Source organism: Salmo salar, chromosome 03 (assembly GCF_965601325.2).
Source record: "Salmo salar chromosome 03, fSalSal1, whole genome shotgun sequence".
In the NCBI taxonomy this organism is placed as follows: domain Eukaryota; kingdom Metazoa; phylum Chordata; class Actinopteri; order Salmoniformes; family Salmonidae; genus Salmo; species Salmo salar.
Genome location: NC_138293.1, coordinates 97,660,211 through 97,722,254, shown reverse-complemented (window position 1 = coordinate 97,722,254; position 62,044 = coordinate 97,660,211). Strand labels below are relative to the sequence as shown.

Here is a 62,044-nt window from a genome sequence, read left to right as displayed (position 1 = left end):
TATACAACGGGAATATTTCTAAACTAATAAAAATACATAATTACCTTCGCCTTAGGCTAAACATAGATCATCTAACGTTCTCCCGATTATACAAACGGTGCGCCGCGAAACTAGTTTGAAAAAGTTGCCCAAGTCACTTCCGGGTCACGAAATTGTTCAATTTCAAAATAATAGTCCCCGATGTCATAGTGAAAAGTGCTAAAAAATATATATATTTATGATTTATGAAAAACGTCTGTTAATTAACAATGATTCATGTTTGTTTATATTTAAGTGATATTTTGGTTTTTAAAAATGTCCATTGTTAAATAAAATAATAACACATTACTGTATACAGTGAGCTGATACAAGACATAATGTGTGTCCATAAAGCTGTAGTTCAGTCTACTCACTTGAGTCCACAGTATCCAAAAACTAGTGTTTGAACATAAAGCTGTGTCATAGGAAGCACTTTTATTGTAACCAAATAGCATAGAAAGGCATCACTGGGTCATATGTAAAAGAAAATATGTACATTAGATATTATTTGGTAAATGTTTAATATTTGACATATATTTTTACTACCTTAATTTACCAGCAGGGGGAGGTTACTGTAATCTAAAATATATTTATGTTGCTACAATGCAATACAGTACTGTTGAGTGAAAACCAGAACCAATACTGCAACACCAGATGATTACATTAACACATCTTCATCATCATCATCATCATCATGACCATCAACATCACAACAAAGAAAAACAGAGCTACAGTGTTTGATACTTTCAAATATGTTTATTTATTAATACCTTTTTAAAATCACTTTATACACATGTTTAATGAAGATGTTAATTTTGGCAAACATTATAGCAGGTATTAAAAACAGACAGTTCCTTTTGTGTTTAAATGCTTGATCTTTGTTGTTAAGAGTTGTTCCTTAATCAAAGTTCAGACAATCACAGAAGCATGATGGGGGATAATTAAAAAAGATACACACTCTCTCTCTCACACACACACACACACACACACACACACACACACACACACACACACACACACACACACACACACACACACACACACACACACACACACACACACACACACACACACGAGAGAGAGAGTAAATATACAGCCTAAAAACATATTAAGAGCGCATGTCCTCTTGGGAGCCTTTACAGGAGATAGAGTATATCCCAAATGGCAACCTATATCCTATATAGTGCACTACTTTGGACCAGGGCACATAGAGACATATATAGGTAATAGGGTCGCCATTGGAGACACAGCCATACTTAAGTAGTCTGGGTTCTGCAGCGAGAGAGAGAGAGCTCATCACGATTTGGAATGCTAGTTCCACAAAACAGTGTTCACTATGGCACATTGACAACCTATTTCCCTTTAGTGGGTTTCAAATGGAGCGGATAAACTGACGCTGAATAACTGCCAAGCAGGCAGGGAACAAAGAAAATAACAAGGTCTCGTTGTTCTGTACCAACTGGCATCCCGGCTGGAAGATACCTTCCTGGGACCTGTATGTCTCAAAGAGTCTCAGAGATAAAGAGTACTGATCTTGAATCAGTTTAGTCTTTTACATTATAATGAATAAGATTATATGGGCCAAGGGAGAACTGATCGTAGATCAGCACACCTACTCCGAGAGGCTTTGTGAATACGGGCCCTGGTCCCGACTGTAGGAGAGTTCCTGTCCGTAGACACATTAACGTTAACAGAGGGACGTTGGTAAATATTTTCCTGAACTGCACTGTTGGTTAAAGGCTTGTCAGTAAGCGTTTCACGGTAAGGTCTACATGTTGTATTCGACGCATGTGACAAATTCAAGTTTGATATGATTTCAAGATGTCAGAGAGCTTTTATCAATGACTACGTTTTGGTTTTCACTGGCAGGACATGAAAAAACTAAAACGATAAATAAATACAAATCAATCAAAATAACACGTTTTAAGGAAACAAATCACCTTTGTTTTGGGCCCATTTCTTGAGGATTCATCTTCTGCCACATTGGCCACAGAGGCCAGTTGTTATAGGTAAGAGTTGTTCCTGACCATGTGACCTGAACTGGCCAGTAAAATCGCCTGGTCCTACAGTACTGTACTGCAGAGTTACAGACATAAACCAATCACCTGGTACTACAGTACTGTACTGGTTATAGACATAAACCAATCACCTGGTACTACAGTACTGTACTGGTTATAGACATAAACCAATCACCTGGTACTACAGTACTGTACTGGTTACAGACATAAACCAATCACCTGGTCCTACAGTACTGTACTGGTTATAGACATAAACCAATCACCTGGTCCTACAGTACTGTACTGGTTATAGACATAAACCAATCACCTGGTCCTACAGTACTGTACTGGTTATAGACATAAACCAATCACCTGGTACTACAGTACTGTACTGGTTACAGACATAAACCAATCACCTGGTCCTACAGTACTGTACTGGTTATAGACATAAACCAATCACCTGGTCCTACAGTACTGTACTGGTTATAGACATAAACCAATCACCTGGTCCTACAGTATTGTACTGGTTATAGACATAAACCAATCACCTGGTCCTACAGTACTGTACTGGTTATAGACATAAACCAATCACCTGGTACTACAGTACTGTACTGGTTATAGACATAAACCAATCACCTGGTCCTACAGTACTGTACTGGTTATAGACATAAACCAATCACCTGGTCCTACAGTACTGTACTGGTTATAGACATAAATCAATCACCTGGTCCTACAGTACTGTACTGGTTATAGACATAAACCAATCACCTGGTCCTACAGTACTGCAGGGTTATAGACATAAACACCTGTGTGTGTCTGTGTGAGTTCTGTATTTTGTCTTATAAAGGAAAGAAGTTGAGTTAATCAGGACAGTATCAGATTTACAACCCATTGTGGTTGTTCCTCCATCTCCATCTCTAGAATGGCCTCTCTCTCTGAGACACTGACCTGTTCCATTTACCCAGAATGACCTCTCTCTCTGAGACACTGACCTGTTCAATTTACCCAGAATGGCCTCTCTCTCTGAGACACTGACCTGTTCAATTTACCCAGAATGGCCTCTCTCTCTGAGACACTGACCTGTTCCATTTACCCAGAATGGCCTCTCTCTCTGAGACACTGACCTGTTCAATTTACCCAGAATGGCCTCTCTCTCTGAGACACTGACCTGTTCCATTTACCCAGAATGGCCTCTCTCTCTGAGACACTGACCTGTTCAATTTACCCAGAATGGCCTCTCTCTCTGAGACACTGACCTGTTCAATTTACCCAGAATGACCTCTCTCTCTGAGACACTGACCCGTTCCATTTACCCAGAATGGCCTCTCTCTCTGAGACACTGACCTGTTCAATTTACCCAGAATGACCTCTCTTTGAGACATTGACCCATTCCATTTACCCAGAATGGCCTCTCTCTCTGAGACACTGACCTGTTCAATTTACCCAGAATGACCTCTCTTTGAGACATTGACCCATTCCATTTACCCAGAATGACCTCTCTCTGAGACACTGACCCGTTCCATTTACCCAGAATGGCCTCTCTCTCTGAGACACTGACCCATTCCATTTACCCAGAATGACCTCTCTCTCTGAGACACTGACCTGTTCAATTTACCCAGAATGGCCTCTCTCTCTGAGACACTGACCTGTTCAATTTACCCAGAATGGCCTCTCTCTCTGAGACACTGACCTGTTCAATTTACCCAGAATGGCCTCTCTCTCTGAGACACTGACCCGTTCCATTTACCCAGAATGACCTCTCTCTCTGAGACACTGACCCGTTCCATTTACCCAGAATGACCTCTCTCTCTGAGACACTGACCTGTTCCATTTACCCAGAATGGCCTCTCTCTCTGAGACACTGACCCATTCCATTTACCCAGAATGGCCTCTCTCTCTAAGACACTGACCTGTTCCATTTACCCAGAATGGCCTCTCTCTCTGAGACACTGACCCGTTCCATTTACCCAGAATGGCCTCTCTCTGAGACACTGACCTGTTCCATTTACCCAGAATGGCCTCTCTCTCTAAGACACTGACCTGTTCCATTTACCCAGAATGACCTCTCTCTCTGAGACACTGACCCGTTCCATTTACCCAGAATGACCTCTCTCTCTAAGACACTGACCTGTTCCATTTACCCAGAATGACCTCTCTCTGAGACACTGACCCATTCCATTTACCCAGAATGGCCTCTCTCTCTAAGACACTGACCTGTTCCATTTACCCAGAATGACCTCTCTCTCTGAGACATTGACCCGTTCAATTTACCCAATTGATTTAAGGCATAGGTCACACAGAATGGATGCAAAGGTCCTAAAGAGGAGTTCAATTAATTGTGCCTTAGTCTGTCTCCCAATTGGCACCCTATTCCCTATGTGGGTCCTTGTCAATAGTGCACTATTTAAGGAATCAGGTGCAATTCGGGACACACCCTTTCAAGTTCTACCCACTCCTGTGTCAACAACCTATATCTGTGAAGAGTTGCCTATTCCCTACATAGTGCACTACTACTCCCTTACAAACAACAACCCTATTCCCTACATAGTGCACTACTACTCCCTTACAAACAACAACCCTATTCCCTACATAGTGCACTACTACTCCCTTACAAACAACAACCCTATTCCCTACATAGTGCACTACTACTCCCTTACAAACAACAACCCTATTCCCTACATAGTGCACTACTACTCCCTTACAAACAACAACCCTATTCCCTACATAGTGCACTACTACTCCCTTACAAACAACAACCCTATTCCCTACATAGTGCACTACTACTCCCTTACAAACAACAACCCTATTCCCTACATAGTGCACTACTACTCCCTTACAAACAACAACCCTATTCCCTACATAGTGCACTACTACTCCCTTACAAACAACAACCCTATTCCCTACATAGTGTTAAAGGGGGACTAGGGTAGTATTTGAGACACTGACAGCGATAGATTAGCAACACTTTCTGTAAAACAGTAGATTCAGTTTTTATTTCTTGCAGACCCCCCCCCCTCCTCGCCCCAACTCTCTCAGAAGAGGGTGCACTTCTTGCGCCGCTTTTTGATTGGTGGCGGGCACAGGACGGCCCGGATGGCCTCGTCAAAAACGGTCTTCAGCCCCCTCTGGGTCAGGGCTGAGCACTCCAGGTACTTCACCGCACCTGTAGGGGACAGGAGACAGCCAATCAGAGAAGGGGATGAGGACTGACACACATCCAATTGGTCAGTCAGAAACTTGGACTCAAAATAGGTGAGTTCAGACACAGGTGAACACTTGAGCTCAAAGAAGCTGTCAGAAACACATTCAGACACATTACATCCTCGCACTCTTTCTCAAACCAAACCCCCCCCTCCACAGACACCCACCTATCTCCCGTGCCATGGCCAGGCCCTGAGGGTAGGTGATTGGGGACAACTTCTTGTCCCTCAGCCTCTCAATAGTGTCCTTGTCGTCCCTCAGGTCCAGCTTCGTTCCCACCAGGATGATGGGGGTGTTGGGGCAGTGGTGACGCACTTCCGGGTACCACTGTTCAAGGTCACATACAGGTCAAAGGTCAAGGGTTCATTTTAATTAAATTTTAACCTTTATTTAACTAGGCAAGTCAGTTAAGAAAAAAATATTATTTACAATGACAGCCTACACCGTCCAAACCCAGATGATGCTGGGCCAATTGTACAGCGCCCTATGGGACTCCCAATCATGTCCAGTTGAGATACAGCCTGGATTCGAACTAGGGAGTCTGTCGTGACGCCTCTAGCACTGAGATGCAGTGCCTTAGACCGTAATTGTAAATAAGAATATGTTCTTAACTGACTTGCCTAGTTTAATTTTTTAAATGTAATACAAATGAACCCTTGACCTCTGAGCTCTATGTGACCTTGAACAGTGGTACCCGGAAGTTCCACTGTTAAGATCATTAAGGTCAAAGGGTTATAAGGTCTTAAAAGGTCAGCCTACATAAAGAGGTTGTGGAGTTGGGCCATCAGCCCAAACAGCAACATGAATGAACACAATGTAACACTGTACAATGTGGTGCTGACAATATTAGTGATATTACCATTACTGTTATTTAGCAGGGTGATAAAGGCACTCACCTTAGCTCTGACGTTCTCAAAGGAGGCAGGGCTCACCAGAGAGAAACATGTCAAGAACACGTCCTGTTCGGACAATACACAGAAAACAGACAGTGTATTAAACAGGCTAATTAAACAAGAAACACTGCATGAAAAAAAATGCGTTGGACTCTGTGATTTCTGTGACTCAGTGACTCTATACGTTCTGTATAGAAAAGGACAGCAGCTGGAGAGACTAAAGGATGTGTTGGTATTCAGAGCAGGTACGGTAACCTTACAGAGGGGCTGGAGGAGTCTGGAGCTGGGGCCTCGGAATGCAACACCAGTGTGTGTGTGTGCAGGGGTTCCTCTGGACAGGGAGGCAGACAGGATGTATTACTGAGGCAGACAGGATGTATTACTGAGGCAGACAGGATGTATTACTGAGGCAGACAGGATGTATTACTGAGGCAGACAGGATGTATTACTGAGGCAGACAGGATGTGTTACTGAGGCAGACAGGATGTATTACTGAGGCAGACAGGATGTATTACTGAGGCAGACAGGATGTATTACTGAGGCAGACAGGATGTATTACTGAGGCAGACAGGATGTATTACTGAGGCAGACAGGATGTATTACTGAGGCAGACAGGATGAATTAATGAGGCAGACAGGATGTATTAATGAGGCAGACAGGATGTATTACTGAGGCAGACAGGATGTATTAATGAGGCAGACAGGATGTATGTATTACTGAGGCAGACAGGATGTATGTATTACTGAGGCAGACAGGATGTATGTATTACTGAGGCAGACAGAATGTATTACTGAGGCAGACAGGATGTGTTACTGAGGCAGACAGGATGTATTACTGAGGCAGACAGGATGTATTACTGAGGCAGACAGGATGTATTAATGAGGCAGACAGGATGTATTACTGAGGCAGACAGGATGTATTACTGAGGCAGACAGGATGCATTAATGAGGCAGACAGGATGTATTAATGAGGCAGACAGGATGTATTACTGAGGCAGACAGGATGTATTAATGAGGCAGACAGGATGTATGTATTACTGAGGCAGACAGGATGTATGTATTACTGAGGCAGACAGGATGTATGTATTACTGAGGCAGACAGGATGTATGTATTACTGAGGCAGACAGGATAAATAACAATATGGGGATGAGGTAGTTGGGTGTGCTATTTACAGATTGGCTGTGTACAGGTACAGTGATCGGTAAGCTGCTCTGACAGCTGGTGCTTAAAGTTAGAGAGGGAGATATAAGACTCCAGCGTCAGAGATTTTTGCAATTCGTTCCAGTCATTGGCAGCAGAGAACTGGAAGGAAAGGCAGCCAAAGGAGGTGTTGGCTTTGGGGATGATCAGTGAGATATACCTGCTGGAGCGCGTTCTACGGGTGGGTGTTGCTATGGTGACCAGTGAGCTGACATAAGGCGGGGATTTACCTTGCAAAGACTTATAGATGACCTGGAGCCAGTGGGTTTGTCGACGAATATGTAGCGAGGGCTAGCCAACGAGAGCATACAGGTCGCAGTGGTGGGTAGTATATGGGGCTTTGGTGACAAAATGGATGGCACTGTGATAGGCTACATCCAATTTGCTGAGTAGAGTGTTGGAGGCTATTTTCGCCGAAGTCAAGGATCGGTAGGATAGTCAGTTTTACGAGGGTATGTTTGGCAGCATGAGTGAAGGAGGCTTTGTTGCGAAATACGAAGCCGATTCTAGATTTTATTTTGGATTGGAGATGCTTAATGTGAGTCTGGAAGGAGAGTTTACAGTCTAACCAGACACCTAGGTATTTGTAGTTGTCCACATATTCTAAGTCAGAACCATCCAGAGTAGTGATGCTAGTCGGGCAGGCGGGTGCGGCAGCAATTGGTTGAAGAGCATGCACTTAGTTTTACTAGCATGTAAAAGCAGTTGGAGGCCACGGAAGGAGTGTTGTATGACATTGAAGCTCATTTGGAAGTTTGTTAACACAGTGTCCAAAGAAGGGCCAGATGTATACAGAATGGTGTCGTCTGCGTAGAGGTGGTTTAGAGAGTCACCAGCAGCAAGAGTGACATCATTGATATTTACAGAGAAAAGAGTCGGCCCGAGAATTGAACCCTGTGGCACCCCCATAGAGACTGCCAGAGGTCCGGACAACAGGCCCTCCGATTTGACACACTGAACTCTATCTGAGAAGTAGTTGGTGAAGCAGGCGAGGCAGTCATTTGAGAAACCTAGGCTATTGAGTCTGCCAATAAGAATGCGGTGATTGACAGAGTCGAAAGCATTGGCCAGGTCGATGAAGACGGCTGCACAGTACTGTCTTTTATCGATGGTGGTTATGATATCGTTTAGGACCTGGAGCGTGGCTGAGGTGCACCCATGACCAGCTTGGAAACCAGATTGCATAGCGGAGAAGGTACGGTGGGATTCGAAATGGTCGGTAATCTGTTTGTTGACTTGGCTTCCGAAGATTTTAGAAAGGCAGGGCAGGATCATCCCCGACCGCGGCAGCTTTCCAATCTTTGGGGATCTCAGACTATACGAAAGAGAGGTTGAACAGGCTAGTAATAGGGGTTGCAAGAATTTTGGCAGATCATTTTAGAAAGAGAGGATCCAGATTGTCTAGCCCAGCTGATTTGTAGGGATCCAGATTTTGCAACTCTTTCAGAACATCAGCTGTCTGGATTTGGGTGAAGGAGATGCAGGGGGGACTTGGGCAAGTTTCTGCGGGGAGTGCAGAGCTGTTGGCCGGGGTATGGGTAGCCAGGTGGAAAGCATGGCCAGCCGTAGAAAAGTGCTTATTGAAATTATCGATTATCGTAGATCTATCGGTGGTGAGTGTTTCCTAGCCTCAGTGCAGTGGGCAGCAGGAAGGAGGTGCTCTTATTCTCTATGGATTTTACAGTGTCCCAAAATGTTTTGGAAATAGTGCTACAGGATGCAAATTTCTGTTTGAAAAAGCTAGCCTTAGCTTTTCTAACTACCTGTGTATATTGGTTCCTGACTTCCCTGAAATGTTGCATATCACGGGGGCTATTTGATGCTAATGCCGTACGCCACAGGATGTTTTTGTGCTGGTTGAGGGCAGTCAAGTCTGGGGTGAACCAAGGGCTATATCTGTTCTTAGTTCTACATTTTTTAATGGGGCATGCTTATTTAAGATGGTGAGGAAAGCACTTTTAAAGAGCAAACAGTTATCCTCTACTGACGGGATGAGGTAAATATCCTTCCAGGATACCCAGGCCAGGTCGATTAGAAAGGCCTGCTCGCTAAAGTGTTAAAGGGAGCGTTTGACAGTGATGAGGGGTGGTCGTTTGACCGCGGATCCATTACGGACGCAAGCAATGAGGCAGTGATCGCTGAGATCCTGGTTGAAGACAGCAGAGGTGTATTTAGAGGGCAAGTTGGTCAGGATGATATCTATGAGGGTGCCCATGGTTACGGATTTAGGGTTGTACCTGGTAGGTTCCTTGATAATTTGTGTGAGAATATGACTATTCTCCTCTCTGGCTGGGATGGGTGGAACGTTAAAATAGCCCCCTAATAATTTTCTCTGAAGCAGCAGCCAGGCAGGCAGGAAGCTGTGTGTCTGACGGAGCCGCCACTGGTGAGATAATGAGGAAAACAGTGGAATAACAGGAAACTGTGTGGAGAATGAGTTAAGCAGAACCAGGAAGACACAAGATGGAGGATGTGGAATGTGTATGAGTGATAATGAATGAGAGATGTGAGTGAGTGAGTGAGTGAGTGAGTGAGTGAGTGAGTGAGTGAGTGAGTGAGTGAGTGAGTGAGTTACCGTCTGTGGATAGGACAGTGGTCTTAGCCTGTCGTAGTCCTCCTGTCCTGCAGTATCCCACAGTCCCAGATTCACTGGTTTCCCATCTACCATCACATTGGCAGAGTAGTTGTCAAACCTGAGAGGACAGGATGTTGTTCAGAGAAGTACACACACACACACACACACACACACACACACACACACACACACACACACACACACACACACACACACACACACACACACACACACACACAAACACACAAAAACAGGCATGCACACACACCATTATTGTAGTGAAGCTTCATGCTATGATACTCACACTGTGGGGATGTATTCTCCAGGGAAGGCATTGGTGGTATAGCTGATGAGAAGACATGTCTTTCCCACCGCTCTGAGAGAGAAAGAATGCGATGTTTGTTCATTTTACTTTTGTATATTATCTATTTCACTTGCTTTGGCAATGTAAACATTTGTTTCCCATGCCAATATAACCCTTTAAACTGAAAAATGAATTGAGAGAGAGAGAGATATATATAGAGAGAGGGGTAGAGAGAGAGATAGAGGGATAGAGAGAGAGAGGGGGATAGAGAGAAAGAGGGAGAGAGAGAGAGAGAGGGGGGTAGAGAGAGAAGAGAGAGAGAGATAGAGGGATAGAGAGAGAGAGGGATAGAGAGAGAAAGAGAGAGAGGGACAGAGAGAGAAGAGAGAGAGAGATAGAGAGAGGTAGAGAGGGATAGAGATATATATATAGAGAGAGGGATATATAGAGAGAGTAATCAAATCAATAAATAAATGCTAAAGGCTGTGTATGGTTGTTTGGCAGTGTGTGTGAACACAGACACTGTCCTACATAGCCTTCTGGCTAGGGGGCACATTGGCAGACCACAGCTGCCTTGCTATGTTGTTGTCTTAGGTCTCTCTTCATGTAGTGGTGTGATGTCTCTCTTGTCGTGATGTGTGTTTTGTCCTATATTTATGTTTTATTTATTTGTTATTTTTAATCCCAGCCCCCGTCCCTGCAGGCCTTTTGCCTTTTGGTAGGCCGTCATTGTAAATAAGAATTTGTTCTTAATTGACTTGCCTAGTTAAATAAAGGTTCAATAAAAATAAAAATATCAGAGAGGGGGGCCTGCTATCTGAAGACGCCACTTCACATCATTACCTGTGTGTGTGTTTGTGGACATGTTTAACTATACTTGAAGTCCAGAAGTCCCTACAAGAATAGTAAATGAACAAAAATTTGACCAACTGGGGACATTTTGTTGGTCCCCACAAGGTCAAATGCTATTTCTAGGGGGTTTAGGGTTAGAATTAGGTTAAAGGTTAGGAGCTAGGGTTAGATTTAGGGTTAGGAGCTCAAATCAAATTGTATTTGTCACATGTGTGTTACAAGCCCTTAACCAACAATGCTTTAAGAAGTTAAGAAAATAAAAATACAAAGTATTAAGTAAAAATTAGATAAGTAAAACATTTTAAATAAAAGTAACAAATAATTAAACAGCAGCAGTAAAATAACAATAGTGAGGCTATATACAGGGGGTACCGGTACAGAGTCAATGTGCGGAGATGATAAACAGAGTAGCAGCTGCGTAAAAGAGGGGTCTGGGTAGCCCTTTGATTATCTGTTCAGGAGTCTCATGGCTTGGGGGTAGAAGCTGTTAAGGAGCCTTTTGGACCCGACTAGGGTTAGTTTTAGGGTTAGGGAAAATAGGACTTTGAATGGGACTGAATTACGTGTCCCCACAAGGTTAGTTGTACAATATTGCGCATGTGTGTGTGTGTGTTGCCCATCCCCTAAAAAAATCCTAGACAGGGCCCCCCACACCCCTGTTTAGCTATGCTATGCAGTCCAGTGCACCCTACTTCCACACACTACCCAAGATCTACGCGGCATCCGCACCGCATCACAATGTAGCAGAAGTCAAATAAACCTGTCTTTCAAAGATGTCTATGGTAGAAAGGCTATATAAACCCGGTATATTGCATAGGTGCCCATGCCCATCGGTAGCCCGTGCCTCCGTAGGAGCTGGCTGTGTAGGTGTGAAAGCATTACATCATTTAATGAGTCTCAGCCAAGACCTCCCAGCGACATTTCTGCAACTATGCACATATTCATGTATATTTCACAATTTTGCTCCCCCCCCAAAAAACGACAAATATGGGTTTCCAAATGTTGTTAATCCGAGAAGCTTTAGTTAGTTGTTTTTATATTTCAATGAAACCTTCAAATAGCTTTAGTTCAATTTCAGACAATATTTCACACCCGAACTTATAATGTATTGTGCAAAACCTGGCGGAAAATGTGGCATGATAACATGAAATCACAAAGTATGCTAACAAAATAAAAATGTAATTGCTCAACATTCATTTGACGCTCACGCACTGATGAGAGAGCGGATTCTAGCGAACTGAAAGCCGACCCATTCAACCCGCTATAGCCCCAGCCCTTACTGCAACAATTGCCCTCACAGACTCGAAAAAGGACACATTTTCAGCCTAAACACACACAAAAGGTCTTACCCATCGCCCACCACGACGCATTTAATGGCCTGCATTTTGCAGAGGGTGGTGGTATCCAACGACTGACTTTTCCCTGCGTTTAAAATGGCAAATTGTTTATAATTTCTGATATCGCTAATAATAAGTGAATTGGTACAGCTCCTCGCGACCAGGCTGCAGTAGCGGAGGGAAGGCAGTGTCGAATTCCGGCGGAACCTCCCGGAAAAGACCGAACGTGTTTAAAGGGAAAGTTGTATTTTTCCCCGACAGCAGTTGAACTCCAGACGACAATGTGTTCTTCCCAAATCACACCCTATTCCCTATGTAGTACACTACGGGCCCAAGGGGTTCTGGTCAAAAGTAGTGCACTACATAGAGATTATGGGGCAATTTGGGACACATCCCATGTGTCCAGTGGGTTCCTCTGTAGTGACTATGTGCAGAGTTATGGTGATGAAGGACTTCAGAATATACATACAGAGAGACACACCTCAAACAAACCATCAATAACCACAGTTGACAAACTTTGTAAGAATGTATTTGTTTTATTGCTTGACCTGCCATTAGGACAACCTAAACCAAAAGGATTATAACTGAGCACAAACAGTAAAGCAAACCTTGTACAGTCATAATCATCATCATAATAAAATGGTCCTCTGGCCACCCTATTCCCTACATAGACCTCTTCCTCTTCCCTAAACAGACATCCTATTCCTGACCAGGGCTCTAAAGTAGTGCACTATAAAAGGAAAAAGGTTCCATTTGGGACGCATCCCACAGGCCTTGTCAAACGTCAATGAGAGCTTGAAGGCCACGACCCAAATCACCACCCTTTTTCCTCTCCTGAAGTGTGCACTTGCACACTTTTTTTTTGCATGGACTTAGCAATGCTGGAAACTTCCCTCCTCCCTCCAGCCAATGCTTATACCAATCCCATGCTTTTAAATCTATGACAGGGAGTGTGCAAGCCAAGTGGACACTATGTGAGCAGAGAAGAGAATTGGGACGTAGCCGAAGAATGGGAGCACTAAACAGAGTAGGCCCAATCCTAAACCAAAAACCTTGACCCCTACTCTAGATAGGAAAGGATTGGATAGGTACAAGCCATATGGTAACAGCTCCACTGTGCCCTCTGATAGGATAGGTGGAGTTGTGAGCCACCTTGATGACACCGTGCTGCCCGTCTGACCCTGGACTTGCTCCAGAGACCATCCTCACCCTTCCCCTCTGATGATACCCATCCAATCCTCTCAGCTCTGAACTAGTGCCCAAAGGGTAGGATGTAGGAATAGGGGCTAGGGGTTGATTTGGGACACACGATATTTCTCTAAACCAGGGGTACACAGCTGTGGTCCTGGGGGCATCTGCAGTGTTCGCTGCTTTACTTACTAACCTTTTAAAGGTGGCCTCAGCGATATGGCGTAGATGTAGACAGTAAACAGCACAGTGGGTCAATTTCCACAACTAAGAGCGTTAAAGCACGAAGCTCAACTTGTCCACTGTTTTGGTGCCCTGGCTACCACTGAAGTGAACACGTGTACATGCACAGATACTGTGTGTGACTGTGTGAGAGAGAAGTGTTGCATCTCGCTCATCTTAGTATCTTACGTTGTTGCTCATGGCAACATCATTTCACAGAGTCTAACTTTAAATCACAGACTAATTTTGACCTGGGCCACCAGGTGTGTGTGTGCACTATCCAATCAATGATATTACTTAATCAATGTAGTGCCAGGGACAAATGAAAACCTGAGCTGTGGACCTCTGTTCTATAAGCCCTGATCACATGACCTAAGGCAAAACTATAGTGAACATCTCGGACTGTTTGTATTCTCGTACATACTGCACCTTACAGTTATTGTACTTACAGTGGCAGTGTTGCACACAGACCCTGGTCAAGCTATAATGGTGATTGTTGTGTGTCAGAAACACCTCACTGACTGTTCATCTATAGACTGAACACTGTACTTAATAAGGTTTCAGAATGACGCTAACTTTCCCAAGTTCTCCCAGAACTCCAACCAGGAAATTAACCTGAATTTTGCAACCCTAGTTGTTAGAGTGAATGAATGATCTACAAATAAATTAAAAACATGGAATGAGACACAAACCACTAAAAATAAAAGGGATAGAAAGGTGTGTTACTCTCTGATTGGAACATAACGCATCAAATCAGTATGTGAGAAAGAAATGACAATAGCCACCCATTCTAGATTCCTCCAAGTCCTCCCACTGCTAGAGTTCTAGATTCCTCCAAGTCCTCCCACTACTAGCGTTCTAGATTCCTCCAAGTCCTCCCACTGCTAGAGTTCTAGATTCCTCCAAGTCCTCCCACTACTAGAGTTCTAGATTCCTCCAAGTCCTCCCACTACTAGCGTTCTAGATTCCTCCAAGTCCTCCCACTGCTAGAGTTCTAGATTCCTCCAAGTCCTCCCACTGCTAGAGTTCTAGATTCCTCCAAGTCCTCCCACTACTAGAGTTCTAGATTCCTCCAAGTCCTCCCACTACTAGCGTTCTAGATTCCTCCAAGTCCTCCCACTGCTAGAGTTCTAGATTCCTCCAAGTCCTCCCACTGCTAGAGTTCTAGATTCCCCCCAAGTCCTCCCACTACTAGAGTTCTAGATTCCTCCAAGTCCTCCCACTGCTAGAGTTCTAGATTCCCCCCAAGTCCTCCCACTGCTAGAGTTCTAGATTCCTCCAAGTCCTCCCACTGCTAGAGTTCTAGATTCCTCCAAGTCCTCCCACTGCTAGAGTTCTAGATTCCTCCAAGTCCTCCCACTGCTAGAGTTCTAGATTCCTCCAAGTCCTCCCACTGCTAGAGTTCTAGATTCCCCCAAGTCCTCCCACTGCTAGAGTTCTAGATTCCCCCCAAGTCCTCCCACTGCTAGAGTTCTAGATTCCCCCCAAGTCCTCCCACTGCTAGAGTTCTAGATTCCCCCCAAGTCCTCCCACTGCTAGAGTTCTAGATTCCTCCAAGTCCTCCCACTGCTAGAGTTCTAGATTCCCCCCAAGTCCTCCCACTGCTAGAGTTCTAGATTCCTCCAAGTCCTCCCACTGCTAGAGTTCTAGATTCCTCCAAGTCCTCCCACTACTAGAGTTCTAGATTCCCCCAAGTCCTCCCACTGCTAGAGTTCTAGATTCCCCCAAGTCCTCCCACTGCTAGAGTTCTAGATTCCCCCCAAGTCCTCCCACTGCTAGAGTTCTAGATTCCTCCAAGTCCTCCCACTGCTAGAGTTCTAGATTCCTCCAAGTCCTCCCACTGCTAGAGTTCTAGATTCCTCCAAGTCCTCCCACTGCTAGAGTTCTAGATTCCCCCCAAGTCCTCCCACTACTAGAGTTCTAGATTCCTCCAAGTCCTCCCACTGCTAGAGTTCTAGATTCCCCCCAAGTCCTCCCACTGCTGGACTTCCCCCATCAGATGCACTAGGGATTCATGAGGGCTATCAACCACTTCAGTAGGCAAGTTATACAACAAGCAGTAGCCTAGAATAGCTTACTACTTCATTTTACTCTGGCCTCCATGAGAGAACATAGAAAACCATAAACTAACATTATTTCAACATTGGGTCCAGGGCATCAACTAGATACACTGTGTGTCTGAAAAGGCACCCGATTCCCTATAAAGTGCACTACTTTGACCAGAGCCCAATGACACCCTATATAGTGCACTACTTTGACCAGAGCCCAATGACACCCTATATAGTGCACTACTTTTGACCAGAGCCTATGGGGCTTTATATATAGGAAACAGAGTGGCATTTCAGACACGCACACAGCCTGACAAATAAAAAATCTAATTTATTCACACAATACACCAAGGACAGTTGAACAGTAAAAATGTAAAAACACCATAAATCGATCAACCATGAGATGTAGCAAGGCCATGTCCATTCCAGCCTGATACTAGTTCAGTTGGAAACATTTTATCCAGGACAACACACCATGGTGGAAATAAAACGCAACATTGCATGCCTCCAAAATGGCACCCCTATTGCCTATACAGCGCACTGCTTAGTCAAAGGCAGTGCACTATATAAGGAATAGGGTTCCATTTGGAACACACACACATCCATAACAACATATTGATTCAACAGTTACTTTCAGAGGACTAGTCTATACATGACTGATTTGTAGCCAAATCTCTATACATCACAGTTTTGATGGATTCCTTTATAATTTCCATGAAAATAACAGCAGTAACACTTTGGATAGCGTTAGGCTGGAGAGAGGGAAGGGAGTCTTACGCTAACGGTATACTATATAGTACGTTACAAAATATTCAGCAAAATTCTAAAATGGCAAATGTCCAGTTTACAACAATATACTGTAGTTGGGATTAGAACAAACATGGGTTTTTCAAAAGACAACAAAAACGGTTCAAACTAAAATGGTTAGATAAATGTTAGACCCCAAACATTGAAAAGACTCGCCTCCACGATGGTATGGAACCGGAATCCTTTTGGTTCTAATTGTTAATTCTAAGAGAGTGTGGATAGAACGCAACCAGGCACTTCTCAAAGATAGTTACAAGACTGAACCCTCGTTATAAACTAACACTTCAATGTGGGGGTGAAAAACAGCCGTTTTCAGAAACAGACCTCCCGTGTGAAAAACATTTGAAAACGATAGCTTCCTAAACACCACTAGGTATGACACTGGACATGTACCATCCACGGGATGAAACACTACTATTAAACCCACCAGGGTTGATATCAGAACGCTCCACATTCTTCATTCAACTAGAGAGGTTGAATTAACGTTGAGTTGTAACATGTTTTCCTCACAGCCATCACCTGTTATAAAACCTCTTATTTAGAAGCTAAATGGACACATGTAGCACAAAGTGAAATACTGAACATCCCTTCAGACTGATCAACTTGACCCTGGTCAGAGTAACTTGATGTTCTGCCCAGATCTGCTTTCTGTGACCAACTACAAGTTGTTTTCCCTTTCCTGAAGGGAGCATTTTAACACACCCAGACACAATGACACGTATAAGATCTATCCCAACGACCGGGGGGGGGGGGACAAGATGGGAAAGAGAGAAAGGGGGGTAGAGAGAGATAGAAAAACTTCCAATAGGGAGAGAGCAGTCGCACCACTGGACCCTCAACATCAACCTCATGGTGTAGAAACCACAGCTTCTTAGTACCCTCAAAGAACATTCCAGAAAACAACTAGAAAAAGTTAAGTATAACAACACAGATCAGCCTTTGGTGGATATCTATTCAAAACAACATTTCTCTCAAGATTGTCTCCCCCCCTCCCTCATAAGCCACTTTAGACTTGTCCCAGACATTAGGAATATCATGACACAATATCCTTAATGTCATGACACAATATCCTTAATATCATGACACAATATCCTTAATGTCATGACACAATATCCTTAATGGCATGACACAATATCCTTAATATCATGACACAATATCCTTAATGTCATGACACAATATCCTTAATGTCATGACACAATATCCTTAATGTCATGACACAATATCCTTAATGTCATGACACAATTGCAGTTCCAATTCAATCCTTCGCTCTTCCTTACAAGTCACAAAGGAACATTTCTTTATGACATCATGGCCCCTGGGTGATGTCCATTGTAAGCAGACTCATGGTGTGTCTAGTCCACACATTACAAGGTCTTCTGGATGCTAACCAGGACAGACTCATGGTGTGTCTAGTCCACACATTACAAGGTCTTCTGGATGCTAACCAGGACAGACTCATGGTGTGTCTAGTCCACACATTACAAGGTCTTCTGGATGCTAACCAGGACAGACTCATGGTGTGTCTAGTCCACACATTACAAGGTCTTCTGGATGCTAACCAGGACAGACTCATGGTGTGTCTAGTCCACACATTACAAGGTCTTCTGGATGCTAACCAGGACAGACTCATGGTGTGTCTAGTCCACACATTACAAGGTCTTCTGGACCCTAACCAGGACAGACTCATGGTGTGTCTAGTCCACACATTACAAGGTCTTCTGGACCCTAACCAGGACAGACTCATGGTGTGTCTAGTCCACACATTACAAGGCCTTAGTTTTGACCCGGTGTCAGAGAGAACACTGGGTGAACAGTAATGGAACTAACCCTAATGGAACCACATTGTAATTCTATTGGAACCCTGGGTCTGAACAGACCCTCTCTAACCTGTTACCGTCTGAACACTACAGAGACAACTCATCCTGTCTTCATAGTTGACATTAAAATACTACAGAAATATTGTGCCCTCCAACAGAGTTCATTGCATACGTGTCAAATCAAATGAATCTGGGTTCATAGCAAATACAATAACACCAGAACAACAACAAAGTCCCAGCCAAGTGATCTGGAGCCCCGGGTGGAGGGTTAGAAACATGAAGAAAATAAACAGATCATTGGTGGAACCCGTTGTTAAGGAAGGAGGGATGAGCCGGGAGGGGGGGGGGGAGCCAGAGGGCGAAGGAGTGGAGGGATAGAGCGATAGAAGAATGGAGGGACTCAGACGGAGAGAGAGACAAAGCTGTTGTACTGCTGAATGTTCCTCTTCAGGATGTCTGAGCAGGGCCCCAGAACGCGTTCGAACCGCGGGCGGTCCAGCTTCACACACTTCAGAGGGCCGCGGGAGACCACGGTCGCAGCACGGGGACGGTTCATCAACAGGGCGATCTCACCTGGGACAGACGGAGAAGAGGACAACTATTACAAACAACAACACTGGAAGAAGAGGAACAATGATCCACACAGCTCAACATCATTACCATCAGGGCTGTTGGTGCCATCATGCAAACTCCCTGTCACATGTCACACACTGACCGCAATGGAGTTGGTAAGAGGACAAACTGATCTGGAACCAGGCTATCGTAGGAGACCACTGATCTGGGACCAGGCTATCGTAGGAGACCACTGATCTGGGACCAGGCTATCGTAGGAGACCACTGATCTGGGACCAGGCTATCGTAGGAGACCACTGATCTGGGACCAGGCTATCGTAGGAGACCACTGATCTGGGACCAGGCTAGGTAGTCCAGTCAGTCCACTCACCAAAATAGTCCGAGGGCCCCAGTCTGCCCACCTCCACAAACTCTTCATTCTCTGACCGTCTCTGGAGCACAGCCGCTGAACCCTGAACACACACAGGAAGAGAAACTCAGGAACAAAAAGCACATAACCCAGAAGACCTGTGAGGGTGAGAGGGCACAACACAGGCCAAAGTTGAGGTTAAAATATGGTGATACCTTGTTGATGCTGTTTCCCTGAGACAGAGAGAGAGAGAGAGAGACGAGAGAGAGACAGAGACAGAGACAGAGACAGAGAGAGAGAGACAGAGAGAGACAGAACTCCCAAGCTCTTAGCATGGCAAACAAAAGTCTACAAGTTGAAAGACAGCATTTAGAAATAAAACACAAAAGAAAAGGTTGGCATAACATATTTCCCATGAGATATTCAAGGGTACTTCCTCTCTGGTCTAACGATACAGGAAGTGAAAAGTAAACCTACACCTCTATTTTCAAGGAAACTAACTGGCTCCCGAGGGGCGGCAGCGGTCTAAGACCCTGCATCTCAGTACTAGAGGAGTCACTACAGACCCTGGTTCCATTCCAGGCTGTATCACAGCGGTCTAAGGCCCTGCATCTCAGTACTAGAGGAGTCACTACAGACCCTGGTTCCATTCCAGGCTGTATCACAGCGGTCTAAGACCCTGCATCTCAGTACTAGAGGAGTCACTACAGACCCTGGTTCCATTCCAGGCTGTATCACAGCGGTCTAAGGCCCTGCATCTCAGTACTAGAGGAGTCACTACAGACCCTGGTTCCATTCCAGGCTGTATCACAGCGGTCTAAGACCCTGCATCTCAGTACTAGAGGAGTCACTACAGACCCTGGTTCCATTCCAGGCTGTATCACAGCGGTCTAAGGCCCTGCATCTCAGTACTAGAGGAGTCACTACAGACCCTGGTTCCATTCCAGGCTGTATCACAGCGGTCTAAGGCCCTGCATCTCAGTACTAGAGGAGTCACTACAGACCCTGGTTCCATTCCAGGCTGTATCACAGCGGTCTAAGGCCCTGCATCTCAGTACTAGAGGAGTCACTACAGACCCTGGTTCCATTCCAGGCTGTATCACAGCGGTCTAAGACCCTGCATCTCAGTACTAGAGGAGTCACTACAGACCCTGGTTCCATTCCAGGCTGTATCACAGCGGTCTAAGACCCTGCATCTCAGTACTAGAGGAGTCACTACAGACCCTGGTTCCATTCCAGGCTGTATCACAGCGGTCTAAGACCCTGCATCTCAGTACTAGAGGAGTCACTACAGACCCTGGTTCCATTCCAGGCTGTATCACAGCGGTCTAAGGCCCTGCATCTCAGTACTAGAGGAGTCACTACAGACCCTGGTTCCATTCCAGGCTGTATCACAGCGGTCTAAGGCCCTGCATCTCAGTACTAGAGGAGTCACTACAGACCCTGGTTCCATTCCAGGCTGTATCACAGCGGTCTAAGGCCCTGCATCTCAGTACTAGAGGAGTCACTACAGACCCTGGTTCCATTCCAGGCTGTATCACAGCGGTCTAAGGCCCTGCATCTCAGTACTAGAGGAGTCACTACAGACCCTGGTTCCATTCCAGGCTGTATCACAGCGGTCTAAGGCCCTGCATCTCAGTACTAGAGGAGTCACTACAGACCCTGGTTCCATTCCAGGCTGTATCACAGCGGTCTAAGGCCCTGCATCTCAGTACTAGAGGAGTCACTACAGACCCTGGTTCCATTACGGTTCCACTACAGACACCCTGGTTCCATTCCAGGCTGTATCACAGTGGTCTAAGGCCCTGCATCTCAGTACTAGAGGTGTCACTACAGACCCTGGTTCCATTCCAGGCTGTATCACAACCGGCCGTGATTGGGAGTCCCATAGGGCGGCGCACAATTGGCCCAGCGTTGTCCGCGTTTGGCAGGTGTAGGCTGTCATTGTAAATAAGAATTTGTTCTTAACTGACTTGCCTAGTTAAATAAAAGGTTAAATAAAATCCAAAAAGACAGACAGCATATTGCAGAGATAATCCTACCTCCAGGATGATGAAGAACTCATCTCCAGGTTCACCCTGAACCACGATCTCCTGTCCGTCCTCAAACTGAACGGTCTCCAGAGCATCAGCTACCGTCAGCCTCTCCCACTTGTCCAGAGACTCTGTAGAGGACCACAGACACACACTAAAGTCAGCCTCTTCCACTTGTCCAGAGACTCTGTAGAGGACCACAGACACACACTAAAGTCAGCCTCTCCCACTTGTCCAGAGACTCTGTAGAGGACCACAGACACACTAAAGTCAGCCTGGCAGATGTTGATACACACACTGGCCTCAGGGTGGCGCCACACAGCAACACAGCAGAGGGGGAATGACAGGAAAGATCACAGGCTGGGTTTGTTTGTAGCAACTTGATTCCATACATGGCCACCTAGACCAAATAGGTAGGTAGGTAGCATGTCGTTAGACTGTTCCGACTCTTTGAACAGCTTGTTGGTCGGAGTAGTCATGTGTAGAATGTGTGACTCCTCACCTAAAATGGACACCTTGCTGAGGAATTCCTCATACATCTTACGCTTTCTCAAAGTGCTTCCCTGAAAGACACAGAGCGACAAAGAAACAGAGACAGAGCATGTTACGTCCCATAATAACACCCAAATGTGTACTAACTGTGTTGAGATTCAGCCCCAGACATCTGGAATTCCTACCATTGTTAGAGACCTCTGAATGGCTGAACTGACACCGTGTGGAAGCTCAGTAAACAGGAAATATATAGAGACGATTTGTTCAAACCAACGTCTCCCAATAATGTTGCTGGCAGGGAAAATAACACCTTATAACATTGTATATGAAATGATATCTAGAGGTGAATGAACCCATTCTGCCAGTCAGCCAGCCTCACCATGAGTATCCTCCTGTAACTGTCTCTGTCGATGCCCCACAGTTTGACGTTGCTCTTGGCTCGGACCGTGGCGGCCCTGGGGGTCCCATAGATCAGGGCTAGCTCGCCAAAGCTGCCCCCCTCCCCAATATTGGTCACCCACTCATTGTTCACATACACCTGTGAGCGCGAGAGAGAGCGAGAGGCAAGAGGGAGGGAGAGAGCAACAACCTCACCATTGGAAATAGCTTTCTCGACAGTATTAACTTCGGTGTATTTTGTCTTACAATATGTCTTTTTAACAAACAGATCTACCACTATAGACCATAGGTATGTTGTGTACAGACTACCTATCTACCACTATAGACCATAGGTATGTTGTGTACAGACTACCTATCTACCACTATAGACCATAGGTATGTTGTGTACAGACTACCTATCTACCACTATAGACCATAGGTATGTTGTGTACAGACTACCTATCTACCACTATAGACCATAGGTATGTTGTGTACAGACTACCTATCTACCACTATAGACCATAGGTATGTTGTGTACAGACTACCTATCTACCACTATAGACCATAGGTATGTTGTGTACAGACTACCTATCTACCACTATAGACCATAGGTATGTTGTGTACAGACTACCTATCTACCACTATAGACCATAGGTATGTTGTGTACAGACTACCTATCTACCACTATAGACCATAGGTATGTTGTGTACAGACTACCTATCTACCACTATAGACCATAGGTATGTTGTGTACAGACTACCTATCTACCACTATAGACCATAGGTATGTTGTGTACAGACTACCCATCTACCACTATAGACCATAGGTATGTTGTGTACAGACTACCCATCTACCACTATAGACCATAGGTATGTTGTGTACAGACTACCCATCTACCACTATAGACCATAGGTATGTTGTGTACAGACTACCCATCTACCACTATAGACCATAGGTATGTTGTGTACAGACTACCCATCTACCACTATAGACCATAGGTATGTTGTGTACAGACTACCTATCTACCACTATAGACCATAGGTATGTTGTGTACAGACTACCTATCTACCACTATAGACCATAGGTATGTTGTGTACAGACTACCTATCTACCACTATAGACCATAGGTATGTTGTGTACAGACTACCTATCTACCACTATAGACCATAGGTATGTTGTGTACAGACTACCTATCTACCACTATAGACCATAGGTATGTTGTGTACAGACTACCTATCTACCACTATAGACCATAGGTATGTTGTGTACAGACTACCTATCTACCACTATAGACCATAGGTATGTTGTGTACAGACTACCCATCTACCACTATAGACCATGGACAGGTAGTCCGTCTTCCCTACTGTACACAACAGTTGACCTAGCGTGCAGACAGAAAACAGGGACGTACATCCATCTCTCCCTGGTCAATGACGTAGAAGTTATCTCCCTCGTCACCTAGTGGGAAACAACAGCTGTGAGACATTCTGATCCAGCAGTAATGATGGTCATGTAATCATGTTGAAACTACAGCCAGGAGATCTTCCTGGACAGGCCACGTGGCCATTAAAAACTTCCATGACTTCATGTCAAAGTAGAAAGGTAAAATGGCGTACCTTGCTGAATGACCGTCTCCCCGGCGATGTAGGTAACAGAAAACATGGCGTCAAAGATGTCACTGTGAAGAGTTGAGGTGGTGGACACAATGACTGGATCAACATTATATCATACTTTCATTTCACAGCACCAGTAGTACACTATTGTTTAACACACAATCCGTGAACAGCTGTACCTTCTCTCGTTGTCGTCCAGGTGGGCAAACAGCACGTTCTTCTCAATGGCTTTAGCCAGGGCGGCCATCGTTTTGTAGTCTTTAGGAATAACCTGCAGAGGCAGAAGGTACAGCTTCATTGATCACAAGCAAACTGCCTTCAATCGTTAAAATTATATTGATAAGATTGAAGTAGTGGCCGAGGCCCGATTCTCCACCCTTCTCCTGAAGTGTACACTCCCACACTTTATCTGCATGGACTTTACCATGGTAAAACCAATGCTTACCCCAATCCTATGCTTTTAAATGCAGGATGGGTAATGTGCAAGGTGACACTTGTGGAAAAGGGTGGATGATCAGGAAGTAGCCTAGAAGAAGTAGGTAGTAATAACTGTAGGGTCAGGTGCACCTGTAGCGATGCGTGATTGGCTGAGGGCTGACCCCCCCTGACCTTTCTGACGTAGGAGGCGGCGTCTTCCTCTGTGTAGACCTCGGCGCTGATGGCACCGCGCCGCCGCCGCCCCTTCACCACGGGATTCATGGGAGGAGACACCTCATCCTCGCGGGAGTCGGAGCGAGAGTTGGACTTCTGCAGCTGTAGGTTCTGCTTAGCCTCCTCCTGGTGGGGGGGGGGGATTCAGTTATAGTAGAATAGAACAGAGATCTTCACGGTCCAGAATGGACCTGGGGCTTACCCACCCAGACCCGATATACATAGACACTAATACAGAGGTCCGTACTGAACGGACCCGAAAATAACTACACACATTCCCTATAGACCTGGTCAGATCCAGAGACGGTCCGATCCGAGTGAGGGAAGCAGCTGAAAAGCCATTTAAGTTTCTTTATTAACCGGAGTTGATAAAGCGCGAGAGTGGGGGGGGGGGGGTTATTTATCATCAACTAGGATTATGTAGTACCCGTCTTCACTGCATCAAACCCGGGAGAAGCTAGTTCAGCTAGCTAGGCTAACTGAGGCTGCGTGTGCTTTCTCATCCTACATTTACAAACAACAACTCCATTCAGAATATGAAGTAGCAGAACATGAAGTAACTTTTAATTCAGTCTTCCGTTGAGTAAATATCTCCTAAGTTTTGCCCCACACAGAGCGAGGCTCTATGACCATAGTCTATTGGCGCTTTGAGGACTTATGATTGGCCAACAACAAGCTACAGACGTAAAGCTCCACTTTTGTGAAAAGCAAGAGCAGCATCTCTCCCTCTCTTATTTAGGAGCACCTGCACACCTAGAAAAATGAAGGATTCTAGGACTCTTATTACCTCCAATGTTTCATTGTGCTCCTAAATTTCTTTGTGTGCGCCGACATTTTTCCAACTTAGGCGCACACGTGCTCCTTGTAAAAAAGGTCAGTGTAGAGCCCTGATACAGTGCATTCAGAAAGTATTCAGACCCCCTGACTCTCTGCAGATCCTCTCAAGCTCTGTCAGGTTGGATGAGGAGCGTCGCTGCACAGCTATTTTCAGGTCTCTCCAAAGATGTTAAATCAGGGTCTAGTCCGGGCTCTGGCTGGCCCACTCAAGGACATTCAGAGACTTGTCCCGAATCCACTCCTGCGTTGTCTTGGCTGTGTGCTTAGGGCCGTTGTCCTGTTGGAAGGTGAACCGTCGCCCCAGTCTGAGGTCCTGAGCACTCTGGAGCAGGTTTCCATCAAGGATCTCTGTACTTTGCTTCGTTCAGCTTTCCCCTCGATCCTGACTAGTCTCCCAGTCCCTGCCGCTGAAAAACATCCCCACAGCATGATGCTGCCACCACCATGCTTCACCGTAGGGATGGTGGCAGGTTTCCTCCAGATGTGACACTTGGCATTCAGGCCAAAGAGTTCCATCTTGGTTTCATCAGACCAGAGAATCTTGTTTCTCAAGGTCTGACAGGCCTTTACGTACCTTTTGGCAAACTCCAAGCGGGATGTCATGTGCCTTTTACTGAGGAGCGGCTTCCATCTGGCCACTCTACCAGAAAGGCTGATTGGTGGAGTGCTGCACAGATGGTTGTCCTTCTAGAAGGTTCTCCCATCTCCACAGAGGAACTCGGGTTCTAGGTCACCTCCCCGACCAAGGCACTTCTCTCCCGATTGCTCATTTTGGCCGGGCGGCCATCTCTAGGATGAGTCTTGGTGATTCCAAACTTCTTCCATTTAATAATGATGGAGGCCACTGTGTTCTTGGGGACCTTCAACGCTGCAGAAATATTTTGGTACCCTTTGTGCCTCAACACAATCCTGTCTTCGAGCTCTATGGACAATTCCTTCAACCTCATGGCTTGGTTTTTGCTCTGACATGCACTGTCAACTGTGGGACTTATATAGACAGGTGTGTGCCTTTTCAAATCATGCCCAATCAATTTCATTTTACAACATTTTCTCCAATCAAGTTGTAGAAACAACTCAAGGATAATCAACAGAAACAGGATGCACCCGAGCTCAATTTCGAGTCTCATAGCAAAGGGTCTGAATACTTATGTAAATAAGGTATCTGTTTTTTATACATTTGCAACATTTTTGCCTTTTCATTTTGGGGTATTGTGATGTCATTACGGGGTATTGTGATTAGAGGTCGACCGATTATGATTTTTCAACGCCGATACCGATTATTGGAGGACCAAAAAAGCCGATACCGGTTAATCCGCCAATTTTTTTTATTTATTTGTAATAATGACAATTACAACAATACTGAACACTTATTTTAACTTAATATAATACATCAATAAAATCAATTTAGCCTCAAATAAATAATGAAACATGTTCAATTTGGTTTAAATAATGCAAAAACAAAGTGTTGGATAAGAAAGTAAAAGTGCAATATCTGCCATGTAAGAAAGCTAACGTTTAAGTTCCTTGCTCAGAACATGAGAACATATAAAAGCTGGTGGTTCCTTTTAACATGAGTCTTCAATATTCCCAGGTAAGAAGTTTTAGGTTGAAGTTATAGGAATTATAGGACTATTTCTCTCTATACGATTTGTATTTCATGTACCTTTGACTATTGGATGTTCTTATAGGTACTTTAGTATTGCCAGTGTAACAGTATAGCTTCCGTCCCTCTCCTCGCTCCTACCTGGGCTCGAACCAGGAACACATCGACAACAGCCACCCTCGAAGCAGCGTTACCCATGCAGAGCAAGGGAAAAAACTACTCCAAGTCTCAGAGCAAGTGATGTTTGAAACGCTATTAGCGTGCACCCGGCTAACTAGCTAGCCATTTCACATGGGTTACACCAGCCTAATCTTGGGAGTTGATAGGCTTGAAGTCATAAACAGCGCAATGCATTGCGAAGGGCTGCTGGCAAAACGCACAAAAGTGCTATTTTGAATGAATGCTTACGAGCCTGCTGCTGCCTACCATCGCTCAGTCAGACTGCTCTATCAAATCATAGGCTTAATTATAACATAACACACAGAAACACGAGCCTTAGGTCATTAATATGGTCGAATCCGGAAACTATCATCTCGAAAACAAAATGTTATTCCTGTTACATTGCACAACCTTCAGTGTTATGTCATAATTACGTAAAATTCTGACAAATTACCCAAAGTGTTGCATATACCCTGACTCTGCATGCAATGAACGCAAAATGACACAATTTCAACTGGTTAATATTGCCTGCTAACCTGGATTTCATTTAGCTAAATATGCAGGTTTAAAAATATATACTTCTGTGTATTGATTTTAAGAAAGGCATTGATGTTTATGGTCAGGTACAGTCGTGCAACGATTGTGCTTTTTTCGCAAATGCGCTTTTGTTAAATCATCCCCCGTTTGGCGAAGTCAGCTGTCTTTGTTAGGAAGAAATAGTCTTCACAGTTCGCAACGAGCCAGGCGGCCCAAACTGCTGCATATACCCTGACTCTGTTGCAAGAGAAGTGACACATTTTCCCTAGTTAAAAGAAATTCATGTTAGCAGGCAATATTAACTAAATATGCAGGTTTAAAAATATATACTTGTGTATTGATTTTAAGAAAGGCATTGATGTTTATGGTTGTGTACCTAAGCGATTATATGCAACGCAGGACAGGCTAGATAAACTAGTAATATCATCAACCATGTGTAGTTAACTAGTGATTATGATTGATTGATTGTTTTTTATAAGATAAGTTTAATGCTAGCTAGCAACATACCTTGGCTTCTTACTGCATTCGCGTAACCTCATGGAGTGCAATGTAAAGCAGGTGGTTAGAGCGTTGGACTAGTTAACCGTAAGGTTGCAAGATTGAATCCCTGAGCTGACAAGGTAAAAATCTGTCTTTCTGCCCCCGAACAAGGCAGTTAAACCCAACGTTCCTAGGCCGTCATTGAAAATAAGAATGTGTTCTTATCTGACTTGCCTAGTAAAATAAAGGTCTTAAAAAATAATAATAATTTAAAAAATATATTATTATTATTTTTTAATCGCCCAAATCGGTGTCCAAAAATACCAATTTCCGATTGTTATGAAAACTTGAAATCGGCCCTAATTAATCGGCCATTCCGATTAATCGGTCGACCTCTAATTGTGATGTCATTACGGGGTATTGTGTGTAGATTGATATTTAATCCATATTAGAATAAGGCTGTAATGTAACAAAATGTGGAAATAGTCAAGGGGTCTGAATACACTGTAGTTGTAGAACAGTATAGAATATAGCAGTATTTACCTTCTTAGTGGGGAACAGTAGAATAGAGCTCTGTTACTGTATACCCTTCTAGTGGGGAACAGAGAATATAATAGAGTTTTATTGCTGTATACCATTAGAGCAAAGTAGGATTGGACTTTTCTGTCCACTGAGATGGATACTTGCCTTTGTTTACAAATATCAACACACACACACACACACACACACACACACACACACACACACACAGGACCCTGCCCACCCAGACTCACCTTCTCCAGCCTCTCGAAGTACTCTCTGAGGAAGGCCATGGGTCTGTCTGGCCGGGAGGTACATAGCTGTACGATGCAGTCCTTCAGCAGCTGTTGAATGTTATGTTTCTGCACATACAGCTCACACTCCCTCAGACTCCTCTCCTCCTCACTGCTCGTACTGCCCGATGCCATCACACTCACAACCTATTGACCTGGGGACACAGACAGATAAACACAGAGAAAACACATGCACAGGGAGACAGGTGTAGCAGGAGAAAGGGGGTAGTGTTTTATAAACAGAAAGAGAGAAACAGAAAAGCCAGTGTAGCAGGAGAAAGGGGGTAGTGTTTTATAAACAGAAAGAGAGAGAAACGGAAAGAGAGAGAAACAGAAAAGCCGGTGTAGTAGGAGAGAGGGGGTAGTGTTTGATAGATAGATAGAGATAAGTAGAAACAGAGGACAGTGAGAAGAGAACATGAGGGTGTAGAGGAAAAAAAGAGCATAATGATAAACAGAGTGAGGGAGGGAGAGAAACTTAACACGGGTGTGAAAAGTGGCGAGAGAGGACAAAACATTATTGGTTTAGAGCGAGGGTGGATAAACTCCCATATCTATTGGGTGAAATACCACAGTAGCAAGATTTGTGACCTGTTGCCACAAGGGCAACCAGTGAAGAACAAACACCATTGTAAATACAACCCAAATGTATTTATTTTCCACAGAGCGAAAGAGAAAGGGGGAGAGACAAAGACTTGACACAAAGCTCCATTGTATCATCCCAACTCAAAATCTCAGGATAGCAGTAGACCACACCGCTGAACCAACGGACTAAACTCTCAGTAGCATTCAACGGACATTGCAATGCATTATGTGGCAACCAGAACCAGTCTAGATCGCCACATTCGCCAACTCTCCTTATATAGCTAACGTTAGTTAGAGAGGGAGAACGCTACAAAACCATGACAGCAGCAGACAGGCATGTGACACCAGGGTGCGACGGAATTTTTCATAACCTGATTTATGGTGTGTGTGTGTGTGTGTGTGTGTGTGTGTGTGTACCCTACTGTATACTGAAAATGAGAATTAAACATTGACAAAACATGATGACTTGGAGAGAGATGTCCATAATACCCATAAATTAATCAATTTGGGACTGTCAATTATCAAAATTAAATTGATCACATACAAGGGCAAACAAACAAAGATGCAACTACCTACATAGATAATGTAAACTGGAGTGTTGGCAAGCTACCTAACTACTTAGTAACTTGTACCGTACGACAAAACTACTGTCACAATAAACACCAAAGTGAAATGCTAGCTAGCTAATGGTAGTTAGCTGTGTCTTTCGAGTGCAGGCAACCATTCGTCTGTAGCTCGCAGCGGACCCTTGCTTAATATTCAGTAATAATAGATTTAATTATTAATAACTGTTTGGAAAGCACAGATAATTAATATTCTGAGAAATTCTGAAACGATTAACGTTAGCTAAAAGGCCCGCAGAGGCATTTTCATAAAAACAGCCATCTTGGAAACCTAGCTATCTTGCTAGTAACGTTAGCCAACTTGCGTTATCATAACAAACGGGAAGACGGCGAGATACAGCTTATAAAAAAGCAATATCCTCATACATGCATCGCTCCAACACATACATCGCGATTATTTAGAACAAAATTAAGACAAACCTCTTACCAAACCAGATTGAAATGCTGTCTTTATTTCGGAAACTGACAGTTCTTCGTCTCTGTTTTTCCCCCTCGGTCCTTAGTTGGACGGCTGCCCTACCGGAATCAGGTTTGGACCAATCTCTGCCTCGTTCTGGTATATACGTCACCTTAACTACCTTAAAGGGAAAGGCCTTTTTTGTACTGCCAACACACTAGATTATTTATGAAAGCATGCACGAAGAAATCATATTTATTCGGTTTGTTCTGATACTGAATACGTTTTTTATCCATTGAGATTACAGCAATAATTCTACCTATAATTGTAAGCCTATGTAAAACTCAACTTCTCAAGGGACAAGAGAGACAAGTCTATTTGGATATTCTTGCTGCCCCTACAAATTTTGTATTTTGTAAAAATATGCAGTAAACGAAATACTTTCTGTGAAGTGTGTCTGATCTCCAAACAATATGCTCACTAAAGATTTACAACATTTGTGATAGATTTAAACCAGAAAACAGGTGTCAACATGTTCCTTGTTCAATCAAACTACTACAGGTGTACTGTTGAGGAAAAGTCTTATTCAGTCAAACTACTACAGGTGTACTGTTGAGGAAAAGTCTTATTCAGTCAAACTACTACAGGTGTACTGTTGAGGAAAAGTCTTATTCAGTCAAACTACTACAGGTGTACTGTTGAGGGAAAGTCTTATTCAGTCAAACTACTACATGTGTACTGTTGAGGAAAAGTCTTATTCAGTCAAACTACTACAGGTGTACTGTTGAGGGAAAGTCTTATTCAGTCAAACTACTACAAATGGAGAGGCCTTAGAAGCTGCCTCCTGCTGTTCAGAGGTAATTAAAATACAGTAACCTCTGTATGTAAAGAATAATAAGACAAGAAAAGAGTACAAAATGAATCTCCTTATGGAAAATCAAGAGACACTTTTTGTTGACTATTATAAAAATGGGAACATCAGCAACCTCATCTTCCACACAGACCATCCCCTGGCACAGTGCTATATTAACCAGACCATCCCCTGGCATGGCACAGTGCTATATTAACCAGACCATCCCCTGGCACAGTGCTATATTAACCAGACCATCCCCTGACACAGTGCTATATTAACCAGACCATCCCCTGGCACAGTGCTATATTAACCAGACCATCCCCTGGCATGGCACAGTGCTATATTAACCAGACCATCCCCTGGCACAGTGCTATATTAACCAGACCATCCCCTGGCACAGTGCTATATTAACCAGACCATCCCCTGGCACAGTGCTATATTAACCAGACCATCCCCTGGCATGGCACAGTGCTAAATTAACCAGACCATCCCCTGGCATGGCACAGTGCTATATTAACCAGACCATCCCCTGGCATGGCACAGTGCTATATTAACCAGACCATCCCTGGCATGGCACAGTGCTATATTAACACAGACCATCCCCTGGCATGGCACAGTGCTATATTAACCAGACCATCCCCTGGCATGGCACAGTGCTATATTAACCAGACCATCCCCTGGCATGGCACAGTGCTATATTAACCAGACCATCCCCTGGCATGGCACAGTGCTATATTAACCAGACCATCCCCTGGCATGGAACAGTGCTATATTAACCAGACCATCCCCTGGCATGGCACAGTGCTATATTAACCAGACCATCCCCTGGCATGGCACAGTGCTATATTAACCAGACCATCTCCTGGCATGGCACAGTGCTTTATTAACCAGACCATCCCCTGGCATGGCACAGTGCTATATTAGCAAACTACCCCTCTGTTAAGAGGGGGGTGTTACCGAGGGGTGGAAACTCAGGATACTAGACAACGAGGACTCGCGTGAGTCAGCTAATATGAATCTCTATAAGCCTGGAACAGTAATGGTACAGGGCAACCCCAAACACTTTCAGCTGGGCGTTCACCTAATCAGAGAATTAGCTCAGCAGGAGAAGCTCTCCCTTGAGAAAGATACCCCGAGCAGGTCAGACCAGACCTCTTCATTATATAAACCCACAGACGAGCAACTCCAAGCAACCCCAAGTTAACCTCCCAGCACAGAGTACTACCCTCTCATTGAAATGAAGGATACATTTACCCAGCTGGAGGTAAGACAGGTGGAGCTGGAACAGCAGGTGATTACACTCCAGTCAGCACAGACTCAGACAACAGTCCAGCACAACAACACCCCCTTAACCAGACCCAGAGGGCTGGAGGTGGAGAGAGACATATCTGCACTCTGGACAGTGGTGAGACAACTTCAACATGATAAAAATCATGAGCAGGAGAAGAACAGAGCACTAGAGGAGAGGATCAGACTGCTGGAGGAGAGGGTGAGTGTCACGTCCTGACCAGCAGAGGGCGTATTGCTTAGTCTTGGTCAGGATGTGGCAGGTGGTTTGTGTTTGTTAAATGTTGTGTTGGTGATTGGGACTTCCAATTGAAGGCAAGTGTGTATAGTTGCCTTTGATTGGAAGTCCTATATAGGTGTGTGTGTTTTTCTTTGGGGTTGTGGGGAATTGATTTTGCACTGCGTTTTGTATATCCTGCAAGACTGTCCATGTCGTGAGTACTGTCTAGTGTTGTTTTTCAAGTGGATGCCTTACATGTTTTGTCAGTAATAAACATGAGTGTCCACAATCCCGCTGCGCCTTGGTCCTTCTCTCTCCCATGCGACATATTCGCCGAAGAGTACGACATTTTCTGTGACAGAATTCCCCACCAAACCAGGACCAAGCAGCGGAAGAAGTCTGGCGAGGACTGGGGAACACGACGGGTAAGGGAGACCGAGAGACACCCCCAAGATTTTTTTAGGGGGGGGGCACAAGGGCTGTTTGACGGGGCAAGACTGGAGTGCCAGCCAACAGTCACCAGAGCTGCCCGCCAGTCAACAGTCACCAGAGCTGCCCGCCAGTCAACAGTCACCAGAGCTGCCCGCCATTCAACAGTCACCAGAGCTGCCCGCCAGTCACCAGAGCTGCCCGCCAGTCAACAGTCACCAGAGCTGCCCGCCAGTCAACAGTCGCCGGAGCTGCCCGCCAGTCAACAGTCGCCGGAGCTGCCCGCCAGTCGTCAGTCGCCGGAGCTGCCCGCCAGTCGTCAGTCGCCGGAGCTGCCCGCCAGTCGTAAGTCGCCGGAGCTGCCCGCCAGTCGTAAGTCGCCGGAGCTGCCCGCCAGTCGTAAGTCGCCGGAGCTGCCCGCCAGTCGTAAGTCGCCGGAGCTGCCCGCCAGTCGTAAGTCGCCGGAGCTGCCCGCCAGTCGTAAGTCGCCGGAGCTGCCCGCCAGTCGTAAGTCGCCGGAGCGGCCCGCCAGTCGTAAGTCGCCGGAGCGGCCCGCCAGTCGTAAGTCGCCGGAGCGGCCCGCCAGTCGTAAGTCGCCGGAGCTGCCCGCCAGTCGTAAGTCGCCGGAGCTGCCCGCCAGTCGTAAGTCGCCGGAGCTGCCCGCCAGTCGTAAGTCGCCGGAGCGGCCCGACTGCCCGTCAGGAGCCGCCGGAGCGGCCCGACTGCCCGTCAGGAGCCGCCGGAGCGGCCCTCCGGTCCTCCGGCCCAGCCCGAGGGGCCCTCCTGTCCTCCGGCCCAGCCCGAGGGGCCCTCCTGTCCTCCGGCCCAGCCGGAGTGGTCCGTCTGCCAGGGTCAGCCCGAGTGGCACGTCTGCCCGGCGCAGCTAGCGGCGCCACCGAAGTGGGCGACGCCAAAGGTGGAACGAAGTCCACGTCCTGCACCTGAGCCACCTCCAGGATAGGTGGGTTGGGGAGGGAGGGTGTAGCACAGTGCCGTCTGTGACGGCAGCCACCCTCCCTTCCCTCCCTTATTGTTTAGGGGTTATTGTTTGTTGGTTTTGTTGGGGTATTGGGGATTTTCTTGTGTTTTTCTTTTTTTTAGGTGCATCCTGGGGTCTGCACCTTGAGGGGGGGGGGGGTACTGTCACGTCCTGACCAGCAGAGGGTGTATTGCTTAGTCTTGGTCAGGATGTGGCAGGTGGTTTGTGTTTGTTAAATGTTGTGTTGGTGATTGGGACTTCCAATTGAAGGCAGGTGTGTATAGTTGCCTTTGATTGGAAGTCCTATATAGGTGTGTGTGTTTTTCTTTGGGGTTGTGGGGAATTGATTTTGCACTGCGTTTTGTATAGCCTGCAAGACTGTCCATGTCGTGAGTACTGTCTAGTGTTGTTTTTCAAGTGGATGCCTTACATGTTTTGTCAGTAATAAACATGAGTGTCCACAATCCCGCTGCGCCTTGATCCTTCTCTCTCCCATGCGACATATTCGCCGAAGAATACGACATTTTCTGTGACAGTGAGGGGGATGGAGGAGAGAATCAGACTGCTGGAGGAGAGGGTGAGGGGGATGGAGGAGAGGATCAGACTACTGGAGGAGAGGGTGAGGGGGATGGCGTGTGACAGAGAACAACCCACTAGAGAGGTGGCCATCCTCACAGAGAAGCCAGCAGAACAGCCCACCTCAGCTCCCAGCAAAAGTTTCGACACCACAGTAGAACAGTTCACACCAGACCCTGACCATAGTGTCAACACCACAGCAGAACAGTCCACACCAGACCCTGACCATAGTGTCGACACCACAGCAGAACAGTCCACACCAGACCCTGACCATAGTGTCAACACCACAACAGAACAGTCCACACCAGACCCTGACCATAGTGTTAACATCACAGCAGAACAGTCCACACCAGACCCTGACCATAGTGTTGACACCACAGCAGAACAGTCCACACCAGACCCTGACCATAGTGTTGACACCACAGCAGAACAGTCCACACCAGACCCTGACCATAGTGTTAACATCACAGCAGAACAGTCCACACCAGACCCTGACCATAGTGTTGACACCACAGCAGAACAGTCCACCCCAGACCCTGACCATAGTGTTGACACCACAGCAGAACAGTCCACACCAGACCCTGACCATAGTGTTAACATCACAGCAGAACAGTCCACACCAGACCATAGTGTCAACACCACAGCAGAACAGTCCACACCAGACCCTGACCATAGTGTCGACACCACAGCAGAACAGTCCACACCAGACCATAGTGTTGACATCACAGCAGAACAGTCCACACCAGACCCTGACCATAGTGTTGACACCACAGCAGAACAGTCCACACCAGACCCTGACCATAGCGTCAACAGCAGAACAGTCCACACCAGACCATAGTGTTGACACCACAGCAGAACAGTCCACACCAGACCCTGACCATAGTGTTGACACCACAGCAGAACAGTCCACACCAGACCCTGACCATAGTGTTGACACCACAGCAGAACAGTCCACACCAGACCATAGTGTTGACACCACAGCAGAACAGTCCACACCAGACCCTGACCATAGTGTTGACACCACAGCAGAACAGTCCACACCAGACCCTGACCATAGTGTTGACACCACAGCAGAACAGTCCACACCAGACCATAGTGTTGACACCACAGCAGAACAGTCCACACCAGACCCTGACCATAGCGTCGACATCACAGCAGAACAGACAAATGAAGAACCCCAAGCCCAGGGGATCCCACCCCCTCTGAGCCACCCCCCCTGTCAGCCACCCTGATAGCCCTCCTGACAACCCCCACACCCACTAAAGACATACACAAGACACAGACTGTACTCCTTATGGACTGAAACGGGAAATATATACAAGAAAAATACCTTTTTCTCAAACATAGTGTGTCTAGACTCTGGTGTCCAAACACCCAACACGCCCTAGACCTTCTGTCTGAGGACCAACTAGGTTCACCTAGCCACATAATAATAAACACAGGCACAAACAACCTGAGAACACAGCAGGAAAGGGTGGCCACAGGACTGAAGGGAGTGATAGAAAAAGCTTCTACTTTCCCCAATGCACAAGTGGTTATCTCCACCCTGCTACCATGAAAAGACTTCCATCCTGCTACCACGAAGAGACTTCCACCCTGCTACCACGAAAAAGACTTCCACCCTGCTACCATGAAAAGACTTCCACCCTGCTACCAAGAAAAGACTTCCACCCTGCTACCATGAAAAGACTTCCACCCTGCTACCATGAAAAGACTTCCACCCTGCTACCATGAAAAGACTTCCACCCTGCTACCATGAAAAGACTTCCACCCTGCTACCAAGAAAATACTTCCACCCTGCTACCATGAAAAGACTTCCACCCTGCTACCATGAAAAGACTTCCACCCTGCTACCATGAAAAGACTTCCACCCTGCTACCATGAAAAGACTTCCACCCTGCTACCATACTTTATTATTTTATTTTTTATTTATTTCACCTTTATTTAACCAGGTAAGCTAGTTGAGAACAAGTTCTCATTTACAACTGCGACCTGGCCAAGATAAAGCAAAGCAGTGTGACACAGACAACAACACAGAGTTACACATGGAATAAACAAGCGTACAGTCAATAACACAATATAAAAAAAGAAAGTCTATATGTGTGCAAAAGGCATGAGGAGGTAGGCAATAAATAGACCATAGTAGTGAAGAATTACAATTTAGCAGATTAACACTGGAGTGATAGATGAGCAGATGATGATGAGCAGATGATGGTGTGTAAGTAGTGATATTGGTGTGCAAAAGAGCAGAAAGTAAATAAAACCAATATGGGGATGAGGTAGGTAGATTGGGTGGGCTATTTACAGATGGACTATGTACAGCTGCAGCGATCGGTTAGCTGCTCCGATAGCTGATGTTTAAAGTTAGTGAGGGAAATATAAGTCTCCAACTTCAGCGATTTCTACAATTCGTTCCAGTCACTGGCAGCAGAGAACTGGAAGGAAAGGCGGCCAAAGGAGGTGTTGGCTTTGGGAATGACCAGTGAGATATACCTGCTGGAGCGCGTGCTACGGGTGGGTGTTGTTATCGTGACCAGTAAGCTGAGATACAGCGGGTAAACGCAAGTATTTCCCGTGACTGTGCCTTAAAACCAAATGTTTACCTGGACCACCACTCCACCCTGGACTTGAACAGCCTTTATGACCAGGTCCACCTATACAAGGCAGCAGTGCCCACCTTCGCCCGGACCCTAAAGGACATCGCTCTCAAACACAGCCCCAACACTTCAGACAGGACAACAGATCAATAGACACCCCGCCCAGACCAGCGAGACCCCCACCCCCCCAGCCATATACACACCCCCACCCAACCAATCAACACCCCCCCCAAGTCAACCATGCTCACACCCCATTTAGTCCCCCTCAGATCAGACCTATGCCCCTCCTGCCCCCCCCCCCCCCCACACATGCACCCCACCCCCGTAAAGAGGGCCTCAACATGGAAGTCACACATACGCCCAGGCCGTGAGCAGGCAAACAGGCCCAACCCCCACTCTTACACTAGCCCAAGCCAATGGCATGTACCAGTTGCTCAGCAGGCTCTGCTCGCACTTACTGGCCTGAGGCCAAACCACACGACCAACAACATTGGACACTTCATGGAACACAAAGCCTTCACTATCTCATCCTGGAATATCCAAAGCCTGAGGTCATCTGCCTTTGGCCTAAAGAGCAGGAACCTGGACTTCATCAAAGAAATTGTAAATACAGACATTGTCATCCTACAAGAAACATGGTATAGAGGAGACAGACCCACTGGTTGCCCTCTAGGTTACAGACAGCTGGTAGTCCCATCCACCAAACTACCAGGTGTGAAACAGGGAAGATACTCAGGAGGTATGCTAATTTGCTATAGAGCAGACCTAACTCACTCCATTAAATTAGACAAAACAGGAACATTTTACATTTGGCTAGAAATTCAAAAGGAAATGATCTTAACAGAGAAAAATGTCCTCCTGTGTGCTACCTATATCCCCCCACTTCATACTTTAATGAAGAGAGTTTCTCCATCCTGGAGGGGGAAATCAATCATTTCCAGGCCCATGGACATGTACTAGTCTGTGGCGACCTAAATGCAGGAACCGGACAAGAACCTGACACCCTCAGCACACAGGGGGACAAACACCTGCCTGGAGGTGACAGCATTCCCTCCCACATATGCCCCTCTAGGCACAACTATGACAACATAACCAACAAAACATAACCAACATCACAACTCCTGCAGCTCTGTCTCACGCTGGGTATGTACATAGTCAATGGTAGGCTTCAAGGGGACTCTCACGGTAGGTACACCTATAGCTCATCTCTTGGCAGTGGTACTGTAGACTACTTTATCACTGACCTCAACCCAGAGTCTCTCAGAGCATTCACAGTCAGCCCACTGACACCCCTATCAGACCACAGCAAAATCACAGTCTACTTAAACAGAGCAATATTCAATCATGAGGCCTCAAAGCCAAAGGATCTGAGTAATATTACGAAATGCTATAGATGGAAGGAAAGTAGTGTGGAAACCTACCAAAAAAACAATTGGGGAACAACAAATCCCTTTTAGACAACTTCCTGGACAAAACGTTCCACTGTAATAGTGAAGGTGTAAACTTAGCAGTAGAAAATCTTAACAGTATATTTGACCTCTCAGCTTCCCTATTAAATCTAAACATGTCAAGCAGAAAACCAAAGTAAATGAACAACAATGACAAATGGTTTGATAAAGAATGCAAAAACCTAAGAAAGAAATTGAAAAACCTGTCCAACCAAAAACATAGAGACCCAGAAACCTGAATCTATGCCTTCATTGTGGCGAATCACTAAAACAATACAGAAATACACTACGGAAAAAGAAGGAACAGCACGTCAGAAATCAGCTCAATGTAATTGAAGAATCCATAGGCTCTAACCACTTCTGGGAAAATTGGAAAACACTAAACAAACAACAACACAAAGAATTATCTATCCAAAATGGAGATGTATGGGTAAACCACTTCTCCAATCTTTTTGGCTCTATAACAAAGAACAAACAGCAAAAACATATACATGATCAAATACAAATCTTAGAATCAACTATTAAAGACTACCAGAATCCACTGGATTCTCCAATTACCTTGAATGAACTACAGGTGAAAATAAAAACCCTCCAACCCAAAAAGGCCTGTGGTGTTGATGGTATCCTCAATGAAATTATCAAATATACAGACAACAAATTCCAATTGGCTATACTAAAACTCTTTTACAACATCCTTAGCTCTGGCATCTTCCCCAATATTTGGAACCAAGGACTGATCACCCCGATCTACAAAAGTGGGGACAAATTTGACCCCAATAACTACCACGGGATATGCGTCAACAGCAACCTTGGGAAAATCCTCTGCATTATCATTAACAGCAGACTCTTACATTTCCTCAGTGAAAACAATGTACTGAGCAAATGTCAAATTTGCTTTTTACCAAATTATCGTACGACAGACCATGTATTCACCCTGCACACCCTAATTGACAAACAAACAAACCGAAACAAAGGCAAAGTCCTCTCATGCTTTGTTGATTTCAAAAAGCCTTCGACTCAATTTGGCATGAGGGTCTGCTATACAAATTGATGGAAAGTGGTGTTGGGGGAAAAACATACGACATTATAAAATCCATGTACACAAACAACAAGTGTGCGGATAAAATAGGCAAAAAACACACACATTTCTTCCCTCATGGCCGTGGGGTGAGACAGCGATGCAGCTTAAGCCCCACCCTCTTGAACATATATATCAACAAATTGGCGCAGGCACTTGAACAGTCTGCAGCACCCAGCCTCACCCGGTTAGAATCTGAAGTCACATGTCTACTGTTTGGTGATGATCTGGTGCTTCTTTCACTAACCAAGGAGGGCCCACAGCAGCACCTAGATCTTCTGCACAGATTCTGCCAGACCTGGACCCTGACAGTAAATCTCAGTAAGACCAAAATAATGGTGTTCCAAAAAAGGTCCAGTCGCCAGGACCACAAATACAAATTCCATCTAGACACCGTTGCCCTAGAGCACACAAAAAACTATACATACCTTGGCCTAAACATCAGCGTCACAGGTAACTTCCACAAAGCTGTGATTTGAGAGTCAAGGCAAGAAGGGCATTTTATTATTCAAAAGGAACATCAAATTTGACATACCAATTAGGATCTGGCTAAAACATACTTGAATAAGTTATAGAACCCATTGCCCTTTATGGTTGTGAGGTCTGGGGTCCGGTCACCAACCAAGAATTCACAAAATGGGACAGACACCAAATTGAGACTCTGCATGCAGAATTCTGCAAAAAAATATCCTCCGTGTACAACTTAAAACACCAAATAATGCATGCAGAGAAGAATTAGGCCGATACCCGCTAATTATCAAAATCCAGAAAAGAGCCATTAAATTCTACAACCACCTAAAAGGAAGCGATTTCCAAACCTTCTAAAAGAAAGCAATCACCTACAGAGAGATGAACCTGGAGAAGAGTCCCCTAAGCAAGCTGGTCCTGGGGCTCTGTTCACAAACAGACCCCACAGAGCCCCAGGACAGCAACACAACAAAAAGATAATTACTCGACACATTGGAAAGAATTAACAAAACAACAGAGCAAACTAGAATGCTATTTGGCCCTGAACAGAGAGCACACAGTGCCAGAATACCTGACCACTGTGACTGACCCAAACGGTGAGACCCAAACAAAGGAAAGCTTTGACTATGTACAGACTCAGTGAGCAGAGCCTTGCTATTGAGAAAGGCTGCCGTAGGCAGACCTGGCTCTCAAGAGAAGACAGGCTACGTACACACTGCCTACAAAATAAGGTGGAAACTGAGCTGAACTTCCTAACCTCCTGCCATATGTATGACCATATTAGAGACACATATTTCCCTCAGATTACACAGATCCACAAAGAATTCGAAAACAAACCAGATTTTGATCAACTCCCATACAGTGGGGGAAAAAGTATTTGATCCCCTGCTGATTTTGTACGTTTGCCCACTGACAAAGAAAGGATCAGTCTATAATTTTAATGGTAGGTTTATTTGAACAGTGAGAAACAGAATAACAACAAAAAAATCTAGAAAAACGCATGTCAAAAATGTTATAAATTGATTTGCATTTTAATGAGGGAAATAAAGGGAGTGCTCCTAACCGCAGATTGTTACCTGTATAAAATTGACCTATCCACAGAAGCAATCAATCAATCAGATTCCAAACTCTCCACCATGGCCAAGACCAAAGAGCTCTCCAAGGATGTCAGGGACAAGATTGTAGACCTACACAAGGCTGGAAAGGGCTACAAGACCATCGCCAAGCAGCTTGGTGAGAAGGTGACATTTGGTGCGATTATTCGCAAATGGAAGAAACACAAAAGAACTGTCAATATCCCTCGGCCTGGGGCTCCATGCAAGATCTCATCTCGTGGAGTTGCAATGATCATGAGAACGGTGAGGAATCAGCCCAGAACTACACGGGAGGATCTTGTCAATGATCTCAAGGCAGCTGGGACCATAGTCACCAAGAAAACAATTGGTAACACACTACGCCGTGAAGGACTGAAATCCTGCAGCGCCCGCAAGGTCCCCCTGCTCAAGAATACATATACATGCCCGTCTGAAGTTTGCCAATGAACATCTGAATGACTCAGTGGACAACTGGTTGAAAGTGTTGTGGTCAGATGAGACCAAAATGGAGCTCTTTGACATCAACTCAACTCGCCGTGTTTGGAGGAGGAGGAATGCTGCCTATGACCCCAAGAACACCCTCCCCACTGTCAAACATGAAGGTGGAAACATTATGCTTTGGGGGTGTTTTTCTGCTAAGGGGACAGGATTACTTCCCCGCATCAAAGGAACGATGGACGGGGCCATGTACCGTCAAATCTTTGGTGAGAACCTCCTTCACTCAGCCAGGGCATTGAAAATGGGTCGTGGATGGGTATTCCAGCATGTGGAGGGAGCTGAAGGTTCGAGTTGCCAAATGTCAGCCTCGAAACCTTAATGACTTGGAGAAGATCTGCAAAGAGGAGTGGGACAAAATCCCTCCTGAGATGTGTGCAAACCTGGTGGCCAACTACAACAAACGTCTGACCTCTGTGATTGCCAACACGGGTTTTGCCACCAAGTACTAAGTCATGTTTTGCAGAGGGGTCAAATACTTATTTCCCTCATTAAAATGCAAATCATTTTATAACATTTTTGACATGCGTTTTTCTGGATTTTTTTTTGGTTATTCTGTCTCTCAATGTTCAAATAAACCTACTATTAAAATTATAGACTGATCATTTCTTTGAAAGTGGGCAAACGTACAAAATCAGCAGGGGATCAAATACTTTTTTCCCCCACTGTATCTACTGGGTGAAATACCACAGTGTGCCATCACAGCAGCAAGATTTGTGACCTGTTGCCACAAGAAAAGGGAAACCAGTGAAGAACAAACACCGTTTTAAATACAACTCATATTTATGTTTATTTATTTTCCTTTTTGTACTTTAACCATTTGCTCATCGTTACAACACTGTATACAGTTGAAGTTGGAAGTTTACATACACTTAGGTTGGAGTCATTAAAACTCGTTTTTCAACCACTCCACAAATTTCTTGTTAACAAACTATGGTTTTGGCAAGTCGGTTAGGACATCTACTTTGTGCATGACACAAGTCATTTTTCCAACAACTGTTTACAGACAGAATATTTCACTTATAATTCACTGTATCACAATTCCAGTGGGTCAGAAGTTTACATACACTAAGTTGACTGTGCCTTTAAACAGCTTGAAAAATTCCAGAAAATTATGTCTTGGCTTTAGAAGCTTCTGATAGGCTAATTGACATCATTTGAGTCAATTGGAGGTGTACCTGTGGATGTATTTCAAGGCCTACCTTTCAACTCAATGCATATTTGCTTGACATCATGGGAAAATCAAAAGAAATCAGCCAAGACCTCAGAAAAAAATTGTAGACCTCCACAAGTCTGGTTCATCCTTGGGAGCAATTTCCAAACGCCTGAAGGTGCCACGTTCATCTGTACAAACAATAGTACGCAAGTATAAACACCATGGGACCACGCAGCCGTCATACCGCTCAGGAAGGAGATGCGTTCTGTCTCCTAGAGATTAACGTACTTTGGTGCGAAAAGTGCAAATCAATCCCAAAACAACAGCAAAGGACCTTGTGAAGATGCTGAAGGAAACAGGTACAAAACTTCATCTATATCCACAGTCAAACGAGTCCTATATCGACATAACCTGAAAGACTGCTCAGCAAGGAAGAAGCCACTGCTCCAAAACCGCCATAAAAAAGCCAGACTACCATTTGCAACTGCACATGGGGACAAAGATTGTACTTTTTGGAGAAAAGTCCTCTGGTCTGATGAAACAAAAATAGAACTGTTTGGCCATAATGACCATCGTTATGTTTTGAGGAAAAAGGGGGATGCTTGCAAGCCGAAGAACACCATCCCAACCGTGAAGCACGGGGGTGGAAGCATCATGTTGTGGGGGTGCTTTGCTGCAGGAGGGACTGGTGCACTTCACAAAATAGATGGCATCATGAGGCAGGAAAATTATGTGGATATATTGAAGCAACATCTCAAGACATCAGTCAGGAAGTTAAAGCTTGGTCACAAATGGGTCTTCCAAATGGACAATGACCCCAAGCATACTTCCAAAGCTGTGGCGAAATGGCTTATGGACAACAAAGTCAAGGTATTGGAGTGGCCATCACAAAGCCCTGACCTCAATCCTATAGAAAATGTGTGGGCAGAACTGAAAAAGCATATGCGAGCAAGGAAGCCTACAAACCTGACTCAGTTACACCAGCTCTGTAAGGAGGAATGGGCCAAAATTCACCCAACTTATTCTGGGAAGCTTGTGGAAGGCTCCCTGAACCGTTTGTCCCAAGTTAAACAATTTAAAGGCAATGCTACCAAATACTAATTGAATGTAAGTAAACATCTGTCAGACTGGGAACGTAATGAAAGAAATAAAAACTGAAATAAATAATTCTCTCTACTCTTATTCTGACATTTCACATTCTTAAAATAAAGTGGTGATACTAACTGACCTAAGACAGGGAATTTTTACTAGGATTAAATGTCAGGAATTGTGAAAAACGGATTTTAAATGTATTTGCCTAAGGTGTATGTAAACTTCCGACGTCAACTGTATATTCACAATATGACATTTGTAATGTCTTTATTCTTTTGGAACTTCTGTGAGTAATGTTTACTGTTCATTTTTATTGTTTATTTCATTTTTGTATATTATCTAGTTCACTTGCTTTGGCAATGTTCACATATGTTTCCCATGCCAATAAAGCCCCTTGAATTGAATTAAAGTCTTATTCTGTTATTCTGGAAAGTCTCAGTTAAACTACTACAGGTGTACTGTTGAGGGAAAGTCTCAGTTAAACTACTACAGGTGTACTGTTGAGGGAAAGTCTCAGTTAAACTACTACAGGTGTACTGTTGAGGGAAAGTCTCAGTTAAACTACTACAGGTGTACTGTTGAGGGAAAGTCTCAGTTAAACTACTACAGGTGTACTGTTGAGGGAAAGTCTCAGTTAAACTACTACAGGTGTACTGTTGAGGGAAAGTCTCAGTTAAACTACTACAGGTGTACTGTTGAGGGAAAGTCTCAGTTAAACTACTACAGGTGTACTGTTGAGGGAAAGTCTCAGTTAAACTACTACAGGTGTACTGTTGAGGGAAAGTCTCAGTTAAACTACTACAGGTGTACTGTTGAGGGAAAGTTATCTGACAGTATGCGTGTTATCTTCATCCTCCACCAACCTTTGTCCCAGGTGCTTGCGCAATAGCTGAATACGCAGACACACCCTCACTCTCTCCTCCTTCTCTCTCTGTGTGTCTCTCAATCTCGCTCTACTTCCTCTTCTTGTGTCCTCTCCAGTCCTGCCCTGCACTGCTTCATTCGTGTCGACTGCCCAGAGTCCGCGAATACAACCCTGCTACAACCACACACACAGAGACGTTGTTTGACATCATCTTATCGTTCCTGTCCACTGGAGGAAGGAGAGGTAGGAGGGAGAGACTGGTTTTGGTTGACATTTCCTTGTTTCTTAGTTGCATTGGGTTTCTTATGGTTTTCTATGGCGTGGTCTTTCCTGTTTGACTGTGTGTCTGTGTCTGTGTCTGTGTGTGTGTGTTTGATCTCTATGCTAATTAAGTTCCTTGTCAGATACTGGGACTGGGAGGCATTGCAGAAAGGTCTTATAATGCCACGTATCAAGGGCATCAAGAATGTAGGAGTGACAGTATGAGAGGCATAGAGCAATGGAGGCCAATAGAGCAGGAAATGAAGGGTATGCAATGGAACCAGTCTAATGTTGTTGTGCATAGCATCAATCAGAAAGTCCTTCTGGTCCTCTGAGTGTCTCCCACCAAGTGGAAGGAAGATACAAATCTCTACCTATACAAAAATATATACTGTAGGGTTGATTGTATCTGAATCCAATGGTTTTTCCCACTATGTCAACACAGCTAGCAGGCCAGAACAACCATGTAAAGATGAAAGGTAGCCATTATGTGTTTACAAAGTATGTGCCAACACTGACGACCAACATCAGCAGTTAGTTTCCTTGCTCAACTCATTGCTCAACTCAACAAAAGTCGATGCTCAACTTAATATTGACCTAAACGGGCACGATTATAGTAAGATACAACTAAAAACAATTCAGACATTCATCCAGTTTCTGAAATACACTGGGGGTTGAGTTGCTTCGGGGCAAATTTGCCTCCTAGAGTATAGCCTAGGCCTACAATCTAACTTTAACTAACCCAATCTTTCTCACTTTTAACCCTCCCTTCCTGGTTCTACTACAATAGAGTTCCAACCAATCCCTGACAAGAAGAAGACATTCCGATCCCAGCCACATTCCAGAACCCTGTGGAACCCTTGTTGAAGCATGTCCCTGTACAGCTTTGGGCTGGAGCCTCTCTCCTGCCATGCCTGGAATAAGGACAGGACACGTAAGTAGTCCTGCAGTAATACTTAAACCAGTCTGCCCGCATTTCAACACGCACACGCACACACACACACACACACACACACACACACGCACGCACACACACACACACACACACACACACACACACACACACACACACACACACACACACACACACACACACACACACACACACACACACACACACACCTCTCTTTCTCCCAGTCTATACCTCCATTAGCTGGCCTGCTGGCTCCTCGGATGAGTCCCAAATTCCCTATACAGTGCACTACCTTTTGACCAGGGCCCATAGGGTTCTAGTCATACGTAGTGCACTATGTAGCGAATAGGGTGCCCATTGAGACGCTTGCTGTCTGCAGATTCCTCTTCCTCCTCTAATTGCTGTCCATTAAAATTGTCTGAAGATCTGGGGAATGTGATTATCAACAGAGGAAATGTAGCAGAGATATAAGGAGCTCCGTACTGTAGTGTGGGCCCAAATGGTACCCTATTCCCTATATAGTGCACTACTTTTGACCAGGACCCGAAGAGCATTATGTAGGGAATAGGGTGCCATTTGGGAGACATTGGACTTCACTCTTCTTCTTCTTCTTCTTTGTCTCCTTTACTAGTCTAACTGAACCCTTTAGTATTCTCTTAAAGTACAAAGATGTAACATGAACATTGTGATTTATCTACAGTATCCTACATTAAACAAGTTATCTTTGATGTAGAGAGAAATTGTAGGTAAACATGCTAATCTGGTCTGAAGCCGGATCTCCCTCTATCCAATGTCTATATGCAGTAGCAATTGAGCCTGGGGACAAGGTTAGCAAAATGCTATTGCTACACAGCAAATTGGCCAGTGTTACCTAATGTTGATTTTTTTCAGTGTAATATTTCTAGTGTTGGATCAGGTGTTAAATTAACTCTATTAGTGTAAAGAACCCCAGTGTTGATGTTAATAACCAGTGTTGACTGTGAGAGTGTGATTGTGCCAGTTTTACCAGAGATCATTATATAATGACTAGAGGCTAACAATGTCCCAAAGGCGGGAAGGCGGAAGTCTGCTTATCAGTTTGCTCATTAAGCCACAGAAACACATTGAATTACGCTGTATTCCCACATGGACAGATTTTGGTGAGAGTGAAATCTCTCGCTTTGCCTCTTCCTCTCTGGTTTTACTCTGTGGAGAGTATCAAAACCATGGCCATCATTATCATATTCCCCAGCATGCTCTACTGCAGGTAGATTTTTTTAGGATTGTTTTTTGATACTTTTGTTTTTGCTTGTACACTGATTGATTGATTCATATTATGCTACTCAAAGACAAATAACATACCCTTATCAAAATGAATCCAATCAGTTAATTAGATTTTTTGCACCCGTTACTGAAATGGTTGATCCCTTTTTAAATGGCTTATGTACTCTCCTCACAATGCTGCTAACCCAGGCAATCATTCTGTCTGGGTTCCAATAGGAATTACACATCACTTTGCAAACCAGCATAGTGTGACTTGCAGGTAGGGTTGTAAAATGCTGGTAACTTTGCCATAATTTCCAGATTTATCAGAAATTGCAGTTGGACGATTCCTGGGAATGGGAGGAAATAATAAAAAAATCTGGAATGCTTCCACCAGGATATCTGGGAATTTAGGGAAAGTTACCTACCCTACTTGAAGGCCTGATGTGGCCTGTAAACCATGAGTTTCAGACCTTTTTATTAGGGTGAAACTAGGCCTAATTGGTGTAATTGTTATGAGGTGTCATTGCAAACACCATTGGTGAAAACTATATACACTTCCTGGTGTTAAATATGAGGTGTTCTTGATTAACACTAAAAGTCCTAATTTCCTTTAACAGTGATTTAACACTGAAAAGTGTGGACACTTATCCAGTATTGAACTGAACACTGTCAGTGTTGATTCACCACTGGAGAATTTGCTGTGTATACATATACACTGCTCAAAAAAATAAAGGGAACACTTAAACAACACAATGTAACTCCAAGTCAATCACACTTCTGTGAAATCACATGTGACAGACGTGACATGTGACAGACGTGACAGAGTCTGGAGACGCCGTGGAGAACGTTCTGCTGCCTGCAACATCCTCCAGCATGACCGGTTTGGCAGTGGGTCAGTCATGGTGTGGGGTGGCATTTCTTTGGGGGCCGCACAGCCCTCCATGTGCTCGCCAGAGGTAGCCTGACTGCCATTAGGTACCGAGATGAGATCCTCAGACCCCTTGTGAGACCATATGCTGGTGCGGTTGGCCCTGGGTTCCTCCTAATGCAAGACAATGCTAGACCTCATGTGGCTGGAGTGTGTCAGCAGTTCCTGCAAGAGGAAGGCATTGATGCTATGGACTGGCCCGCCCGTTCCCCAGACCTGAATCCAATTGAGCACATCTGGGACATCATGTCTCGCTCCATCCACCAACGCCACGTTGCACCACAGACTGTCCAGGAGTTGGCGGATGCTTTAGTCCAGGTCTGGGAGGAGATCCCTCAGGAGACCATCCGCCACCTCATCAGGAGCATGCCCAGGCATTGTAGGGAGGTCATACAGGCACGTGGAGGCCACACACACTACTGAGCCTCATTTTGACTTGTTTTAAGGACATTACATCAAAGTTGGATCAGCCTGTAGTGTGGTTTTCCACTTTAATTTTGAGTGTGACTCCAAATCCAGACCTCCATGGGTTGATAAATTGGATTTCCATTGATTATTTTTGTGTGATTTTGTTGTCAGCACATTCAACTATGTAAAGAAAAAAGTATTTAATAAGATTATTTCATTCATTCAGATCTAGGATGTGTTGTTTAAGTGTTCCCTTTATTTTTTTGAGCAGTATACAATGTACTGTATGTTTCTGTATGCGTCGTATATGATACATCAATGCATTATAGACATCTCTCCTCCACATAATATGCAATGTTGTGTGTGTCTGTGTGCTCTTGCGTGTGTGTGTGTGTGCACTGTCAATCAGCATATTTCTATCCATTACACATTAGCTACATGTTAATCAAGATGATGTAGAGATGTAGAGATGCCTCTCCTCTCACCAGGTATTGCTATGTATTAGTTGTTGTTAATCAAGATATTGTAGTGATGTAAAGATGTCTCTCCTCTCACCAGATATTGCTATGTATTAGTTGTTGTTAATCAAGATATTGTAGTGACGTAACGATGTCTCTCCTCTCACCAGATATTGCTGTGTATTAGTTGTTGTTAATCAAGACATTCTAGTGACGTAACGATGTCTCTCTTCTCACCAGATATTGCTGTGTATTAGTTGTTGTTAATCAAGATATTATAGTGACGTAATGATGTCTATCTCCAGAGATTGCTGTCAGCCCCAACAGCAGTGTGGTGATCATCTATGAGAAGAAGGGGAACGAGTGGGCCAAGATCCACGAGCTGACTGAGCACAGTGGACGAATCACAGGTACCCACATACAATGGAGTCCCAAATGGCTCCCTATTCCCTATAGTGTACTAGTGCAGACCAGGGCCCTATTCCCTATAGTGTACTAGTGCAGACCAGGGCCCTATTCCCTATAGTGTACTAGTGTAGACCAGGGCCCTATTCCCTATAGTGTACTAGTGCAGACCAGGGCCCTATTCCCTATAGTGTACTAGTGTAGACCAGGGCCCATAGGCCGTTTGGGACTCAGTCATAGACAGCCAGGAAGTGAAACATCATTGATTAGTCAGTAACTCCACTGAACACACACACACACACACACACACACACACACACACACACCCCCCCCCCCCCCCCCCCCCCCCCCCCCCCCCCCCCCCCCCCCCCCCCCTGGATGCTAGCCTGAACATGTTGCATCATGGGATTCCAACTGCATCATTCTCTTCATTGTTTCCTTCTCCTAAAAACCTTCCAGGCATCGACTGGGCTCCGGATTCGAACCGCATCGTGACGTGTGCATCGGACCGTAATGCGTACGTGTGGACACTGAAGGACAAGGTGTGGAAGCCCACTCTGGTGTTGGTGAGGATCAACCGGGCTGCTACCTTTGTCAAGTGGTCCCCTCTGGAGAATAAGTTTGCCCTGGGCAGCGGAGCTCGCCTCATCTCTGTCTGCTACTTCGAGAAGGAGAACGACTGGTGAGAGACACGGAACACATTCAGTCAGTCAGTCGGTCGCTCGCTCGCTCGCTCGCTCGCTCACTCACTCACTCACATTCACTCTCACTGTACCCTCTTACTAATACTGTTACTACAGTAGTACACTATAGGCTGGAAGTGAGGCACCATTTGAGATGTTCCCAGAAATAATCTACTGTGACCTTTCCCCTCTGACCTGTTATGGCTCAGTAGCGTCTTGAGATTTGTCCAGTATGAATCTATTGCAACCTTTGACCTTTGAGACCTCTGTGACCTCTGGCCCCTGCAGGTGGCTCAGTAAGCACATAAAGAAGAGCATCCGGTCCACGGTGATGTGTCTGGACTGGCACCCCAACAACATCCTGCTGGCTGCTGGGTCCTCTGACTTCCACTGCAGGTCAGAACCAACAGATAGTAACTGTCTCTAAGGCTTCCACTGCAGGTCAGAACCAACAGATAGTAACTGTCTCTAAGGCTTCCACTGCAGGTCAGAACCAACAGATAGTAACTGTCTCTAAGGCTTCCACTGCAGGTCAGAACCAACAGATAGTAACTGTCTCTAAGGCTTCCACTGCAGGTCAGAACCAACAGATAGAAACTGTCTCTAACGCTTCCACTGCAGGTCAGAACCAACAGATAGTAACTGTCTCTAAGGCTTCCACTGCAGGTCAGAACCAACAGATAGTAACTGTCTCTAAGGCTTCCACTGCAGGTCAGAACCAACAGATAGTAACTGTCTCTAAGGTTTCCACTGCAGGTCAGAACCAACAGATAGTAACTGTCTCTAAGGCTTCCACTGCAGGTCAGAACCAACAGATAGAAACTGTCTCTAACGCTTCCACTGCAGGTCAGAACCAACAGATAGTAACTGTCTCTAAGGCTTCCACTGCAGGTCAGAACCAACAGATAGTAACTGTCTCTAAGGCTTCCACTGCAGGTCAGAACCAACAGATAGTAACTGTCTCTAAGGCTTCCACTGCAGGTCAGAACCAACAGATAGTAACTGTCTCTAAGGCTTCCACTGCAGGTCAGAACCAACAGATAGTAACTGTCTCTAAGGTTTCCACTGCAGGTCAGAACCAACAGATAGTAACTGTCTCTAAGGCTTCCACTGCAGGTCAGAACCAACAGATAGAAACTGTCTCTAACGCTTCCACTGCAGGTCAGAACCAACAGATAGTAACTGTCTCTAAGGCTTCCACTGCAGGTCAGAACCAACAGATAGTAACTGTCTCTAAGGTTTCCACTGCAGGTCAGAACCAACAGATAGTAACTGTCTCTAAGGCTTCCACTGCAGGTCAGAACCAACAGATAGAAACTGTCTCTAACGCTTCCACTGCAGGTCAGAACCAACAGATAGTAACTGTCTCTAAGGCTTCCACTGCAGGTCAGAACCAACAGATAGTAACTGTCTCTAAGGCTTCCACTGCAGGTCAGAACCAACAGATAGTAACTGTCTCTAAGGTTTCCACTGCAGGTCAGAACCAACAGATAGTAACTGTCTCTAAGGCTTCCACTGCAGGTCAGAACCAACAGATAGAAACTGTCTCTAACGCTTCCACTGCAGGTCAGAACCAACAGATAGTAACTGTCTCTAAGGCTTCCACTGCAGGTCAGAACCAACAGATAGTAACTGTCTCTAAGGCTGTTGATGCTATTGTTTGGCTGATTCTTATTTATTCAACCTTTAGCTAGGTAATTATCGGGTCAGATTATTTATTTTCTAATGCTTGGTCAAGGAGCTGTTACAAAAATATGACAATATAATTACATCTGCACAGCACTTCTGCTTGATAAACCCTGCACCACCTTGGAATTGAATCTGATGTCATTTCGCAAACAATTCTGCCATAGTTTAGTGTTTTCCCACAACAGGTTTCTTTACCAAGCAATCTTAGAAAAGAGGTGCTATCTAGACTCTAAAAGGGTGGATCGGCTGTCCCCATAGGAGAACCCTTTGGAAAAGCCTTTTTGGTTCCAGGTAGAACCCTTTTGGGTTCCATGTAGAACCCTTTTCACAGAAAATTCTACATGGATCCCAAAAGGGGTCAAGTGGAACAAAATGGTTCTTCTATAGGGACAGCTGAAGAACCCATTCGGAACACATTTTTCTAGGTGTGAGTCATAATATGGTGGTTGAATTTTTTATACCAATGTATATACCGTCTGTTTATACTATAGCAGTATTTAAAAATACTCTCTCACACGTTCTATCTCTCTCTTTGTGATACAAAATAAGCAGGTTTTAAAGTAACGTTGTGCGAGCCGGGTCAGCCTATAGTGATACAAACACTACAATTCCCAAATTCTCTTCATGCAGGATCTTCTCTGCCTACATCAAGGAAATCGAGGACAAGCCAGGCCCGACAGCGTGGGGGGCTAAGATGCCATTTGGGGAGATGCTGCTGGAGACCAAGGACTGTGGAGGTTGGGTACACAGTGTCTCCTTCTCCCCCAGCGGAGACCACCTGGCCTGGGTCGCTCACAACAGCAGCATCAGTGTGGCCGACGCCACCCAGGGGAAAGAGTGAGTGAAAAAGTGAAAGAGTGAAGGGATAAAAGAGTGAAGGAGTGAAGGGGTGAAAGAGTGAAGGGGTGAAAGAGTGAAGGAGTGAATGGGTGAAGGAGTGAAAGAGTGATGGGGTGAAGGAGTGAAGGGGTGAAGGAGTGAATGGGTGAAAGAGTGAAGGGGTGAAAGAGTGAAGGGATGAAAGAGTAAAGGGGTGAAGGGGTGAAAGAGTGAAGGGGTGAAAGAGTGAAGGAGTGAAGGGGTGAAAGAGTGAAGGGATGAAAGAGTGAAGGAGTGAAGGGGTGAAAGAGTGAAAGGGTGAAAGAGTGAAGGGGTGAAAGGGTGAAAGAGTGAAGGGGGGAAAGAGTGAAGGGATGAAAGTGTGAAGGGATGAAAGAGTGAAGGGGTGAAAGAGTGAAGAAGTGAAGGGGTGAAGGAGGGAAGGGGTGAAGGAGTGAAGGGGTGAAAGAGTGAAGGGATGAAAGAGTGAAGGGATGAAAGAGTGAAGGGGTGAAAGGGACAAATTATAAGGCAGACGCTACCCAGGGGAAAGAGTGAGTAGCTATCACTGACAGAAAGGGTCCTTCTCAGACTTTTCCTCCACTACTGGTGTCCTCTCGCCTCACCTCCTGAAAATGGAAAAGGGAAGCCATTAGAGCCTTGGAGGAGATCCTTGAAAAGGAACCTTGGGTCCTTCTGATGTTCTGAGGAAGAGGCTAGGAGAAGGGATGTGAGGAATCTTTCATTTAGAAATTCACACAAAGAGAGGAACATGTCATTGACCCCTGACTCTTGATCTCTGACCTTGTGTCGATTGACAGGGTGACTCAGCTGACAACGGACCGCCTACCTCTAGTGAGCGTGCTCTATGTGAGCCCCACAGAGATGGTTGCCGCGGTAAGAAAACACACCTCTCTCACTCTCTTCATTTGTGACCGACCAGAACCATAGCAAGGTTACTCAACATGTGAGCCTAGTTCACCGAACCACTTCCACCTGTAGGAGTTCATTGAAGAAATACACTGTCCCAGATGGAACACTGTCCCCTATATATAGGCTTTACAGGATCCCTTGTGGCATGGTATCCTACAGTTTGCTCCTATCGGTCCATGGTCAAAAGCAGTGCATTATATAAAGGCAATAGTGTTCCATTTGGGACTCAGCCATAAGGCAATATCATACATACCCTGCATACCTAATGTCTAAACCCTCTATGTTCCTATCATACATACCCGGCATACCTAATGTCTAAACCCTCTATGTTCCTATCATACATACCCTGCATACCTAATGTCTAAACCCTCTATGTTCCTATCATACATACCCGGCATACCTAATGTCTAAACCCTCTATGTTCCTATCATACATACCCTGCATACCTAATGTCTAAACCCTCTATGTTCCTAGCATACATACCCTGCATACCTAATGTCTAAACCCTCTATGTTCCTATCATACATACCCTGCATACCTAATGTCTAAACCCTCTATGTTCCTAGCATACATACCCTGCATACCTAATGTCTAAACCCTCTATGTTCCTATCATACATACCCTGCATACCTAATGTCTAAACCCTCTATGTTCCTAGCATACATACCCTGCATAACTAATGTCTAAACCCTCTGTTTCAGGGCCATGACTGCTGTCCGTTTCAGTTCTCCTATAAGGGCCCAGGCAGTCTGAAGTTTGTTAAGAAGCTGGACATCCCCAAGCAGACCTCTAGGGGCAGCATGTCCGCCATGCAACACTTCCGCAATCTGGATAAGAAGGCTACTGATGATGAGAGCAACGAGCTGGGCTGCCTGCACCAGAACAGCATCACGTGAGGAGAGAGGGAGTGTGTATGTTGTATGTGTTTGTATGTGTGTGTGTGTGCCACATACACGTGTTTAGCAGATGTTATTGCGGGTGTAGCGAAATGCTTGTAAGTATACTGAATCTCTCTGCTCCTGTGTCTCCCTCCAGTCAGCTGTGTATCGTGTCAGGAACTAAGGCCCACGTGGACAAGTACAGCAGTGTGGGTCTGGACGGAGCTATGGTCCTCTGGGACTTCAAGGTACTGCCTACATACACCACATATAAAAGAGTATGTGGACACCCCGTCAAATGAGTAGATTTGGCTATTTTAGCCACACCCGTTGCTGACAGGTGTATAAAAGCACACAGCTATGCAATCTCCATAGACAAACATTGGCAGTAGAATGGCCTTAATGAAGAGCTCAGCGACTTTCAACATGGCACCGTCATAGGATGCCATCTTTCCAACAAATCAGTTTGTCAAATGTCTGACCTGCTAGAGCTGCCCTGGTCAACTGTAACTGTTGTTATTGTGAAGTGGAAACGTCTAGGAGCAACAACGGCTCAGCTGTGAAGTGGTAGGCCACACAAGCTCACAGAACGGGACCGCCAAGTGTTGAAGCGCGTAAAAATCGTTTGTCCTCGGTTGCAACACTCACTACAGAGTTCCAAACTGCCTCTGGAAGCAACATCAGCACAATAACTGTTCGTCGGGAGCTTCATGAGATGGGTTTCCATGGCCGAGCAGCCGCACACCAGCCTAAGATCACTGTGCACAGTGCCAAGCGTCAGCTAGAGTGGTGTAAAGTTTGCAGCCATTGGACTCTGGAGTAGTGGAAACACGTTCACTGGAGTGATGAATCACGGTTCACCATTTGGCAGTCCGACAGATGAATCTGGGTTTGGCGGATGCCAGGAGAACGCAACCTGCCCCAATACATAGTGCCAACTGTAAAGTTTGGTGGAGGAGGAATAATGGATTTGGGCTAGGCCCCTTAGTTCCAGTGAAGGGAAATCTTAATGCTACAGCATACAATTACATTCTAGATGATTCTGTGCTTCCAACTTTGTGGCAACAGTTTGGGGATGGCCCTTCCTGATTCAGCATGAAAATGCCCTCGTGCACAAAGCGAGCAATGGTTTGTTGAGATCGGTGTGGAAGAACTTGACTGGCCTGCAAAGAGCCCTGACCTCATCCCATCAAGCCAGGCCTAATCACCCAACATCAGTGCCCGACCTCACTAATGCTCTTGTGGCTGAATGAAAGCAAGTCCTTGCAGCAATGTCCAACATCTAGTGGAAAGCCTTCCCAGAAGAGTGAAGGCTGTTATAGCAGTAAAGGGGGGACCAACTCCATATTAATGCCCATGATTTTGGAATGAGATGTTTGACGAGCAGGTGTCCATATACTTTTGGTAAATGACATGACATTCAGAGACTCAGAAACCAATGGAGATTCAGTAATCTACTCAGAGATCAATTCAAAGGCACAGGGTGCGTCTGAAATGGCACTCTAATCCTTATATAGTGCATGGCATCCTCATCCATTTTGTTATGAAATTATGTCCTAGGCCTAGCTACATGTAACCTGACTCATTATGTCTAGGAGTCCTAGCTACATGGTCTGTAACCTGACTCATTATGCCTAGGGGTCCTAGCTACGTGATCTGTAACCTGACTCATTATGTCTAGGGGTCCTAGCTACATGGTCTGTAACCTGACTCATTATGTCTAGGGGTCCTAGCTACGTGATCTGTAACCTGACTCATTATGTCTAGGGGTCCTAGCTACATGGTCTGTAACCTGACTCATTATGTCTAGGGGTCCTAGTCCTAGCTACATGGTCTGTAACCTGACTCATTATGTCTAGGGGTCCTAGCTACATGGTCTGTAACCTGACTCATTATGTCTAGGAGTCCTAGCTACGTGAGTCTGTAACCTGACTCATTATGTCTAGGAGTCCTAGCTACATGGTCTGTAACCTGACTCATTATGTCTAGGGGTCCTAGTCCTAGCTACATGGTCTGTAACCTGACTCATTATGTCTAGGGGTCCTAGTCCTAGCTACATGGTCTGTAACCTGACTCATTATGTCTAGGGGTCCTAGTCCTAGCTACATGGTCTGTAACCTGACTCATTATGTCTAGGGGTCCTAGTCCTAGCTACATGGTCTGTAACCTGACTCATTATGTCTAGGAGTGGTAGCTACATGGTCTGTAACCTGCCTCATTATGTCTAGGGGTCCTAGCTACATGTTCTGTAACCGGACTCATTATGTCTAGGAGTCCTAGCTACATGGTCTGTAACCTGACTCATTATGTCTAGGAGTCCTAGCTACATGGTCTGTAACCTGACTCATTATGTCTAGGGGTCCTAGCTACATGGTCTGTAACCTGACTCATTATGTCTAGGGGTTCTAGTCCTAGCTACATGGTCTGTAACCTGACTCATTATGTCTAGGAGTCCTAGCTACATGGTCTGTAACCTGACTCATTATGTCTAGGGGTCCTAGCTACATGGTCTGTAACCTGACTCATTATGTCTAGGAGTCCTAGCTACATGGTCTGTAACCTGACTCATTATGTCTAGGGGTCCTAGTCCTAGCTATATGGTTTGTAACCTGACTCATTATGTCTAGGGGTCCTAGCTACATGGTCTGTAACCTGACTCATTATGTCTAGGGGTCCTAGCTACATGGTCTGTAACCTGACTCATTATGTCTAGGGGTCCTAGTTACATGGTCTGTAACCTGACTCATTATGTCTAGGAGTCCTAGCTACATGGTCTGTAACCTGACTCATTATGTCTAGGGGTCCTAGTCCTAGCTACATGGTCTGTAACCTGACTCATTATGTCTAGGAGTCCTAGTTACATGGTCTGTAACCTGACTCATTATGTCTAGGGGTCCTAGCTACATGGTCTGTAACCTGACTCATTATGTCTAGGGGTCCTAGCTACATGGTCTGTAACCTGATTCATTATGTCTAGGAGTCCTAGTCCTAGTTACATGGTCTGTAACCTGACTCATTATGTCTAGGAGTCCTAGCTACATGGTCTGTAACCTGACTCATTATGTCTAGGGGTCCTAGTCCTAGCTACATGGTCTGTAACCTGACTCATTATGTCTAGGAGTCCTAGCTACATGGTCTGTAACCTGACTCATTATGTCTAGGAGTCCTAGTTACATGGTCTGTAACCTGACTCATTATGTCTAGGAGTCCTAGTCCTAGTTACATGGTCTGTAACCTGACTCATTATGTCTAGGAGTCCTAGTCCTAGTTACATGGTCTGTAACCTGACTCATTATGTCTAGGAGTCCTAGTCCTAGCTACATGGTCTGTAACCTGACTCATTATGTCTAGGAGTCCTTGTTACATGGTCTGTAACCTGACTCATTATGTCTAGGAGTCCTAGCTACATGGTCTGTAACCTGACTCATTATGTCTAGGGGTCCTAGTCCTAGCTACATGGTCTGTAACCTGACTCATTATGTCTAGGGGTCCTAGCTACATGGTCTGTAACCTGACTCATTATGTCTAGGGGTCCTAGTCCTAGCTACATGGTCTGTAACCTGACTCATTATGTCTAGGGGTCCTAGTCCTAGCTACATAGTCTGTAACCTGACTCATTATGTCTAGGAGTCCTAGCTACATGGTCTGTAACCTGACTCATTATGTCTAGGAGTCCTAGTCCTAGCTACATGGTCTGTAACCTGACTCATTATGTCTAGGAGTCCTAGCTACATGGTCTGTAACCTGACTCATTATGTCTAGGGGTCCTAGTCCTAGCTACATGGTCTGTAACCTGACTCATTATGTCTAGGGGTTCTAGCTACATGGTCTGTAACCTGACTCATTATGTCTAGGGGTCCTAGTCCTAGCTACATGGTCTGTAACCTGACTCATTATGTCTAGGGGTCCTAGCTACATGGTCTGTAACCTGACTCATTATGTCTAGGGGTTCTAGCTACATGGTCTGTAACCTGACTCATTATGTCTAGGGGTCCTAGCTACATGGTCTGTAACCTGACTCATTATGGCTAGGGGTTCTAGCTACATGGTCTGTAACCTGACTCATTATGTCTAGGGGTCCTAGTTACATGGTCTGTAACCTGACTCGTTATGTCTAGGGGTCCTAGTCCTAGCTACATGGTCTGTAACCTGACTCATTATGTCTAGGGGTCCTAGTCCTAGCTACATGGTCTGTAACCTGACTCATTATGTCTAGGGGTCCTAGTTACATGGTCTGTAACCTGACTCATTATGTCTAGGGGTCCTAGTCCTAGCTACATGGTCTGTAACCTGACTCATTATGTCTAGGGGTCCTAGTTACATGGTCTGTAACCTGATTCATTATGTCTAGGGGTCCTAGCTACATGGTCTGTAACCTGACTCATTATGTCTAGGGGTTCTAGCTACATGGTCTGTAACCTGACTCATTATGTCTAGGGGTCCTAGTTACATGGTCTGTAACCTGACTCATTATGTCTAGGGGTCCTAGTCCTAGCTACATGGTCTGTAACCTGACTCATTATGTCTAGGGGTCCTAGTTACATGGTCTGTAACCTGACTCATTATGTCTAGGGGTCCTAGTCCTAGCTACATGGTCTGTAACCTGACTCATTATGTCTAGGAGTCCTAGCTACATGGCCTGTAACCTGAGCTGATGTGGGTATAGATGTGAGAAGTCAACGTATTCAGCCAGATGTTGAAGGTACCCAGGATACAGCAATTTACCGAGATCAGGACTAGCTCTATCTTGACCTCTTGGTCTGCCGGTCTAAGCAGATTATTCACATGTTCATGGTGACAAAGTAAATATGTACAGAAACCACACTACAAAAATATATGCCCAACTAAAGAGGTTTTCTAACACAACAAAAACAAATCCAATCCGGCTGAGAGGCTTCTGTCCTCCTCTCTCTCCCGGACTGCCAATCACCTTCATTGGCTGCACCTGATGTGCTTATCAAGGCTTAGCTCAGCAAATAGACCCAGCTGCTGCCCCCTGGGGGAAGGAGTGTGGAAGTGTATCCTGGATAGTGTGTTTGCCTATGTTCCAACACTAACCTTTGCCCCATACCATTACACAGCATAGTGCACTACTGTTGACCAGAGCCTTATGGGTAAAACTCAGGCTGTTCTACTCTGTTTATGTGACATTTATTAACCTGTTTTTCTTCTTCTCTCTGTTTTCCCTGCAGCACTGAGTTCATGGAGGTTGCTAGAGCCATATGCTGTGTCTTGCCATCTGTGCGGTCAGCATCACTCCAGCTGACCATGGGACTCACCACTACCAGTTGTTATTAACATCTACATTAAGCAGTTAGTTTCACCGGGGTTGGGGTCAATTCCATTTCAATTCCAGTCAATTCGGAAAGTAAATCAAATTCCAATTCCAATTTTAAAAAATGTTCCTCATTGAAAAGTATTGAAGAGAATTGGAATTTCAGTGTACTTTCTGAATTGACTGGAATTGAAATGGAATTGACCCCAACACAGAGTCACACCACTGTCAGGTGACCTATTATTTTACACAGATAGATGTGTTATCATGTGTATTCATTTTCAACTGGAACAGTAGACGCTTCTGCAGCTTCAAGATGTTTTGCAATAAATCATGTTGCTTTGTGCTGGGTTTCAATCAACGAATCAATATTTTGGAGTAAATAAACATGCTTTCTACAGATTCTGGTGGACTGAGTTTTCATATTGTACTGTGGTTCCTATGTGATAAATGAACTCACACCCAAGTGGTATGTTTGGTGTATATTTCTAATACTGTAATAAGACATATTATAATATAAATCATAATGTCCATCCCTGGCTGAGTGCTACACTTCAACAAGGTATTGTGTCTATGGCAGTATGGCTACAGTGAATCTACACTCCGGAACTGTTATAAATGGTACAAAGTACAATATAAATATACAAAATACAAAGTAGCATGTGTAAGCAAAAGGCTGCTGCAGGTGCTTGAGGGTCGCTCAAGGAGAAGTCAAGGAAGGTCAATGTTTTGCCAGCTGTTACTACTGTAAATTAATAGCTTTTCTTGTCTATCTCCGCCCACTGTGACCTCCGCCCACTGTGACCTCCGCCCACTGTGACCACCGCCCACTGTGACCTCCGCCCACAGTGACCACCGCCCACTGTGACCACCGCCCACTGTGACCTCCGCTCACTGTGACCACCGCCCACAGTGACCTCCGCCCACTGTGACCACCGCCCACTGTGACCACCGCCCACAGTGACCTCCGGTCTGATTTACCACAGCTTTCAGCCAATCAGCATTAAGGGTTCATTAAGGGTTCAAACCATCTACTTTATAATTCCCATTATAGGATCTGTGTGTTTGGGGCAGCGCCATTGAGGCAATCTCCATTTTGAAGTAGTACATTGAGGAGGGATCAGGAGGGATCAGCCAATGAATTTGGAAGTCTGACCCAGTTGACTACATTAATATGGTGGAAGCCAAGAATGTCTATTATTTAGTCAAGTGACCGCTCTAACAATGGAAATACATGTCTTCAAAGATGGAAGGCAGGCGGGAGGAGGCGAGATCAGGTGGGACCATTCTAGCCAATGAGAGGGCAGATACACATGTGAACAGGCCATAGAGATCGACAGAGGACTCATCTTTGTACCTGTGCCATTAAGATGTAAAGACGACGCTGCAGTAAAGCATTTTCATGGGCTCCAGACCAATTCTGATATTTAGTCTGTTTTTTTTCTTCCCCCGCTGATCTTAACTTTTTGTTTTACATAATGTCTCCTCCTTCATTTCCTATGACCGAAAACAGCTTCTGGACATCTGAACAGTGATCACTAACCTACAATGTGGATGACAGTTTTCTACTTCAACGAGGTGGCAGCTCTGGACGTTCTGCTTCCTCCGGACCAGGCCCTAATTCCCCCAGGAACTCGAAAAAGGAAGTGACGGCGCAAGAAGAGGCAGAAGAGTCGGCATCCTGACGAGACTACGTTGGCGTGAAAATAAACCGCCTATACCCTCCATTCTATTGGCGAACGTACAGTCACTGAAGAACAAGCTGGACGAGTTCCGTTAGAGACTATCCTATCAACGTGACCTGAACAGCTGTAATATTGTGTGATTTTCTGAGTCGTGGCTGAACAAGGACATGGATAATATACATCTAGCTGGTTTTTCCATACATCGTCACGACCGGATGGCAGCCTCGGGTAAAGATGAGAGGAGGG

General features: G+C 45.1%; 3 protein-coding genes across 5 annotated transcripts; 1 reads left to right on the top strand and 2 right to left on the bottom strand.

Moving 5' to 3' along the window:
• Positions 1–4,980: 4,980 nt before the first annotated feature.
• On the bottom strand, positions 4,981–12,575 carry LOC106606208 (ras-related C3 botulinum toxin substrate 3). Its single transcript, XM_045715850.2, has 6 exons — positions 12,390–12,575; positions 10,189–10,260; positions 9,885–10,002; positions 6,113–6,175; positions 5,384–5,543; positions 4,981–5,178 (listed from the first exon to the last, which is right to left on the bottom strand). The coding sequence occupies exons 1-6, from the start codon at positions 12,422–12,424 to the stop codon at positions 5,048–5,050; spliced, it is 579 nt and encodes a 192-aa protein (XP_045571806.1). The 5' UTR covers positions 12,425–12,575; the 3' UTR covers positions 4,981–5,047.
• A 318-nt stretch (positions 12,576–12,893) lies between these two features.
• LOC106606198 (cAMP-dependent protein kinase type I-alpha regulatory subunit) lies at positions 12,894–30,726 on the bottom strand. Of its 3 annotated transcripts, none has more exons than XM_082972927.1 (11): positions 30,612–30,726; positions 28,938–29,131; positions 24,465–24,674; positions 24,077–24,168; positions 23,901–23,962; positions 23,696–23,742; positions 22,286–22,444; positions 21,917–21,977; positions 21,424–21,545; positions 19,403–19,484; positions 12,894–19,032 (listed from the first exon to the last, which is right to left on the bottom strand). In XM_082972927.1, the coding sequence occupies exons 2-11, from the start codon at positions 29,109–29,111 to the stop codon at positions 18,860–18,862; spliced, it is 1,182 nt and encodes a 393-aa protein (XP_082829053.1). In that variant the 5' UTR covers positions 29,112–29,131; positions 30,612–30,726; the 3' UTR covers positions 12,894–18,859. The 3 variants fall into 3 exon arrangements, with proteins under 3 accessions (XP_082829053.1, XP_082829055.1, XP_082829054.1); XM_082972929.1 differs by having other exon boundaries at positions 24,507–24,674; XM_082972928.1 differs by having other exon boundaries at positions 30,605–30,712.
• Positions 30,727–45,249: 14,523 nt separating this feature from the next.
• On the top strand, positions 45,250–60,513 carry zgc:86896 (actin-related protein 2/3 complex subunit 1A-A). Its single transcript, XM_045715849.2, has 10 exons — positions 45,250–45,461; positions 46,270–46,413; positions 49,737–49,841; positions 50,296–50,518; positions 50,808–50,915; positions 52,839–53,045; positions 53,849–53,924; positions 54,662–54,852; positions 54,996–55,086; positions 60,031–60,513. The coding sequence occupies exons 2-10, from the start codon at positions 46,350–46,352 to the stop codon at positions 60,034–60,036; spliced, it is 1,071 nt and encodes a 356-aa protein (XP_045571805.1). The 5' UTR covers positions 45,250–45,461; positions 46,270–46,349; the 3' UTR covers positions 60,037–60,513.
• Positions 60,514–62,044: the final 1,531 nt, after the last annotated feature.

Bases quoted from the DNA above. Each gene is read 5' to 3' on its own strand.
- zgc:86896 (XM_045715849.2), top strand. From the start codon at position 46,350: ATGTCCCTGTACAGCTTTGGGCTGGAGCCTCTCTCCTGCCATGCCTGG. The intron at 46,414-49,736 runs GTAAGTAGTCCT...GTCTATCTCCAG, and splicing joins CTGGAATAAGGACAGGACAC to AGATTGCTGTCAGCCCCAAC. The intron at 50,916-52,838 runs GTCAGAACCAAC...CTCTTCATGCAG, and splicing joins TCCTCTGACTTCCACTGCAG to GATCTTCTCTGCCTACATCA.
- LOC106606208 (XM_045715850.2), bottom strand. From the start codon at position 12,424: ATGCAGGCCATTAAATGCGTCGTGGTGGGCGATGG. The intron at 6,176-9,884 runs GTAACTCACTCA...TTGTCCGAACAG, and splicing joins CACTGTCCTATCCACAGACG to GACGTGTTCTTGACATGTTT. The intron at 5,544-6,112 runs GTGAGTGCCTTT...GACCTTGAACAG, and splicing joins TTGAGAACGTCAGAGCTAAG to TGGTACCCGGAAGTGCGTCA.
- LOC106606198 (XM_082972927.1), bottom strand. From the start codon at position 29,111: ATGGCATCGGGCAGTACGAGCAGTGAGGAGGAGAGGAGTCTGAGGGAG. The intron at 23,743-23,900 runs GTACGCCATTTT...GTTTCCCACTAG, and splicing joins GGAGACGGTCATTCAGCAAG to GTGACGAGGGAGATAACTTC. The intron at 19,485-21,423 runs GTAGGATTATCT...GTGTGTGTTCAG, and splicing joins AGTTCTTCATCATCCTGGAG to GGTTCAGCGGCTGTGCTCCA.